This window comes from Aegilops tauschii, chromosome 4 (assembly GCF_002575655.3).
Source record: "Aegilops tauschii subsp. strangulata cultivar AL8/78 chromosome 4, Aet v6.0, whole genome shotgun sequence".
In the NCBI taxonomy this organism is placed as follows: Eukaryota; Viridiplantae; Streptophyta; class Magnoliopsida; order Poales; family Poaceae; genus Aegilops; species Aegilops tauschii.
Genome location: NC_053038.3, coordinates 491,922,698 through 491,979,960, shown reverse-complemented (window position 1 = coordinate 491,979,960; position 57,263 = coordinate 491,922,698). Strand labels below are relative to the sequence as shown.

The following is a 57,263-nucleotide window of genomic DNA, read 5'->3' as shown; positions in this document are numbered from 1 at the left end:
TCGCCTGAATCGCCTCCATGGCCGATCTCTCACCGTCTCGCTCTTGCTCTGATAGCCAGATAGTTGGATCGGAGTAGAAGAAGATGGATGGTGATGCTTTTAAGCAAAGCACAAGCACAACGGTTCCACGACAGGCACGTCTAGATTTGCAGAAACAGCACTGTCATGGTTCTACAAGACACTATGTTCTAGACTGTGTAGCGTGTTTCCACCCAAAACGTTCATCACAGAGTCACGGACATGCACAAAGGAAGTGTCGTGCAGTGACAACAGACGCACAGTCTTACAGGTACAAGAGGCACGCCCGCCTCTGTATTGTAAAATACTTCAGCTAACGAGTTATTTGGAGAGGCACGGCCGTCACATCACACGTGACTGCGTGTTCCAGATGATTTTAGTCGCTCGCTCTATTCACAAAAGGAAATCCAAACATACAGACGGTGCACAAAAACATGAAAACTTGATAGTTTTTTGAGCTTGTGAGTTGCTTCACGGCTGAAGAGCACAAAAACAAGTTCCTGACAACCTTACAGACAATGGATAAAGTACAAGCTCGAAGTCCAAACTGGAAAGCATGCAACAAAACCTATCTCTGACAGCCAGATAACCGTTTTCAACATCCACAGGTCAATGGATCCGGCAAATCCATGATTGGACACTGGTTTGTCCAGATGTGTATTTTTAAATCCAAGTTCATATGCCCACAATACCCTGACAATATAAGACAAGCACGTCTAGAAGCCTTGTTGCCCCATTGAAGCACCTCTTCTTGATGTTCATAAAATCCTCCAGTGATGTTGTCTGGGGGGGAGAGAAACTTAAGCCTCATAGTCTCTAACTCCTTTGCGTTCCGAACAAAGAATGTTGCAAATTCAATGTTTTTGTTGCAGTGTACATATTTTTCCAGTGTTACTGTCTTCAGGCGAATGTCATGCTATTTGAGAAACACCCGGTGCTTGTGGCGCCACTTATTTGTTACACCTTCCTCGCGGCATACTCCTCCCTGAAAATGCATGAAGAGTGAGAATACTCGAGGACTACAAAGGGAGATAGAGGCCTCGAATATAGTACGCTATGCATTGTATGTGCTTTCAATGTGTCTGGAAATCGTTACCTCGATAAACAGGTTCTCTAGGCTAGGAAAGCATCGCATCAAGGCAACAACCTTGTTCAGATTTAATGACATGTGGATAAGCAGGGTCTTCACAGATTGAACCGCCATTGATAGGCTGACTACAGACAAAGCCTGCGACAAGCACATATCATAAAATTAGCTGGATAAAAGGTCGCATGACATGGAACTTCGGCACTGCATGGAATGCAAGTAAAGAGTATAGTGCAAAAGGTGAGTACCTCGATAACTGTAGAGCCAAAAACAATCTTGGATTCAGGAAATCCTTCATAAAAATTACCCAAACACTCAAGCTTAGGTGCAGAAAAGACAGTTATCTGCAAGTGTCGGCTCTGAATATCGTGAATCAATCGTTTAAGTGAGGGCGCATCCTCAACAACGAGTTCACCTTTCTCACAAAGGATACAGATGACTTCAACTTTGCCTGAGTTTATTATGATGCAGTGGTCCAAGTTATTGCAAACAAGCAGGAGCCACTCGAGGGCAGGGAAACCATGGCTGATTATGCTTTGCAGTGAGACGTCTGATATATCAACTTCCAAAAACGAAAGCCTCTTGAGGAGTGGAAGTTTAAATGATCGTGCATACTTATCAGGTATCTGGCAAAGAGCAAATGTGATGGTGTGCAGTGAGGAGGAAAACAGCAGCGTGGAAGCCGGCGGTGAGGGCGCGGACGAAGATATTTCGTGTGGTAGTGTGATGGTTTTTCCCACAAAACTTGGGAACATGTAATAGAACTCGAGAACCTGGAGATTCTTCAGTCTTGGGGATCGAAGCCAGGCGTCAACTGTAGAGGGTCTGCAGTGGAGGTAACACGCCGGAATGCAGAGACGATGAACTGTGCCCCCATGACCGGAGAGGATGGCCTCCGGAAGGCACGAACCATCAATGTCAGGTTGAAAACTACACCGAGTTCCAAAATATCTAATGCGAATGACATCCTTACTGGGGAGCATGGACAGTACGTCGATATGAACTGTTTCTAGGGGCTTAAGAAGACGACCGACAGGGATCTCACTGCAGTCGAGATTCAGAGGAGCGGTGCGCCATAAAGGACGCCACCGACGTGCGAGGATTTGAGGGCGAACGCCTTCCTTAGTGGATAGACGGGATATGATCTCACCGAGGACACCGTCCGGGAGGTCGCTGATGCGGTCAGGACCAGACTGCTCTTCTTGATCCTCGGATGCAGTAGGCGCACCCTCGCTGCTTCCAGCCGCTACGGCCAAACCACCAGAGGAAGGCGTCGCCGGTAGCGCGAGCCTCGCCCTCTTGGTGCTCGGGGCACCGGAGTAGACCTCCATCTCTGTCTCCATTGCTGGGATCGGGCCGCCTGCGAGCGCCGCTATATGTGGCGTGGATCTGGACAGACGATGGATCTGGAGAAATGGACTAGCCTGTCAATCCACGAAACGACTTAAATACCCACAACGAGGAGCGGATGGGTCCAAATTAATTACTTCTTCTATTTTTCTTTCTAACAGGAGGGCCCGGGTTAAGTACTACTTGTAGCAAGTCAATGGTAGATGGGTGCTTGAAACATTAAATAAAACCACAACTTTCAAGGTACGAAATGCACTGTTGCACACGCAGACCAGGCACGGGTGTGCCCCTCAGTGCTTTAATTATTTACGGCACACATTCACTAGAAGAATCTGTTCGACGCCGGAAGCACGGTGGACTCGGTAGGAAAGAGAGGCACGCACGTGACGCCCACGAAGGCATGGGCTAGCACTCTGTGCAGCCACGGTTATGTACGTTTGTGACTCTCTGTGTTTCAGTCATTAGGGTCACAGGCACAGGCGTCAAATCCACAAAGGCATCGTGTGGTATTATATAGAGTCATGCTCGCTTGTGTTTGGGTTCCGAATGATTCAAACGACTCGTTTCAGACGGAGAGGCACGGACGAGAAGCCCATGGTGGCATACTTTAGTATTAGACAGGGTCACAATCATGCTTTTATTGTGCATGGTCGATGGTATTACATAGAGTCATGCTCGCCTGTGAGACTCGACCATGCACGACCGTCTAGCCCATGGTACTGAACCTTTGTCTTACGCACAGCCACGGGCGTTTACTCTGTGAGGCACGGAATTGCCTTTATGAGAGACGCTAATTTTAAAAGCTCATTTTCTTGTATTTAAAAGCATAGACGTTAAGTCCATACAGACACGGTTCAGTACCGAGTTGCGTCACGCTTCTTTCTTGATAAAGACGTCGATGTTCGTGGCTATCTGTGTTTCAGTGTCAAGGGTCACAAGCACGGGCATACATCCCTTGAAGGCATGGCGTGCTATTATATAGAGTCACGCACAAAGGTTTTCTGATTGTGTTCCGAATGAGTTGGTGGACTCGGTCAAAAGGAGAGGCACGGACGTCCAGCCCACGGCGGCATGGTTCGTTCCAACCCGGAGTCATGTTTGTGCGTTTATTACGAAAACCTAGTAGAATCAGGCGACTGTCCTTGTTACAATTGTTTTCGTTGTAAGATTTTTAACTCAAATGCACGAAATGCGACTTTGTATGTTTAGTAGCGTCACGATCCTTTATGCACGAAGACGACTTTTTGTGTGTCAGTGTTTCAGGTCACAGGCACGGTTGTCAAACTCACAAACGCATGACGTGTAATTATCCAGAGTCACCTTGGTGTCTCTTTGTGTTCCAAATGCATCCGTTGACTATATTACTAGGACAGGCACCGTGGGGATGGCGATGGAGGCATGCTTGTGTTTTGTGTGGAGCCACGTTCATGCGTTGATTGCGGAAACACAATGTTTCGACGGGCGTCTCCACATATTCGGGTGTGAACGCCATGTGGCGACGCCATGTGGCGACGCCACGGAAACCCAAGGGTCCGACGGACGTCTCCTCCGGTAACGTCGGTCTGGCTCGTCGCCAGAGGCCAGGCTCCGGCTATTTAAGGCGGACGGACGGCGTCTCGAAACCCAAGCCACACCCTCTCTCTTGGACTGTCCAGATCCATGCCACATAAAGCGGCGCTCGCAGGCGGCGCGATCCCAGCAAAGAAAACGGAGATGGAGGTCAACTCCGGAGCCCCGAGCACCAAGAGGGCGAGGCTCGCGCCACCGGCGACGCCTTCCTCTGGTGGTTTGGCGGTAGCGGCTGGAAGCGGCGAGGGTACGCCTACTGCATCCGAGGATCAAGAAGAGCAGTTTGGTCCCGACCGCATCAGCGACCTCCCGGACGGTGTCCTCGATGAGATCATATCCCGTCTGTCCACTAAGGAAGGCGTTCGCACTCAAATTCTCGCACGTCGGTGGCGCCCTGTTTGGCGCGCCGCTCCTCTGAATCTGGACTGCCGTGAGATCCCTGTCCCACGTCTTTTTAACCCTCTAGATCAAGTACATTTCGAGTTGGTCACCGCGAACTCGGCCACACCGGAGGAACTCGTCCGCGTAACATACACTGGGACTTTTTTTAGAGGAGAACATGTCGGTGAAGATAATTCCTATGATGATTCGTACCTTCCAGAGGCCATCCTCTCTGGGCGTCAGATTGCAGTTCGCCGCCTCTGCATTCCGGCATCCTACCTCAACTGCAGGCACTCCACGGTCAACGACTGGCTTCGATCCCCAAGACTGAACAATCTCCAGGTGCTCGAGTTTTACTACCTGTTCCCACCATGCTTGAGACAACATGACATAGGGCCATTCTCATGCCCTTCGCCAATTAAACCCTCAGATTCCCTCCTCTCTCCAAACCATCGCCTTTGCTCTTTGCAAGTTACCAGACAATTATGTACGGGTTCTTAAACTACCACTGCTCAGGAGACTCTCGCTAGTAGATGTTGATGTATCAGACGTCTCATTACAAAGCATCATCAGCTCTACTTCTCCTACACTTGAGTCTCTACTGCTTGTTTGGACAGTCAGGCACCATTACATCAGAATAAACTCACCTAACCTTATAAGCATCGGCATTTCTGGTTACTATGGGAAAATTGTTATAGAAGATGCCTCGTCACTTCAACGGTTGCTTTGTGATGGTGATTGCAAAAATTTGCGGATAGTTATCACCTCTGCACCTAAACTGCAGGTCATGGGCAAATTATCTAATATTTTCTGTGAATCCGGCGTCACAAATGACCGTATAATTATTCAGGTACTGACTTTCAACAATACTTTCACCTCCATTCATTGGTACGAACAAGTTCCATGCAATTCAAACTTTACTCTACTAATATTATGTTTTATTCTACATGAAGTGTTTGCCGACGGTCAGCACATCCACAGCGGTTCATTCTATCAAGACGTTGTCTATCAGCATGGATTATGACATGCACGCAGTCTTTTCCTTGGTGGAACACTTCCGAAGCTTGGAAAACTTGTATATCGAGGTGATGCTTCTCACACAAATTGTAAAACACATACCATGCATGGTGTAGAACTCCATTGAACAAAAAAAATGTCACATACATTTGTATGTAATGGACAAAGGTGTATATAGTCATGGACTAGTATTAGGACAAAACTAAAAAAAACTTTTATTACAACAGAGGTTATAGAATTATTCCTTCACTTGCTCTCCCAGCAGAATCACTCTTTATGGAGCTTAACCATTTCAAATATTCATGTTTATTCAGGAAATAGCCTCTAATGAAGAAAGTCTTGCGAACGACTGTTCTTGCAAGCACCATCATGACGTTCGTTTGAAGTCACTGACGCTGGAAAGCTATGTTCAATGCGAGAAAAGCATTCGATTTGCGACATTCTTTATTCTCAACGCAGCACAGCTGCAGACTATGAGGATCAAGTTTCTTCTTCAGGAAGACTTCACGGAAGAATTCTACAAACAGCAACAAGACGTGCTTTAGTGGGACAAAAAGGCTTCTAAACATGCTTGCCTTAGGTTGTCGCCAAGTTGCAACCACGGGAACTTGGATCTAAGGCACGCATGTGTTGAGCACCTGGATTTAAAGGATCCATTCACTTGTAAGTGCTGAAAACAGTGCTGGAGTGAGATGTTGCCGCCACTTTCTGGTTTGGAATTTACGTAGGTGTGGTGAAACAATGCCCGTACCTTTTTTGCTCAATCTGTAACCTTGCCAACAGCGAACTCGGTATTTCGATCGATGGCTAAACGGTCTTTTGCTCATGCCATACATTTCATTAACTAAAAGGGCTTCAAGTCTCTGCAGCCACGGCTATGTACATTTGTGACTTTCTGTGTTTCAGTGATAAGGGTCACAGGAACGGGCGTCAAATCTGCAAAGGCATTGTGTGGTATTATATATAGTCATGTTCGCTTGTGCTAGCGTTTGTGTTCTGAATGATTCAGTGAACCACGGTTTGTCAGCAAACACACAGACGATCATGACTTCATAGAAAAGTGATTCGAGACACACTGTTCTACCTGTCACACAGGCACGACCATGGCAAACGCACGGTTTGCCACGAACCACACAACGGCCGTGAAGTGATACGACGCGCACTGTTCTACATGCCACACAGGCACGCCCGTGATTCCACGTGCTTCAGTAGCACGTAAAGACGTAATTCTTTCACAGGAAACGCCAGGAGCCTACTGCCAGGCACTATATCCATTTGTAAAACAGAAACGCAAACACAACCGTGACCCGTTGTGTTTGAAATCTTTGCATCACAGAAGCACCGCGTGAAGGCACATGAAGTACGGTTGGACATGCATCGCAAGCACGGTTATGCACATGAGGTACGGTTAGGCACAGTGCAGGGACATAATTGCAGATGTCACCACTGTTGCACGTTTTTTAAAAGCACGGTCTTGCACTCTCTGTGTTTCAGTGTTTCAGTCATTAGGGTCACAGCCACGGGCGTCAAATCCACAAAGGCATCGTGTGTTATTAAATAGAGTCATGTTCACTTGTGTTTGTGTTCCGAATGATTCAGTCGACTCGTTCAGACGGAGAAGCACGGACGAGCAGCCCATGAAGGCATACTTTAGTAATAGGCATGGTCACAATCATGCATTTATTGCGCATGGTCGATGGTATTACACAGAGTCATGCTCGCCTGTGAGACTCGATCAGACGAAGATGCACGTGCGTCTAGCCCACAGAACTGAACCTTTGTCTTACGCACAGCCACGGGCGTTTACTCTATGAAGCACAGAATTGCCTATATGAGAGACGCTGATTTTAAAAGCTTATTTCCTTGTATTTAAAAGCACAGACGTGAAGTCCATACAGACACGGTTCCGTACTGAGTTGCGTCACGCTTCTTTCTTGATAAAGTCTCTGCAGCCACGGTTATGTGCGTTTGTGACTTTCTGTATTTTAGTGATAAGGGTCGTAGACACGGGCATCAAATCCACAAAGGCATCATGTGGTATTATATAGAGTCATGTTTGCCTGTGTCTGTTTTCCGAATGATTCCGTCGACTCGTTTACACGGAGAGGCACGGACGAGAATCCCATGGAGGCATACTTGAGTATTAGGCAGAGTCACGTTCGTGCGTTTACTACAGAAACATAACAGAATTGGATTCAGATGTGAACCCTCACTGTTTACTTTGTGAGGCAATCAATGACCGATCCAAGAGACACTGTCCTTAAAAGCACGGGCAAGAACTCTTGCAACCATGGTTCTGTACCAAAGAGCCACTGTCAAACGCATGGAAGTCATGCAACGAGGGCCACACTTTTAGTAGTAGAAAAAGCACTTTATCAGCTGGCGTTGCTCCTTTGCTACGCGCACAGTAGGGTGGCTGTGGAAGGCACGTTATTCAAGCAGAGAACGAACATCACGATGCCAGGACAAGGTCAAAAGCATGGTTGTGAGTCTGCAGTGTCACGGGTAGAATCCTCGAGATGCATTTTGGTGTGGCCTGTTGAGTAGAAACTCGGTTGTGCGGTAACCAGAAGCACTACATAACGCCCCGCAAAACAGGTTTGGTTCACCGTTGTGGTGGCTCTCTATGCTTTCAGCTCTTTTCATCTCTCCTGTGTCGCAGCAGAGACGCATGGTTGTATTGTTACACCATCCAACTTCATAAAGAAAGGGCTGCAAACATTTACAAACAAACCTATCACCCTTATAATATTTTCCCAGCTGAGTAATAAAAATACCTAAACAAGCAAAATCTGTTATGTTTACATTTGCTTTGTTTCTACAACTGCACCAAATAAACTTACAAGCCGTTTTTTATAACCACAGTACGAGGACCAGAAACAGTGCAGCGGCTCAAATGCAGCTCCATCAGTGCAAGGCTCAACTGCAGCTCCTCAGTGTGTATGGCAGGTACATCCGAGAAGCACCGCTCTACCTGCAACACAGGCACGGTTGTGCATGCATTGTGTGCATGACAGGTACATATATAAGACAGGCACCGTCGTACATACAACACAGCACGGTTACACATGCAGCACGCATCTCTCCGCTGAAACATTAAATCTACTTTATGTCTCTTAACCTTGGTGCCACAGCATTTTATGGTCCTTCGGCCCGTACAAAGCCGCAAAACCACACATTTCCTTCATGACTGCACGCAACACAAAAACAGACAAGCCTACACACGATGCAAAGACTACAACGGTTGTCTGATAAAGTTTACATAAAACCCAAGCTCAAAAGAACGCAACAACAAATAACTCCATACACCTGGACAACTAACACAAGGCCTGATTTCAGCATCCACACCTGAACGGAACCGTCAAATCCAGGTATTCAACACTCCTCTTTCTTAAATGCGGACGCGCGTGGCTGCAACTTGATGATAATCTAAGACGTGCACGTTTAGAAGCCCTTCTATGCCACTCCAGAACCCTTTGTTGCTTTTCGTAAAATACTCCCGTGAACTCTGCGGGAGGGGAGGTAAACTTAATGGTCATGGTCTCCAGATCCTTTGCACTAAGAACAAAGAACATCGCAAATTCAGCGTAACTCCCAGAGCGAACATAATCTTCCAGCGATACTGTCTTCAGACAAACGTCGTGATCTTTGAGAAACTGTCGGTACTTACGACGCCATTTGTTTTTTCACCATGAGAAATCAACGATCCCTAAAATATAAATGATAGGTTGAAAATACTTAGCGTCTATAAAAAGAGATACAGACCATCAAAAAACCAAATGCAACAATTAGTTCTACCACCTCCGTAACAAGAAGTTAGAAATAGACTTGTCTATATATGGATGTATACAACAATAAATCATGTGTAGATACGGGTGCATCAATTTCAATCAAAATTAAGACAAGCATTTCAAAAAGGAACGAGTACTACAGAATGCAAATTTCTAAAGATCAACACCTCGACAAACAAGTTCTCCAGTTTTCGAAAGCATTGCAGCAATTCAACGACGGTGTCCACCTTATAATACATGTAGATAAGCAAGGTCTTGACAGATTGACGCATTGTTGTTAAACTGACTGCCTTCAAACCCTTGATGAAAATTAACAGAAGAGGGATCACAAAACTAATAGCATAAAGGTTGGATGAAATAAAACTTGTTTCCTCACAAATAAAGTTAAGCTGGAAGTATCATAAAAACTCAATACCTCAAGACACGTGAGACGACATGGATACGGTTCAGACGCAGAGACAGCGGTTACCTCCAAGTCCTGACTCTGCATTAAGAATAGAACATAGACCATCAAATTAATAGAACAAACATCGGAACAAGTACAGCTCGGTTCCAGTATTAAGGAAAGTCAGTACCTCAAGACACTTCCAGGGAGACACAAACACGAATTCACCCAACGTCTCCAGTTTAGGTGCAGAGACAACGGTTATCGGACAGTCGTCAACCAGACAATCAACAATCAACCGTCGAAGCAAAGGGGCATCCTCAACAATGAGTTCTTCGTGTGGACAACAAATGCCAATGCTTACAAGGTTAGACGAGTTTATTGTGACGCGACGACCTCCTCTATTGCAAACAAGCAGGAGAGACTCAAGTGCAGGGCAACTAGAGTGGATTATGCTTTGCAGCGATGCGTCTGATATATCAACAGCCACAAGCGAGAGTCTTTTCACCAGTGGTAGCTTAAGCGTCCCTACGTAATTGTCTGGTATTTGTCAAAGAGCAAAGCCGAGGATGTGGAGAGAGGAGGAAAACTGAAACACGGACTCCGGTGCCGAGGGCGTAGTTGAAGTGCATAGATCCAATAAAGTTACCTCTTGCGTCAGAAATTCTAGGAAGAGGTAGTAGAACTCAAGAACCTGGATATTGTTCAACTTCCAGGATCGGAGCCAGGCATCAACGGTGGAGGGCCTGCACTGTAGGTAGCACGCCGGAATAGAGAGGCGACTAACCGAGCCAGCATGGCCGGACAGAATGGATTCCGGAAGACTGACAACAGGATTTCGACAGAGCCGCGTTCCGGAATAGCATTTGCGAACGGGCTCCTTGGTGAAGGCGCATAGATGAGATATGGTCTCGATATGAACTTTTTCACCATCGTTAAAAAGATGAGAGTCAGAGATCTCGCGGCAGTCGAGATTTAGAGGAGCGATGGGCCACAAAGGACGCCAGCGACGTGCGAGGATTTGAGTACGGATGCCATCCTTGATGGGAAGACGAGAGATGATCTCACCTAGGACGCCGTCGGCGAGATCGCTGATGCGGTCCGCACGACATCCCTCTTCTTCCTCATCGGATCGGGAGGGAGCACAGTCGCCGCTTCCATCCCCTCCGACGACCAACACACCACCAGAAAGCGGCGTCGCCGGTGGTGCCACTCTTGACCTCTTGATGCTACGAGCAGCGCTTTCCATCTCCACCTCCGTTGCTGGGGTGGCGCCGCCCACGACCAGTGCTCACTGAGGTGGATCTGGAGAAATGGATTACAGCCTGTCAATCCACGAGACGGCTTAAATACCCACGACGGGGAGCGGAGGGGTCCAGATTAATTACTTCTTCTATTTTTCTTTCTAATAGGGGGGCCCGGGTTAAGTACTACTCGTAGCAAGTCAATGGTAGGTGACTGCTTGAAACATTAAATAGAACCACGGCTTTCAAGGTACGAGATGCACTGTTGCACACGCAGACCAGGCACGGGTGTGCCCATCCGTGTTTTAATTATTTACGGCACACATTCAATAGAAGAATCTGTTTGACGCCGGAAGCACAGTTCTACAGTCATCTTGCCTCTACGAGCAACAAAATTTTCCACGGACACGTTCACATTTAAGTCAATAGAAGATTCAAGGCCGTGCCTCTGCTTTGCAAATGATTCTGCTGAAACGCTCCTGTCACGGCTTGTCACGTACCAGACACACGGTACGGCTTGGCATTGTCACGTACCAGACACACGGTCCTGCCTTTGGCATTGTGACGCAGTGTTCTACATGCCACACAGGCATGTAGAACAGTTCGTGTCTACCTTCGTGTCTCTTTGTATTCCAGATGATTCCGTTGACTCTAACACCAGGAGAGGCACGGTATGGAGGCCAAGAGAGGCATGCTTGCGTTTTACGCGGGATCAAAATTATCACACGCACGGGCATGAAGCGCGTAAAGGCATGGTCGGTGGTATTACATAGAGTCACGCTAACCTTTGTCTTACGCACAGCCACGGGCGTTTACTCTGTGAGGCACGGAATGGCCTATAGGAGAGACCTTGTTTTTAAAAGCGTATTTCCTTGTACGGGCATAAGCACGTGCATACAGCATAGAGGCACGGGCGTTTACTCTGTGTTTTAGTGTCAAGGGTCACAAGCACGGGCATACAGCCCTCAATGGTCTTCTAATTACATAGAGTCACACACAGAGGTTTTCTAATTGTATTCATAATGAGTCGGTGGAGAGGCATGGTTTATTCTTACCCGGAGTCACGATTGTGCGATTATTACGGAAACCTAATAGAATCGGACGACTGTCTGTGTTACAATTGTTTTCGTTGTAAGATTTTAACTCAAATGCACGAACCGTCAAGTGTGTCAGTGTTTCAAGTCAGAGGTCACCTTCGTGTCTGTTTGTGCTCCAAATGCATCCGTTGATCTATAACCAGGAGTGGCACGGTAAAGATGCTCAGGGAGGCATGCTTGTGTTTTACGTGGAGTCACGTTCGTGCATTAATTGCGGAAACCCAACGTGCATGTTACAATTAAGTCACTAGAAGATTCAAGGCCGTGCCTCTGCTTTGCAGATGATTCTGCTAAAACGCGGACAAAACCAAGTGAATGAAGTGATGGCAGAACCACGGCTTTTCAAGAACGAGACACACGGTCCTGCCTTCGGCATTGTAAAGCACTGTTCTACATGCCACACACAGGCACGGCCGTGATTCCACGTGCCTTAGTAACATGTAAAGACGTGATTCTCTCATAGCAAACGCCGTGAACCTACTGCCAGGCACTATATCCATTTGTAAAACAAAAACGCAAACACAACCGTGACCCGTTGTGTTTGAAATCTTTGCATCACAGAAGCACCGCGTGAAGGCACATGAGGCACGGTTGGACACGCATCGCAAGCACGGTTATATGAATTACTTACAGTCATGCATTCATAACAGAAGAACATGCGTTAGAACAGGCGAGGCACAGTTACCACGAAAGCCACGGTTATGCAGCCCCAGAAGCACGACCCAGATTCTGTGCTTAAAAACGTTTTCGTTCCATAACGGTGGGCGTGACCATGCAACCGTGAGAGTCACGGTTGAACACTCACCGGTGGCATGACCGTGGCTGCCTGTGCCCTTAGGTTATTTTTATCTCTCTGTCATGCAGCAGAGAAGCATGCTTGTATGCTTACAACATCCACGTTCAGAAATCGACGTGGCTGCGGAAAATAACAAGGAAACCTGTGCCTCTGATATTTTTGTCCGCCGAGTAAAAAATACATAAAGAAGCAAAAGGCGTTCTTATTTAAATTTGTTTTGTTTCTATAACTGCAACAAATTAACTTACAAGCCGTTCTTATAACCACAGCACAAGAAAATAAACAATCGACAACCGCCCGCCCTCCCCACCAATTGCTTGCTATTTCATCGCTCCACGTGTGGCCTTGTTTTTGAATGTTCAGCGATCCATTCTTCCTTCTCGACCCTTGTGCAACCCCACTCTTCTGCGTAGCTATTCAACCTATTTACCTGTAAAATTAATATTCATACATAAAAACAAAGCGAAAGATTGCGGTCATCACTGTTTTTTGCTTACGTCCTGTTTAAGCTGCATTATTACCTTTTAATTTTTCTATTCGTACTGTTCTCCGGTACGAAAAAGTCTCCACTCAGACCTTTCCTTTCTGAAAATGGACTGCGCAGATTCCGTGCCTTGTCCCGGGCTTCCCTGCATGCATTCTGTGTGCCTGGCTTGTGTGATGTTTGATTCTGGCGTAGATGCAAGACTTTGGTAAATGCTCCCTGCTGTCAGTGGGGTCGTTGGAGTTGCTGGCGTTTGACGTCTTCCTCCTGGGCTTGGAGTGCATTGTCCTGAGCCGTTTGATGTCCTCGATGGTGTTGTCGGTGTTGTCGGCCATTTCATTGACCTTGCCCTCTTCTCCTGCTGCGATTTCCTCTTTTCCTCTTCAATCCTCATCCTCTCCTGGACTTCTGGGTTATTCGGGCAGTTTGTTTTCCTGTGACCCTTTACTCCACAACGGCCGCACTTGGATGCGGCTTTGTTGCCTTTTCCTTTCTTCTCAGAACCAGCTTTGATTCGATCTCCTTTTTTCGTACCCTTTGAGCCACTCATGGGAGGGTTCTTGAGAGTTTCGGCAAGAATGCCTGTGTCTGGTTCCTCGGCAAGTGCCGCCATGACTTTTATTTTCATATCTACCGTACACTCACGCAGCACACGGTATGCCTTCTCTTTTCTGCAAGCATTTGAACAGATATCCGACAACTCAGCATAAGCGAGGCCGAATCTCATAGTTTCATCGTCTTGTATGGTCATGCTATCACCTTGACTTGTAGACAGAACTTTCAGACTCTCTGATAGATTCCTGGTCCATCTGGGGATGACAAAGGATTTTGGAAGTTGATCGATCATGCCTGTTTGGTCCATCACCTTAAGCACATGGCAGCACTGAATGCCATCCCTACTCATTTTCTTGCAGTTGCAACTGTATATTTCTTTTTGCTCATCCACATCTACCCTGAACTCAGACCTGTCAAATTTCTCGCCTGGATATGGTTTCCACACTTTTTGTCCAGGCTCAATAATCTTTTTTTTAAATACTGCCTCCCCTTTGCCAGGTCAGAGCACTTGAAGTAAGTCCAGTTCCGTAGCTCCAGCTGGAATTTCCTGAAAATTTCATTCGTGTATACTTGACTTGCTTGTCTTTCAATCAGAAAACCCGTCTCTAGTGATGGCGCCTTCTCTTCTGTTCGGTGTCTTTTCTTGTCAAGCGTGGCGAGGCAATTTTGCTGAATCGTGCGATACGCATTAACAAACCTTTTTATAGTGTCCTTGTGGTCGACGTAATTCTTCCACATCGAATTCGTGCTCTCACTGTGAGTGGTTGTTGACGAGAAAGGATAGAAACAGTCCTTGAAGTAGGCCGGCACCCAAAAATTTCGGAGTTCCCATAGCGTGTTCAGGTGTTTGTTGCCTTCCACCTTGTGCAGAGAAATTGCTGCTTTCCAGGCACGCTCAAACTCGTCTTGATCTAGTGAGTTTTTGACGATTCGAAATATATCATCAGACATCCCTGGGTGCTGTGCAAACACTGCTACGTTATTTTCCTTCAGGTTCTTCCTAATATGCCACCAGCAGAACCTGTGCCTCGTCCTCGGAAGAGCTTCCTTTATTGCAGTCTTTATCGCCTGGTCCTGGTCTGTTATTATGTATTTCGGCTCTTTACCTCCCATTGCCTCGACAAACGTGCTTAGGAGCCACTTGAATGACCCTATTTTCTCATCCTTCAAAAGGCCTACTCCAAACAGGACGGTCGACCCGTGGTTGTCGACGCCTATAATTGGTGCAAATGGCAAGCCATATATATTCATAGAGAATGTGGTGTCAAAAGACACGAAATCTCCATATAGATCATAATTCATCTTACACAAGGAATCTGTCCAGAACAGGCTGCGCACTACATTGTTCTCTGTCTCTTCCACATGGTGGAATCCCGACCTCCGCCTCTGCATATCAGCAAACAGTTTCATGGTGTATGCGATATCAGTGCCGCGCTCTCCAGCCCTGTCCCGGCATGCAATGTTGCTTATGTCAATCGTGTCGAACATAATTTCTCGCCTCGGTTTCCCCATGGCAGTAAAAATCTGCATAACGTTCCTTGGTTCTAACCTCGCCTTCTACAGCACTTGTATAAAGAGTTTCTCCTGAGGTGTCATCTTCTTATAGCATCTCATGAACTTCAGCATCCAATCAGATGGGTGAAGCTGGTGGTTGTGCTCTAGACGAACGTTCTTCAGGTACCATTTCCTCCTATCTGTATCCCTCTTGGCTGCTATTTGGACTGGGCAGCTTGTTCGGATCAAGCAGTTTCTCCTTCTCTCCTTAACATGTCTCTCAGTTGTTTTATTCTGCCCTTCCTTGGTGCACTGAAACACCTGCTTGTCAAGCTGCTGATCATATGTCGATCTTCTGCTCGTTGATCGCTTGGCAGCAAAGCCAACCTTTCTAGTATATCTGCAGAAAAACAAAAAGCACTCATCCAATGATCTGAATACCATACCACCCTCTGGTTCGAGCGCTTCGGTGACCTCCTGAATCGTTGGGCATATGCCTTCTTTAAACATGTTGTCCATTTCTTTCTCTACAATGGTCGGCGGCGCCATGATGATTCTGTCAACCGTGTCTTCGTTCGTCTGATCGCATTCACTTCTGACGACATCAGTCTCATCGCCAGCCACAGGTCCACTTACAGCGGAGCTGTTGCTGCTCTGTTGTTTGTCACACGCAGCAGCGTCGTTTCTGCATGGCACGGCCAAATCCATAAATGAGTCTGCCTCTCCAATGTTGCATTGTGCAATGCTGCTCCCTGTTTCTCCGGCACTCGTGCAACCAAGGGACTGTGCTGCTTCTACCATGCAATCCGTGCTGGCGCTGTACGCTACTTGCTGCTGTGAACATTGTGTTTCCTTCGAAATGGATGGAGAACTATGATATTTCTTTCCCTCATCTGTTATCCCCTCCGCCAAATCCTGAACACATGGCAAGAAACAGAATTAGATGTCCAGAGCAGCATATGCATTTTTTTAATTTCTAAACAAAAGATTTATATGACTCATCAGGGCTCATCTGGTATACCAAAACCAGACCCGTGCCTCTTCACCGAGTATAAGCGGTACACCAGAGGCACTGTTCACATCACGAATGTGACCATGCTACACACACATCTGCACAAAGAGGCACAGATGTGCTTCTGTTTACACCATACAACCGGAGAGGCACAACAACATCCTATATAAAAGAACAACTGCACATACAGCCGTACAAGACGAACAGTCGTCCTCTTGTTTTCCACTTTACCCTGTTCTCCCATAAAACTGTTTGTGTGTTGATTTGAAAAAGCATAGTTCCGACGTCACCTTTGTTTTCCCATGCCTCTCTTGTCCAGCAAATCTTGGCGACAACCTCCGTGCATTGGTGATTTCGCTGACGATTTTGAATGCCATCGGAGATCCTTTGGAAGGACCCCTCATGTTGAACGCCACAGGTGATCCTTTCAAAGGACCTTGCCTTATGTTTTCATCGATTCGTGGACTACCGCCATACTTGCTTCCTTCCTCGTACACCTGCGTGTGGAAGATACTGCAATTTAAATATACCAGACGAAAACAAAGAAAAAATTGCTCACAAAAAATATACATTTGCTTTAAATGTTGTTGCACGTTCGTATATGCTGTCACCTGTATTGCTTTCTGATGCTGCTGTATGGTAGAGCTTATTGCTCCTATGTTTGATTTTGTCGTTGGGCTCTTCTTGCTTGTGCAAACCGTATTGAATCCTTGAACATCAATGCTTTTGTTGCCAATGATCCTTCTGCTTGCATCAAAGGAAATTTTGTTACCCTGCACCTCTTCATTATGACCGCCTACAAACGCTGGGCCGTCACAACGCCCGCTCTGCGCCTTTGTGGGCATCTGTGTCTTCAAACCAAAAAATAATTAGAGGCATGTGCGACTAAAACTTCCACGTACGTTAAAACCAGCGTTTGAAGTTTTCGTCGTTACCTGCACAATCTGCTTAGTGGAGTCTCTGCTGCTTAGAATGCTCCTCTTGGCAGGTGTCTGTTGCACACCATGCTCCTGGTTGGGGCGTTTGCCAAGAACTTGTATCTCACTCTTGACTCCAATTATTCCAGCCCGCATGGCATGTTTGACAGCATCTGCATCCTTGATCTTCTTCTCGTTTTGTAGTAAAAAAAATCTTCCACCTCTCGATACTCAACTGCAGAGTAGATGCAAAGGATAAACAAATATTACAGCATTCATCCAGGATATATAAATCATTTTTCTTGTTGTTAATGATCTACTATTTGGTGTTCTCAGTGGTGACACCTTGACAGCAAACGTCCCAGAAATAAAAGACCAAACACTAATGTTCAACTGCCTTACTATTACCTGCCTCCCATAATCCTTGCCGATGTCGTTCAAAGACCGACCGTCCCTGTTGTCCTGACCAGATGACGCACTCCTGAACATCTGCCCCGAAAAAGAGACGTAATAAATATAAAGGTTATAAACCTGCAGTATCAGTGTTGAAACTTTTCGAAGTCGATATCAACAGAGATATATTTTTAGTTCTATATAATTAACATATATAAATATATATACATATATTAATTTTTAATTAAACTACAACCTCAACCAAAGTGAGATCTCTGATGCTAATTTTCTTGTGCAACACTTAACACAAAGATAACCATGAAACCTAACAAAAGTAACAACCTCGTATTACAAGGACGAGAGGATACAAAACAAAAAACAAACTCAAATCAAAGCTACAGTGTAAAACTAAACAGTTTTATTCTATGAATCCCGACCACAACAAATTCATCAACGAATTGAATCTCGTGTATCAAGAATCGCCACGCAAAAGGTGCGTTGATAAATTTTTTACTAACCTTTGATTGCCGAATCTTATGCGCTGATTGTTCGGAAGTCACACCTTTCTAAATTGTGGGGGGATCTGCTTCCCTGCAGTTTGTCAGCGATCCCCTTCAATGATTTTGAATCTCGGAGAGAGAGAAAAGAGAAAGAGAGAGGGAGAGGGAGAGAGAAAGAAAGAGAGAGGCTACTTCGTTTTTTTGCGTGCAGGAGAAGAATAACCTGATAGGTGGGGTGAGTTTTGTGACGCATGAGAGATGGGCATGTTTCTTGGGCGTGACGAGATGTGGTAGGTCGACTTCACTTGACCGTCGACGACACTGACAAGTGGGCTCTCAGTTAATAATTCCTCTAACTCTCTCACTAACTTGTGGGGTCGGCCTTATATGAGTCCTACGAGGAGTACCTCCATCTGAGGTGAGAAAATGTGGTAGGTGGACTTCAAACTCATACTGACATGTGGGCTCTCAAATAGTTCCTCCAAGTATTTGACTAACTTGTGGGGTCGTCCGCAGATGAGTTCCAGATCTCTCTCCATCTAGCATCGGTGGCGACAGGCGAGCTCTCCAAAGGAAAGCCAATCCTGATCCCTCCGCAGAGTTTGCTCGTCACTGAAAAATTATCGGTCTCCTTCATCTCACTCGCCGTGGATCTCCTGTTCAGGTAATCCATCGCATCCTCACCATGATTATGCCACCGATTCAACGTTTGAACAAAAAAATTACCGGTGCTAGCAATTCCGTGGGCTGCGTACACACCGCATGTGCGCAACACAGCAGGTGGGCGAGATTTGAATATCGGTTCCGGATCCAATTATCTTCAGCTGGTCCGTGCTCAAACTGTTGCGCCGTCTTAACAGCAGAGGGGTTATGGATTTAAAATTAGGACTCAGCTAACCTCACTTTAACCATGCCAACTGCATGCTTGCGCCGTGGTTTTGCTAACTTGAGTTATATCTCCAACCATGCAAAACTTAAGCACTCGTCTTAGCTAACCAACTAGAGACAGGTCAAATTATTTGTATAGATCCGCAATCTATAGCAGAGATCCAAAGGATTTACGTCCGTTTTTGCAAAGCAGTTACTAACTCAGAGTTAGAACCCGTCTTAGCTAACCAACCTGTTGATGATGGTCTCACATGGACTGCTAACAACTGTCTTACATAGCTGACCTGGTAACGATGACGTCTCATGACCTTTTATGTAGAGTTCGATGAGATGGACTCCACCCCACAGCTGTCGGAGACTCAGTCTCAGTCTGTCGATGGCACAGAGATTGTCACCCAAGATTTCATGGTTCATGACCAACTAGAGACAGAGAGACTAAGGATCGAGTTAAAACGTGCAGCGCACAAAAAGCTTGTTGAGGAGTACAGGACAAAGAAGCAGCTTGCTGCCTCGAAGTAGGTGTTTTTTTTATCATGCATCTCGCGTGTGTCATTGAAATTTCTTTGGAAATCAATGCCTCTCATTCTAGCTGCATTTTTAATCACGGCTTAAATATTTATCTCTGTTTTGCTGACTCGGCGTTTATATGTAAGCTTCTACCAGAAAAGCATGTGGTTCAACAATACATTTGCTAAAGGTCATTTCTTATCTTTGTCCACAGAGCTGCTGTAATGGGTGAATACGCAGAAGAGTTCAGCACAAAACTTAGCTTCCAGAAATTCATTTCTATCTTTGAAAAGCTAACAGAACCACAAAAACAGCTTGTCAGAGATATTGGTTTTGGATACCTTCTAGATCTGTGCTGTCGCGAGCTTCCAAGGTGTTTCGTTCGCTGGCTTGTCCGCTATTTTGATTGCCCTTCCAGGTGTTTCATACTGCCTAGTGGATACAGATTCCTTATCAACTCGTACACCGTGCACCGGATCTTAGGAATTCCACCAGGCGGGCAGATTATCCCTAGAAAATGCTCAGAAGCTTTCAGATGTCAGGTTAAGTCTGAAACTCGGTGTGCTGGGCACTCTCCAAACATCAGAGAGTTAACTGATCTCATAACCCCAGAGCTGACAGGAGAAGTGTTTCAACGGGTTTTCGTGATGTTTGCAACAGCGGTATTTCTATGCCCAACGACATATGATTGCGTTAGCCCTGACTATTTAGCCGCTCTAGAAGGACCAGCAAGTAACATATCATCATATGATTGGTCCAATGCTGTCACAGAGAAACTGGTGACATCACTCCAGACCTTCAAGGACAAAGGATTCGCAGGTGCCCTGTGTGGCTGCCTCCTGATTCCAGTGGTTCGTTCACTAACTTGTACACTTCTTTATACCCACAAGCAGCTACAAGAACATGATTAATTTTTACCTCTTCCCCACTTGAAGATAACGTATTTTGAGTACCTGGATACGAAGATTATGGACCTGGAACCTGACACTCCTGCAAGACTTGTCATGTGGGACACAGAGGCCATTAAGAATTATGCTAACATAGACAGCCTGTCAACAGAGGACGGAATTTTTGGGAAACACACGATGAGTCAACTTTTCATCATTTTCCTTTGGCGAACTTTTCGACTCAACATAATGACTTAGCTGCCATGTATTAATTTGACTTGACTGTAATTCTTTCCTTCCACATGGCAGCTGAAAGACATTAGGCGCACGCCTTTCCAACCACCGCCTGGCTTTCAGGCGCCATTTTTTCAAATGAGTCCCAGACTAGAAGCCTACATAGAAGAATTTGTGCCTCAAGAAAAACTTTGTTCCGTAAGTGATTTCCAGCTTCTGCACCTGATTTTATGTTTGAAATGATGTTCCCTAAGTTTTTACGAAACAGATACATGTCCTATTGTGTTCATCCAGACAGTTTCCTATAGTACGTTAGTTGTGCTTTTGTGTTAAAACCAGACGTGCTTCCTATAGGACGTTAGCTCTGCTTTTGTGTTAAAACCAGAAGTGCTTCCTATAGTACGTTAGCTATGCTTTTGTGTTAAATATAGAAGTGCTTCCTATAGTACCTTAGCTGTGCCTTTATGTTAAAACCAGAAGTGCTTCCTATAGGACGTTAGCCGTACTTTTGTGTTAAATATAGAAGTGCTTCCTATAGTATGTTAGCTGTGCTTTTGTGTTAAATATAAAAGTGCTTCCTATAGGACGTTATCTGTGCCTTTGTGTTAAAACCAGAAGTGCTTCCTATAGGACGTTATCTGTGCTTTTGTGTTAAAACCAGAACTGCTTCCTATAATACGTTAGCCGTGCTTTTGTGTTAAATATAAAAGTGCTTCCTATAGTACGTTAACTGTGCATTTGTGTTAGATATACAAGTGCCTCCTATAGTACGTTAGCTGTGCTTTGGTGTTAAAACTAGAAGTGCTTCCTACTTTAGTCGTGCCTTTGCGTTAAAACTAACAGTGCTTCCTATAGTACGTTAGCTGTGCTTTTGTGTTAAAACTAGAAGTGCTTTCATATAATACGTTACCCGTGCCTTTGCGTTAAAACTAACAGTGCTTCCTATAGTACGTTAGCTGTGCTTTTGTGTTAAAACTAGAAGTGCTTTCTATAATACATTAGCTGTGCCTTTGCGTTAAATATAGAAGTGCTCCCTATAGTACGTTACCTGTGCTTTTGTGTTAAAACTACAGGTACTTCCTATAGAACGTTAACTGTGCCTTTGTGTTAAATATAGAAGTGCTCCCTATAGTACGTCATCTGTGCTTTTTGTGTTAAAACTACAAGTGCTTCCTATAGTACGTTAACTGTGCCTTTGTGTTAAATATAGAAGTGCTTCCTATAGTATGTTAGATGTGCCTTTGTGTTAAATATAGCACTGCTTCCCTACGACGGTAGATCAACCATGCTTCGTAAGGTAGGTCGACTGTGCTCTTTCAAGGAATGTGTTCACCATGATTCATGGACTTTGTTAGCCGCGCTTCCCGCAGCACACCATGTGTCCTTCTGCGCACATTATTCCATGCCCTTTCTGCAATTATTGACACAACGTACAGTAGTTCACAAGATATTTTTCATTTTCGGTATTAATAACTTCTTTTCATTCTCGGTGTTAATAAATCTTTCAATTCCAGGCCAAGATGAAAATTGCCAAAGTTATCAATGAAATGTACGCAGAACTTTTCTCGCGGTTTCAACCAGCTCTCGAGCAGAAATTGGAGAAGCTCCTTTCACGTGGTAGGGATCTTAGTGCAAAAGAAACCAAGACCAGAGACCAGGGCGTTTATTGTAACTTGCAACAAGACAACTCAAATGAAAAAGAAACTTTTTCATCACTCCCTTCAACATATTCTACGCTTCCAAGTTCTAGCATGACAAGCAGTCAAAGTTCTTCCAGCAGTGGCTCAACCAGTGTCCTTCACGCCACATCATACTCCCTGGAAAATTTAAAGGGTTGCTGCGATACCCCTGACCCGGAATCCCAGAATCCGTACGACAAAGAGCAGTCCCAAATTCGTCTATCTTCACGCCTAAAATCATCAACCCAGATTAAGTTGCTACTGGAAGTGAACAGGATCGACCACAACAAAGAGGACATTGATGAACAAGCCAAGATTCATCTGGACAAAGTGCATAACCATCTGCACAATTGCCTTGATGGCTTGCCGGTCCATGAGCCTTTCGTGTCAACATCCGAGATGCTGGAGAGTGGGGCAATTATAATGACAGGTGAAAATTCATCTGAGTGTTCTGTACCGATTGAACCCAAAATTCTGCTGGAGGATCTGGAGACCACAACTCTCTGACAAGCCCACTGGAAAAACTCTTGGAGGAAACAGCAAAACCTACTACAACAGAAACATCAGCCTCGCACTCTGCGGTTGACAAACAATTACTGACTGATCCAATCTCAACAGATACACTTGGAGCACCTGTTTATCACGTTGGGAAAACGTCACCAACTACTGCACGGTCCAGCGGTTCTGGTAGCGCTCACAACAACTCTTCAACCAACACAAAGAGCCTCACTGTATCCCAGCCTACACAAAAATCAAACAATGTCACTGGACAACGTTCTTCTTCGCTGCAGGAAGATAAGGTCCATCTTGTTTCAACTTTGAGTGACGAGAACAACATTGCTGAAATAGAACGCACAAGAGCTACTTCCTCCCTTGCTCCTACAGTAGAAGTCCCCAGTGATTCTGCCAGCGGTTCTGGCTCAGTACTGGACACGGGAAAAGCAATTCCATCCACTAGTGATGCTCCACTGGTTGCTGCACCATCTGTCAATGCAGAAGACAATAACATTGCAGAAGAACATGAACAGTGTATGAAGCAACCACCTATTGATCCCACAGACAGCGTCCCTATTACCACAAGCGCACAACCGCCAGAACCGGAACCACAAATGGCAGCTCACAAGAGGTCCTTAAAGCAGTCAGAAGATCCAGGTACAAGAGTACAGCGCCTCCTATGAAAAGAGTTAGGATACTGGAGCCTCCACATAATTCAACAGAAACTGCAAACAACCAGTCTCTACAAGCTGACAACCACAGAGGCCTCCTTAATTGTGGATTCATTGATGATGATCAAATATGGTCTGACCCATCTATCTATGAACAACTTGACAGAGTCATTGAACAAAAAAAGAAACAACCCTTTCATAACCAAGTAGCATCACAACAATGCCAACCTGATACTGTCTCACACTTGGCCAAGAATTCAAGCTCATCAGCTAGATCTTCCCTTTCTAACTATCCAGAGCCACATATACCCAGCAGATCAGGATCAATGTCAGGCGGTAGCCACCTCACACAGGCCTTTGATACGTCATACTCTACAGGTTTAACTCAAACTGTCTTGTCCCAAAGTTTACCAGCAACTCCCTTGTCCCAACACTACAATCAACCAGCTCCTAGTATCAAAAACCACTTCTACCAACATCCTGGTGCTCAGAATAACGGCGGTTCAAACAAAAGCCAGCGCTCACCATATGCGATGAACAACCAAAGTCACAAGCAGTACCAGCAACAAACCACTGTCCGTGATGCCCACTACCCCCAACACAATGATGCTCAGAATAACAGCACTACACGGTGCCAACAACGCCAACCTCAAGAGCAAAACAATCAGCAACCACACAGAGGCGGGTATAATGGGCAAAGTTACAGTGCCTTGCAACAACAGTTCAACAGCATGCAGTATTCCGGCCATCCTCTCCAGCATTTTCCAACAGATATTCCTTCAAGCTCAACCGGTGATCCAACTGTCAGAACATTAGAACTGCGCATGCAGCACCAACCACAACGCCTAATGTTCCAAAGAAACAACAATTATAATGAGGGTCGTCTGCAAATTAGTAATGGTCAATTGAACTCCGGTGGTCATGTCTTCCAGCCTCATCAACATCATTCTGAGCTAGAACAGACTCGATTCACTGACCAAGGGAATGACCATCAAGATCACTGCCAACTTTTGGAAATAAGAGATTCCACAAATGAGGAGAAAGAAGTGTATGAAACAATCGTCGACAATATGCCAGGTATCAAGCAAAATGATAGGTAATGAATTCGTTGTTCCTGTTACAGTAAAGTTTTGGTCCCTTCGTTTACTAATGCAATATATTCCGCCTGAAGCTATCATATTCAAGTGTTTCGGCTCGATTCTTCTACTACTGAAATTGGATACTAATCATTTCCTCTTATGTTAAAAAAGAAAATCTTACGATTTAAAATTCATTTGTTTTTTTTACAGCAAGAGGATATCCTCCGTCGATCGACGTTGGGTCGATCATCGAACTTTAGGTTTGTCAATGAAGGTATACAGATATATCAACTTATTCGTGGTCGATGCTTACTCAGCGTTGCTGATGAAAGAACAATTCTACGCAACGCCAGCATTTGTGCACAAGCATATAATGTACATGGACGCTTCTGTAAGTTCTTGCTTCTCATAAATAATAATAACAAACCACATTTACTACTACTACCACACTGAGTGACACAACTTCAATTTTCTGCAGGATAAATTTAAAGTTCTAGGAGCAAGCACAGAACTACTCAAGGAACACATTGTGGAAAAAACTATTGGGTACAGGCTGCCCAACAAATGTAACATCGTGAGTTCACCCTACTCACTCTATCTTCCTAGTGTTCGTCTTTGATTCTACAAGTTTTTCTTGTTACAATGATATTATTCCCTGTTAATTGTTTTAAGTCTTAATACCTGTGAGAAAGGATCCACATTTTATCTACCTCATCATCGTGAATCTTGCAATGCGTCGCTTCGAAATTTTGTGTCCTTATATCAATTGCGACGGTATAAAGGAACACTCGGACATTGTCATCGAAAACTTCAAGAGAGCTTACCATTCTGCTTACAACAACTATCCTCACACCATGGCCTCCTTTCATGTCAAACCTGTGCAGAGTGTATGTAACTCAGACAGAGAGTAAGTTTCTTTTAACTGTAGCTCTACCTCATTTAAACCATGCATCTTTTTGTTCCACTACACATCCCATACCTACTGTTCACCTTCTAATCACAGACATTAATGCTCTCAATTTTCAGGGATGATAGTGCTATTTACACCATGCATTTGATGCCGCTCATTAATTTGAATAATAATTCATTTTTTATCAACAATGTAAGTTCACTCTCATTGACAACACATCAACATACGTTCATCCAAGCCAGTTGAACATTAAGTTTTACAATAAATTTTATTAATTTGCACGGTTATGTGTTTGCAGATCCATGTGAAACCGATGAGAGAACAACTAACTTACAAAATGATAACATCCAACCACAACACAGGCCATGTATTTGAGGCACTGAGCATCGTCCTCGACAAGCACAATATCCGGCGCGAAAGAAGAAGAGTTGGAAGAAGATGACTATTGCTTAAATGTGCCTTAATTTAGGTGGAGCCATCTGAACATTGTTTCAGCCAGCCATATCGACTCATATGTAATCACAACAATGTTTCGCCTATTTTTGTGTCCATCCAAGATATCTGCTATGGATCCCGTTAAACACGGCTGTGCGTTCAAATGGTCAAGTCTTAAATTCCTGAACAGCAAACATTTACAAATAAGAATCATATTTTTTCCAAAAGTTCTAAACATGATATTCAACACATCACTTCCTTGCACTAGAACACCACTCACTTCAATAAGACATATAAAAGAAACAATTGAAACACAAAGGAAAAACACTATCAATTCGTAAGCATCTGACGAAGGAGCTAAATGACTCACCTCCAGTAATCCGGGTCACAGAGGCACTGTCGTGCCTCTTATCCACGTAGAACGTGCCTCTCTTACCACGGACAACTAAGCTGACACACACAAGTGCGCCACCAGTTAACACAGGACCGTCCCCTCTCGACAGCTTAACACCGGTCCCTCTCCAAGCCAAATGAGTCATGGAAGCACGACCGTGGCTCAAGTTAACGAAAGAAGAACCATCCTCTGTGATAGACGACTAAACTGAAAAAAGACCAAAACAGAAGAACGACCGTGACTTCGACTGTAAAAGGTCTGTGACCTCACAAGTTTCAACGACGAGTCTCTCTCAGCAAATAAGTGAAAGCAAACGTTTCGAAAGAAAGGCACGACCATGCCTTTGAGTAACATCGTAGATGTGCCTCTCCGAGCGAACGTGTAAGAGAAAGCATTTGCGAACAACAGACAGAACTCTGACTCAACATAACATAGCACATGCCTCCACTAACTAGACAGACGTGACTTCACTAGCAGACTAACTAGAAATATTACAGAACATACAACCATGACAGTGACTCATACTAACATAACGCAGTGCCTCTCCGAATTTAATACCCAAAGGAAGGATAACGCCTCTACCAAACATACGACAATGCATCCAATGCCTTCACGGCCATGCCTTTCAAAATCAAAGTACCACCACCATAATAGAAACACAGAAACGCAACCGTCGATAACACAATACTCCCACAGCAAGTATCACACTGGATTACCGTGCCTAAATCAGACAACATATACTGAAACAGACAACATATATTGAAACAGACAGCAAAGTGAGAAAATTTGAAGAATCTTAAACACACTAAAGCTCTGCATAAAAACATTTCAAACACACAACCACAACCATATATTCAATATAAAAACAACCGTGCCAAACACAGTACAAACACAAAGCAAAAGTAAAGCCCCTACCTGTCAGTGAAGAAGCTAGCAAACTAATAAGACCAGAGCGTGCCTTGCCTAAAACAAAAACAATGCCTCCCTGAACAGACGATTGTGCGCTGCCTAGAATCACGAAAGTGCACATCTGAGTGCTCCCCTTAATCCATCTCATCTAATACTAACTCATAGCAACAAATCATAGAGGAAAATATTCTTGAAGGCACCCAATTAAGAAAAACATAATGGAACAAAAATAAACTTAAATTTCCAAACTAGTCAACTCCATCCGGTTCAAAATAAAACAACCACAATTACAAATTCATCAGTCTATGTAATATTACCCCATACAATAACTATCAAATAAGCAATTCATCACACAATCCATCTTGCCAGCACTTCCACCTGGACTACTCCTCAGAAACGTCCTCGCCATCTGAGATCAGGAAGATAGCGACGATGCAGGATGTCCCTCATCGACAGAAATCGGCGGTATGGCTCATAGCTCACATACCCTTCCTAAAGGAAAATCAAATGAAAACATGAATATACAAAAAAAACAAGTACTGTTCTAGCAACAAAGGCAGAAACTAACAAAAATGAAATATTCACTTACAGTAGCTCCATATTTCAGGTGATCAAAAGTAAGTGGCTTCCAATCCCAGTAGTGACAAAGAAGTTCTGGAAAAGATGACTCCAGCTCCAAATAAGATTCGTCAATGATGGCTCTGAAAGAAATATGCCCTAGAGGCAATAATAAACTTATTATTTATTTCCTTATATCATGATAAATGTTTATTATTCATGCTAGAATTGTATTAACCGGAAACGTAATACTTGTGTGAATACATAGACAAACAGAGTGTCACTAGTATGCCTCTACTTGACTAGCTCGTTAATCAAAGATGGTTTTGTTTCCTAGCCATTGACATGGGTTGTCATTTGATTAACGGGGTCACATCATTAGGAGAATGATGTGATTGACTTGACCCATTCCGTTAGCTTAGCACTTGATCATTTAGTATGTTGCTATTGATTTCTTCATGACTTATACATGTTCCTATGACTATGAGATTATGCAACTCCCGTTTACCGGAGGAACACTTTGTGTGCTACCAAACGTCACAACGTAACTGGGTGATTATAAAGGTGTTCTACAGGTGTCTCCGAAGGTACTTGTTGGGTTGGCGTATTTCGAGATTAGGATTTGTCACTCCGATTGTCGGAGAGGTATCTCTGGGCCCACTCGATAATGCACATCACTTAAGCATTGCAAGCATTGCAACTAATGAGTTAGTTGTGGTATGATGTATTACGGAACGAGTAAAGAGACTTGCTGGTAACGAGATTGACCTAGGTATTGAGATACCGACGATCGAATCTCGGGCAAGTAACATACCGATGACAAAGGGAACAACGTATGTTGTTATGCGGTCTGATCGATAAAGATCTTCGTAGAATATGTGGGAGCCAATATGAGCATCCAGGTTCCGCTATTGGTTATTGACCGGAGACGTGTCTCGGTCATGTCTACATAGTTCTCGAACCCGTAGGGTCCGCACGCTTAACGTTTCGATGACAGTTATATTATGAGTTTATATGTTTTGATGTACCGAAGGTTGTTCGGAGTCCCGGATGTGATCACGGACATGACGAGGAGTCTCGAAATGGTCGAGACATGAAGATTGATATATTGGAAGCCTATATCTGGATATCGGAAGTGTTTCGGGTGAAATCGGGATTTTACCGGAGTACCGGAGGGGTTAACGGAACCCCCCGGGGGTTAATGGGCCATAGTGGGCCTTAGTGGAGAAGAGGAGAGGCGGTCAGGGCAAGGGCCGCGCCCCCCTCCCCCCTAGTCCAAATAGGACAAGCAGAGGGGGGCGGCGCCCCCCCCCCTTCCTTCTTCTCCTCCACCTCTTTCCCCCTCTTCTCCTAATCCAACAAGGAATAGGGAGGGAGTCCTACTCCCGGTGGGAGTAGGACTCCTCCTGGCAAGCCCCCTCCTGGCAAGCCGCACCTCCCGCTTGCTCCTTTATATACGGGGGCAGGGGGCACCCTAGAGACACAACAATTGATCGTTTGATCTTTTAGCCGTGTGCGGTGCCCCCTCCACCATAGTCCACCTCGATAATACTGTAGCGGTGCTTAGGTGAAGCCCAGCGTCGGTAGACCATCATCATCGTCGCCACGCCGTCGTGCTGACGAAACTCTCCCTCAACACTCGGGTGGATCGGAGTTCGAGGGACGTCATCGGGCTGAACGTGTGCTGAACTCGGAGGTGTCGTGCGTTTGGTACTTGATCGGTCAGATCGTGAAGACGTACGACTACATCAACCGCGTTGTGCTAACGTTTCCGCTTTCGGTCTACGAGGGTACGTGGACAACACTCTCCCCTCTCGTTGCTATGCATCACCATGATCTTGCGTGTGCGTAGGATTTTTTTTTAAATTACTACATTCCCCAACAGTGGTATCACAGCCTGGTTTTATGCGTTGATGTTATATGCACGAGTAGAACACAAGTGAGTTGTGGGTGATATAAGTCATAGTGCCTACCAGCATGTCATACTTTGGTTCGGCGGTATTGTTGGATGAAGCAGCCCGGACCGACATTACGCGTACGCTTACGCGAGACTGGTTCTACCGACGTGCTTTGCACACAGGTGGCTGGCGGGTGTCAGTTTCTCCAACTTTAGTTGAACCGAGTGTGGCTACGCCCGATCCTTGCAAAGGTTAAAACAGCACCAACTTGACAAACTATCGTTGTGGTTTTGATGTGTAGGTAAGAACGGTTCTTGCTAAGCCCGTAGCAGCCACGTAAAATTTGCAACAACAAAGTAGAGGACGTCTAAATTGTTTTTGCAGGGCATGTTGTGATGTGATATGGTCAAGACATGATGCTAAATTTTATTGTATGAGATGATCATGTTTTGTAACCGAGTTATCGGCAACTGGCAGGAGCCATATGGTTGTCGCTTTATTGTATGCAATGCAACCGCCCTATAATGCTTTACTTTATCACTAAGCGGTAGCGATAGTCGTAGAAGCATAAGATTGGCGAGACGACAACGATGCTACGATGAAGATCAAGGTGTCGCGCCGGTGACGATGGTGATCATGACGGTGCTTCGGAGATGGAGATCACAAGCACAAGATGATGATGGCCATATCATATCACTTATATTGATTGCATGTGATGTTTATCTTTTAAGCATCTTATCTTGCTTTGATTGACGATAGCATTATAAGATGATCCCTCACTAAATTATCAAAGTATAAGTGTTCTCCCTGAGTATGCACCGTTGCGAAAGTTCTTCGTGCTGAGACACCACGTGATGATCGGGTGTGATAGGCTCTACGTTCAAATACAACGGGTGCAAAACAGTTGCACACGCGGAGTACTCAGGTTAGCCTAGCATATAACAGATATAGCCTCGGAACACGGAGACCGAAAGGTCGAGCGTGAACCATATAGTAGATATGATCAACATAGTGATGTTCACCGTTGAAACTACTCCATCTCACATGATGATCGGACATGGTTTAGTTGATATGGATCACGTGATCACTTAGAGGATTAGAGGGATGTCTATCTAAGTGGGAGTTCTTAAGTAATATGATTAATTGAACTTAAATTTATCATGAACTTAGTACCTGATAGTATCTTGCTTGTCTATGTTGATTGTAGATAGATGGCATGTGTTGTTGTTCCGTTGAATTTTAATGCATTCCTTGAGAAAGCAAAGTTGAAAGATGATGGTAGCAATTACACGGACTGGGTCCGTAACTTGAGGATTATCCTCATTGCTGCACAGAAGAATTACGTCCTGGAAGCACCGCTGGGTGCCAGGCCTGCTGCCGATGCAACTGACGACGTTAAGAACGTCTGGCAGAGCAAAGCTGATGACTACTCGATAGTTCAATGTGCCATGCTTTACGGCTTAGAACCGGGACTTCAACGACGTTTTGAACGTCATGGAGCATATGAGATGTTCCAGGAGTTGAAGTTAATATTTGAAGCAAATGCCCGAATTGAGAGATATGAAGTCTCCAATAAGTTCTACAGCTGCAACATGGAGGAGAATAGTTCTGTCAGTGAGCATATACTCAAAATGTCTGGGTATAATAATCACTTGATTCAACTGGGAGTTAATCTTCCGGATGATAGTGTCATTGACAGAATTCTCCAATCACTGCCACCAAGCTACAAGAGCTTCGTGATGAACTATAACATGCAAGGGATGGATAAGACGATTCCCAAGCTCTTCGCAATGCTAAAGGCTGCGGAGGTAGAAATCAAAAAGGAGCATCAAGTATTCATGATCAATAAGACCACCAGTTTCAAGAAAAAGGGCAAAGGGAAGAAGAAGGGGAACTTCAAGAAGAACAGCAAGCAAGTTGCTATTCAGGAGAAGAAACCCAAGTCTGGACCTAAGCCTGAGACTGAGTGCTTCTACTGCAACCAGACTGGTCACTGGAAGCGGAACTGCCCCAAGTATTTGGCGGATAAGAAGGATGGCAAGGTGAACAAAGCTATATGTGATATACATGTTATTGATGTGTACCTTACTAATGCTCGTAGTAGCACCTGGGTATTTGATACTGGTTCTGTTGCTAATATTTGCAACTCGAAACAAGGGCTACGGATTAACCGAAGATTGGCTAAGGACGAGGTGACGATGCGCGTGGGAAATGGTTCCAAAGTCGATGTAATCACGGTCGGCACGCTACCTCTACATCTACCTTCGGGATTAGTTTTAGACCTAAATAATTGTTATTTGGTGCCAGCGTTAAGCATGAACATTATATCTGGATCTTGTTTGATGCGAGATGGTTATTCATTTAAATCAGAGAATAATGGTTGTTCTATTTATATGAATAATATCTTTTATGGTCATGCACCCTTGAAGAGTGGTCTATTTTTGTTGAATCTCGATAGTAGTGATACACATATTCATAGTATTGAAGACAAAAGATGCAGAGTTGATAATCATAGTGCAACTTATTTGTGGCACTGCCGTTTAGGTCATATCGATGTAAAGCGCATGAAGAAACTCCATACTGATGGACTTTTGGAACCACTTGATTATGAATCACTTGGTACTTGCGAACCGTGCCTCATGGGCAAGATGACTAAAATGTTGTTCTCCGGAACTATGGAGAGAGCAACAGATTTGTTGGAAATCATACATATATGGTCTGATGAATGTTGAGGCTCGTGGCGAATATCATTATTTTCTCACCTTCACAGATGATTTAAGCAGATATGGGTATATCTACTTAATGAAACATAAGTCTGAAACATTTGAAAAGTTCAAAGAATTTCAGAGTGAAGTTGAAAATCATCGTAACAAGAAAATAAAGTTTCTACGATCTGATCGTGGAGGAGAATATTTGAGTTATGAGTTTGGTCTTCATTTGAAACAATGCGCAATAGTTTCGCAACTCACGCCACCCGGAACACCACAGCGTAATGGTGTGTCCGAACGTCGTAATCATACTCTACTAGATATGGTGCGATCTATGATGTCTCTTACTGATTTACCGCTATTGTTTTGGGGTTATGCTTTAGAGACGGCCGCATTCACGTTAAATAGGGCACCATCAAAATCCGTTGAGACAACGCCTTATGAATTGTGGTTTGGCAAGAAACCAAAGTTGTCGTTTCTTAAAGTTTGGGGCTGCGATGCTTATGTGAAAAAACTTCAACCTGATAAGCTCGAACCCAAATCGGAGAAATGTGTCTTCATAGGATACCCAAAGGAGACTGTTGGGTACACCTTCTATCACACATCCGAAGGCAAGACTTTTGTTCCTAAATTCGGAATCTTTCTGGAGAAGGAGTTTCTCTCGAAAGAAGTGAGTGGGAGGAAAGTAGAACTTGATGAGGTAATTGTACCTGCTCCCTTATTGGAAAGTAGTTCATCGCAGAAACCGGTTTCTGCAATGCCTACACCAATTTGTGAGGAAGTTGATGATGATGATCATGGAACTTCAGATCAAGTTGTTACTGAACCTCGTAGGTCAACCAGAGTAAGATCCGCACCAGAGTGGTACGGTAATCCTGTTCTGGAGGTTATGTTACTAGACCATGATGAACCTATGAACTATGAAGAAGCGATGGTGAGCCCAGATTCCGCAAAATGGCTTGAGGCCATGAAATCTGAGATGGGATCCATGTATGAGAACAAAGTGTGGACTTTGGTTGACTTGCCCGATGATCGGCAAGCCATTGAGAATAAATGGATCTTCAAGAAGAAGACTGACGCTGACGGTAATGTTACTGTCTATAAAGCTCGACTTGTTGCAAAAGGTTTTCGACAAGTTCAAGGGATTGACTACGATGAGACCTTCTCACCCATAGCGATGCTGAAGTCTGTCCGAATCATGTTAGCAATTGCCGCATTTTATGATTATGAAATTTGGCAAATGGATGTCAAAACTGCATTCCTGAATGGATTTCTGGAAGAAGAGTTGTATATGATGCAACCGGAAGGTTTTGTCGATCCAAAGGGAGCTAACAAAGTGTGCAAGCTCCAGCGATCCATTTATGGACTGGTGCAAGCCTCTCGGAGTTGGAATAAACGCTTTGATAGTGTGATCAAAGCATTTGGTTTTGTACAGACTTTTGGAGAAGCCTGTATTTACAAGAAAGTGAGTGGGAGCTCTGTAGCATTTCTGATATTATATGTGGATGACATATTGCTGATTGGAAATGATATAGAATTTCTGGATAGCATAAAGGGATACTTGAATAAGAGTTTTTCAATGAAAGACCTCGGTGAAGCTGCGTATATATTGGGCATCAAGATCTATAGAGATAGATCAAGACGCTTAATTGGACTTTCACAAAGCACATACCTTGACAAAGTTTTGAAGAAGTTCAAAATGGATCAAGCAAAGAAAGGGTTCTTGCCTGTGTTACAAGGTGTGAAGTTGAGTAAGACTCAATGCCCGACCACTGCAGAAGATAAAGAGAAGATGAAAGATGTTCCCTATGCTTCAGCCATAGGATCTATCATGTATGCAATGCTATGTACCAGACCTGATGTGTGCCTTGCTATGAGTTTAGCAGGGAGGTACCAAAGTAATCCAGGAGTGGATCACTGGACAGCGGTCAAGAACATCCTAAAATACCTGAAAAGGACTAAGGATATATTTCTCGTTTATGGAGGTGACAAAGAGCTCATCGTAAATGGTTACGTTGATGCAAGCTTTGACACTCATCCGGACGATTCTAAATCGCAAACCGGATACGTGTTTACATTGAACGGTGGAGCTGTCAGTTGGTAGTTCTAAACAAAGCGTCGTGGCGGGATCTACGTGTGAAGCGGAGTACATAGCTGCTTTGGAAGCAGCAAATGAAGGAGTCTGGATGAAGCAGTTCATATCCGATCTAGGTGTCATACCTAGTGCACCGGGTCCAATGAAAATCTTTTGTGACAATACTGGTGCAATTGCCTTGGCGAAGGAATCCAGATTTCACAAGAGAACCAAGCACATCAAGAGACGCTTCAATTCCATCCGGGATTTAGTCCAGGTGGGAGACATAGATATTTGCAAGATACATACGGATCTGAATGTTGCAAACCCGTTGACTAAGCCTCTTCCACGAGCAAAACATGATCAGCACCAAGGCTCCATGGGTGTTAGAATCATTGCAGTGTAATCTAGATTATAGACTCTAGTGCAAGTGGGAGATTGAAGGAAATATGCCCTAGAGGCAATAATAAAGTTATTATTTATTTCCTTATATCATGATAAATGTTTATTATTCATGCTAGAATTGTATTAAACGAAAACATAATACTTGTGTGAATACATAGATGTCACGACCGGTTTTTCAATAAAATAATTATTGAGAGACCAATCCCTTTTACGGACCAGCGAGGAAGAATTCATTCTCACTGGTAGACAATATCTTGGTCACAGAAGAAAAATACCAGGAGTACTAAATATAATACAAGGTTGAGCAGAGACTGCCCAACAATTTATTACATGCACGCCGCTAAAACAAGACGGCGGATAGGGTGTCAAACTACTAACTCACGATAATAACGGTGGTGGAAATATCATCGCGAAGCGAGTGATATGATTCCAGAAGACTACAACTCTTCGAGCGTCGGAGTGAGGCTCGAGAAGACTTATTGCGGGTGGCGGAAGCGTATACAAAACAAGTGACCAATATCCGGGATCGCGCAGGACTGACTAGGACTCCTCTAGGCATCGGACGCGCTATCAAACTCTTCATCCAAGAGAACGCCTTCGTCAACATCTGGCCAAATCAACAAGCCAGGTGAGTACTATGAAAGTACTCGCAAGACAGTTCGGACATAAGATATAACGAATGCAACATGAAGCATATGAACAAGTTAACCAGTGCGATCAGACATAGAGATAATAAATACTGGGTGCCAAGCGAGGGTCTGAATGACGCCTCGAGCGGAAACTGCAGAATAGTAATACTGGTGCCAAACGAGTGTCTGAAAGACTCCTCGAGCGGAAAATGCGGAATAATAATGCCACAGTCGGGCGTCGGGGCGGCACCACATAAAGGGCTTATAACAGAAAATAAAGACAGTGCATGCCGCAGTCGGACGTCTGAGCGACATCACATAAAGGGCTTATATTTAAAGTGAGAAACGAGTACACGCCACAGTCGGACGTCTGCGCGACGTCTCATAAAGGGCTTATATTGTAGCTCAATAATACAATAGTTCGGGAACATAATTTATCACAAGCATGAGACAAATATAAAGTTAGTCCATCCACAGGAATAACAATAAATCTGAATTTACCACTTGAGCTTGTTCACCGGGGACAAGTTTTTCACACGGATAGATATGGATATAATGTTTACACTACTAGATCATGGATGCGATGATTTGGAAAGAATTGACTCTACAGAGTTTGTACTTAACCACAGCCAACGGATTTCAGTAGTCACGGGGACTAGTTCTGTCTACGGTTTTGGAAGAAACACGTCTAACCAGTACACACCCAATTCAACCATCCGAAGCCAGGGATCACCCTCGGCAACATTCAAGAAAAACCTGGAGACGGGGAGGCTACAACCTCGCGTAGCATGGGATCAAATTTCTATACGCGCGCTCTAAGGGGGTGCCCCCCTCTCGGTCCCAACCGGAAACACCCATGCCCCCTGACCGGATGACTGGCTTTAATCCTGGGCCAAGGTACCATCATCCCGGCCTCTCTGTTTGGTGTGTACTCGGAAAGAGGTTACCAACTTACTAAACCGCATCCTGGCAATGAGACATGTGGTAGCACGGAAGGGGAAAGAACGGTAACGTGGCTCCAACCATGTTAACGTCGGAGAAAGTCGGATGACGCAAGGCTGGTATGCTACAACAGTACCACCTTGCTGCCCTTCATGTCACCACATGATTTGGCCATCTCTCATCAGAGATCATCGCAACTTTGGGACAGGCGGGAAAAGAATGATAACGTGGCTCCAACCACGTTAACGTCGGAGAAAGTCGGATGACGCAAGACTGGTATGCTACAACAGTACCACCTTGCTGCCCTTCATGTCACCACATGATTAGGCCATCTCTCATCAGAGATCATCGCGACTTTGGAACAACCGGGTCGTTGCCTTACAAGCAACGAGGTATTTACCGACACTCATATGCCACGCAGAAACTCTCACGTGAACATGTAAAACATCTGTCATATCAAATGTTCAAAACATGCTTGCCTGGTTCGGAGAAGTCGGAGTCTAGCTCGGCGAAGTTCGCGGCTCCGTCACCTCTTCCGAAACCTACGGCAATCACGAAACGGGTACTAACGTGAAAACCAACACTTGCACAGAAACTTTTCCAAATATTTTTCAAATAAATCCCATAAAAACTAGACAAAATTTGAAGATTGTCGGAAAAAGAATCACTCAAAAATACCTTTTTATTAAAAAGTTATAAAGGTTTCTGTCCAGGGACTTATCTGTAATGAAACAGAAAAGTTCCAGGGTTTTAACTGAGAAAACAGAAAACGCTTCGGTTGGGAATGCGCAAGCGCAAAGGAGAAAACGTATTTTGCCCGAAGGCGCCAACAGAAAACGGTTCGCGAATAAAAGAACAGAGGCTGACATGCGGGGTCCACATGTCAGGTTTGAAAAGCTCGCCGGCGCCCGAAGACTGTGGTGGACGCCGGCGTCGAACCACGGCGAGTTAGGAGAAACGGAGGGTACCAAGAGCTTCAGCGTCTTCTTCCGCGTCGGTGGGTGGTGGACTCGTCCAACGGGGAGCACCACGTCGACGGCGACACTGTCTCCGGCGGACGGCGGCTCGGGTGAGGATGGGGAACTCCGGTGGAGGGCTGCAAACTACAAATTGAGGCGCGGGTCAGAACGAGGGATGCAAGGTGAAGCTACTGGCAAGAGAATGGAGGCGGAGGAGCGCACACGGGGGAGAATCGGGCTGGATCCCGTGGCGGGTCGCGGCGGCCGGAGTCGAGGAAGGAGACCTCCTCGGGGCTCTTCCAGTGGCTAGGCTTGCTCTAGGGGGAGTGCAGGGATGGTGGGTGCTCGAGTTGAAGCTCGGGGCCTCTATTTATAGGCAGATCGACGGGGTGGCCGTGAACGGAGAATCTCCGGCGAGCGATTACGGCGGAGCAGTGGATTGGCAGGTGGTTTGAGCGGCCAGGCAGCATCAGTGGAGGTTACTGGAGTCGTTTCACAGCTAAACGGAGATGGTCTTGGCGTAATGGCGTCGGTCCACGGTGAGGTGACCGCACGGGCTCAACGGCGGCAGAGAGCGCGCTCCGCGCCCTGCGGTTCACGACGAGAGCGGCAGCGCATTCGGGGGAGTGGAAGGCCACGTGGCGGGCTCCGGTGGTTTGGGCGGCGCTGGGTGGCGTCGTCGGCGCCGTGTCTCCCGCTGGCGTCCGCAAAGCCGCCGGCGGCGTCGGTCACGGGGCGGCGCACCTTCTGCTGCTCGTCGCCGACGCCCGCAAGGCGCCAGGCGTTCATGCGGTGCAGGAACAAGAGGGCGGGGACGAGGAGCAAGGCGACGCGGTGGCACTGGCGAGATCGACGTTCTTCTCTGAAGAAAACGACAGCAGGCCACTGCAGTGTTCTCTGAACTTTCTGAACTTGACATAGACAGTGCACTGCAGGTGTTCGACAGAAGGTTTTGGCTATGAGATAAATTTTTCTGGAGCTGTAACTTGGTGAGATGACCACTCAATGCACCCAGAGGCTGCCTGATTTTACTTGGAATTTTTGGAGAAGGTTTCGAATGAATTTCACCAAATTTGACAAATCTGGTCCAAACTTGCAGCAGGTGTAGTTTGAAAATTTTGAACTGAAGACTAGTGGATCTTCATGGTTCTAGGTTGAGGGTTCAAAGGACTAGGAGGGGAAAAAGGTTTGGGGGCAAAAATCAAAACAGAAAATGGAGTTCCTTTGTAACTCTCCAAGTGCTAGGAAAGAAGGCAGAAATTTATTTGAATAGAATATAAATGGAAATAATCACATGGGGAGGTTCAACTTGCTGGATTTGATGCAAATCATGATCCAAAGGTGAGGAAAGGTTAGGAGAGGGGATTTTCACTAAGGCCATGGCAAGAAGGAAATTGTTGAAAGTGGCAAGGGATTTTCCAAAAGCCATAGTGCAAATTTCAAGGAGATTTTCAAAAGTCATTTCCCAAGTGAAAATATTTTGTCTTGAGTCCAAGTGAAAAGCAAGAACCTCCAAGACCAAAGACAGATCTTGGTTGAATCCAAATAAAACTTTTGCCATAAGGAAAAATATTTGAGAGTGAGAGTTCTCTTGAAGGAAAATTTTAAATCACTCCCCTCAAGTCAAATAAAAATCTTTTGAAAAATCCAAATAAAAACTTGGGTGTCACAACGCCTACCCCCTTAGGAAAAATCTCGTCCTCGAGATTTCTGCTGACCCTCAAATAGATATGAGTTAGTTGCGGGATGATGTATTATGGAACGAGTAAAGAGACTTGCCGGTAACGAGATTGAACTAGGTATTGAGATACCGACGATCGAATCTCGGGCAAGTAGCATACCGATGACAAAGGGAACAACGTATGTTGTTATGCGGTCTGACCGATAAAGATCTTCGTAGAATATTTGGGAGCCAATATGAGCATCCAGGTTCCGCTATTGGTTATTGACCGGAGACGTGTCTCGGTCATGTCTACATAGTTCTCGAACCCGTAGGGTCCGCACGCTTAACGTTTCGATGACAGTTATATTATGAGTTTATATGTTTTGATGTACCGAAGGTTGTTCGGAGTCCCGGATGTGATCACGGACATGACGAGGAGTCTCGAAATGGTCGAGGCATGAAGATTGATATATTGGAAGCCTATATTTGGATATCGGAAGTGTTCCGGGTGAAATCGGGATTTTACCGGAGTACCGGAGGGGTTCCCAGAACCCCCCGGGGGTTAATGGGCCATAGTGGGCCTTAGTGGAGAAGAGGAGAGGCGGCCAGGGCAAGGGCCGCGCGCCCCTCCCCCTAGTCCGAATAGGACAAGGAGAGGGGGGCGGCGCCCCTCCTTTCCTTCTTCTCCTCCACCTCTTTCCCCCTCTTCTCCTAATCCAACAAGGAATAGGGAGGGAGTCCTACTCCCGGTGGGAGTAGGACTCCTCCTGGCGCGCCCCCTCCTGGCCGGCCGCACCTCCCCCCTTGCTCCTTTATATACGGGGGTAGGGGGGCACCCTAGAGACACAACAATTGATCGTTTGATCTTTTAGCCGTGTGCGGTGCCCCCCTCCACCATAGTCCACCTCGATAATACTGTAGCGGTGCTTAGGCGAAGCCCTGCGTCGGTAGAACATCATCATCATCACCACGCCGTCGTGCTGACGAAACTCTCCCTCAACACTCGGCTGGATCGGAGTTCGAGGGATGTCATCGGGCTGAATGTGTGTTGAACTCGGAGGTGCCGTGCGTTCGGCACTTGATCGGTCGGATCATGAAGACGTACGACTACATCAACCGCGTTGTGCTAACATTTCCGCTTTCGGTCTACGAGGGTACGTGGAAAACACTCTCCCCTCTCGTTGCTATGCATCACCATGATCTTGCGTGTGCGTAGGAATTTTTTGAAATTACTACGTTCCCCAACAGGCTCCTGCTAAGTCCTCCATGGAGTCCCTTTCTTCGCCGCCTTTGATCATAAATTTCTCTTGGATGTCGATGTGGTACCCTTCTGGAATTCTGATGAAATATTGAAAAAGAGCATCTCTAATATTCCTGATGCCCACACTAGAGAAAGTTATACCTCTATTCTCAAGGAAATCCTTCAGGGCAGGGCACTCCGTCCTGGCCCTGCAGAAGTGATAGAGCAAAACATGATTCCGCATAGCCAGTTGCATGACAGCGACTTTTCTACGCCCATAACAATCCTTTCGCGTGAACTCCATGCCGAGACCAACAAACTTGTGCTTCTCCTCGCGCAACCAGTCCTCGTACAAGCCAATGATCTCCTCCACCTTGCCAGGCTCGTTGGTGTACCACACGTCGAGCTTCATGTTACCATTGGCAACTATAGGATGGTACTCGGTGGTGTTCAAAAAGTTGTCCATGGAAACGAGCAGCAAGGTGCCAATGGAGATTCCTAAGACCCTGCGACAAGGTTGGGGAGTGGCGAGGAGGGTGGGAACTGACTGATGTTCTGTGGCTACAATACGACGTGAAGACCTCACAAACGCGGCAAGTATTTAACCTTGGCGAGGGACCTTTGAGTTACAATGCGCATTAACGTGTGAACTAGGAATAGCGAATAGACGGTTGTGCTTCCGAAGCTCATAAAACCATGCACTTCGTAAAGTCACGACTGTGCACAAATATTTGATGCCGTGGAGAAATCGAGGAGCCTCTAACTTTATTTTACGGTAACTGACACACTGAATAGTCACATCGAACAGCCGGCACATGGGTCATCAATTCCTCCTTTGAACAAAGACCACCAACGGAAGAATCCAATGAAGCAAACAAACAGCCAGCCATACACCTTAGATCTGAAGGCCAAAACTCATCCGTGCCTCATCTAGCTAGATTCACAACATCTGTCCCTCGATAGTCAAGGCTGGTTTCAGGTGAGGCCCGGGTATGCAGGCACAAGACGCACATACGTGTCTATCAGGCACGGGTATGCAGGCACACGACGCACATACGTGTCTATTCCACAGGCATGGGTATCACCACAGGCACGTAGAGATACAGGCAGCAACTCGCCGGAAACACGTGAATGCAGGCAACAAAGGCACGGAAACGTAGCCTCTACAGGCACGTGCTTCGGCTTGGCAAGGCACGAATACGGCCTTGCAATTAACGTTCTCGAGCCACGGCTAGACACCCTCTGCGTACAGACATGGAATTGCAGCTTCTCCGATGCACAAGCACGGTTTTCGAATTGGCATTCTCGAGGCACATATACAAATCCTCTGCATACAAATCCTCTGGATGCAAAAAAGAGAGGTGGCAGAGGCATCGGTAAGAACACTCTGTTTGAGAGGCACGGTTGCAAACTCTCAAGAGGGACAGCCATGTGACACCGCAGACACATAGACACGTGACGTGTATCACATGAGGATACATCAAATACAAGCAGCGAATCAATGGTAGAAGTGAAAGAGCCACAGTTTTAAAGTGTCTAGAGGAACGGGCATGTAGAAGCACAGGCACGACGAGTCACAGCCACCGCATCCCCTCACGGACAGGCATCTCGCACCACAGGCACGTAGAGTCACAGCCAGCGTGTCTCCTGAGACAAGCGAATGCAGGTACAGGATGCACGGAACTGCAGCGTATACAGGCACGGAATTGCGACTTTTGTCACACAGGTACGGCTTTCGAATTGGCGTTCTCGAGGCACGGGTACAAACCACCTGGACGCACAAAAGAGTGGTGGCAGAGGCACGGTTGTGTAGTCTGAAGAGAAACTGCCGTGTGACACCACCACATAGAGACATCGTGTGTGTCACGTGAGGTACATGAATAGCGGAAAAGAAGCCACGGAAGTGAAGCCTCCATAGACACGGATGCGGGCTTCTAGAGGCACGGTCCCGAAGAACACAAAGACATGAAACTGAAAATGTTGCCTCGTACGTTACTAGACGTGCCTCTCTTGTGCAAATGTGTAAAACACAGCAATACAAACACAAACAAACAGCGGTGAATATAAGCCAAACAAAAAACACGCTTCTCCCAAACAATACATATGCGTCCCCTCACGGACGGGCGTCTGGCACCAAAGGCACGTAGAGTCACAGCCAGCATGACGCCTAAGACACGCAAATGCACGTACAGGAGACACCGAATTAAAGCGTATACAGGCACGGAATTGCGGCTTCTCATAGTTATCGAAGCACGGGTACAAACAACCTGGACACACAAAAGAGTGGTGGCAAAGGCACGGTTGTGTAGTGTCAAGAGGAACTGCCGTGTGAAACCAGCACGTTACAGACATGGCGTGTGTCATGGATGTACATGCATAGACGGAAAGAAGCCACGGAAGTGAAGCCTGAACATACACGGATGCCCGGATTCTCGAGGCACGGTCCTAAAGCACACAAAGACATGAAACTAAAATGTTGCCTCGTACGTTAGCAGACGTGCCTCTCTTGTGCGAACGTGTAAAAGACAACAATACAAACACAAACAAACGGCACCGAATAAAAGCCAAACACAAAACGCGCTTCTCCCAAACAATACATATGTGCCACTTCAACAGGTTCTCTAAATATACATGAACTAGCGCAAACGTCAACAATGAACTTGTAACATGAAAAAACATAAGAAATTATATTCACATAACATGAGACGGTACTCCATAGGATTGAACTAAAAGTACTCATTAATTATACAAAAAAAGAAATGAAAGTCTTTCCATTCTGCTCAGACCACTGGGACCATTCTACTCAATTGGAGTTCTGCTCCAAAGCATCAACGGCATCCGGGGTCGGGAAGACAACGAGGATGCATCATGTCCTTCATAAACAGAACTCGGCGGTAGAGCTTGTAGCTGACATACCCATCCTAAAATAAAAAGCGGATGAGAATGAAGATATACGTAAAGGGGAAAAGGTACTATTGTTGCAATAAAACAAAAATATAAAGACGAAATTTTCACTTACAATTGCCGCATATTTCAGGTGTTCAAGGGAAAGCGGCTTCCATTCCCAGTAGTCATGCAGACCTTGTGGAAAAGACGACTTCATACTCAAGTAATATTTGTTTATGACGGCTCCTGCCAAATCTGCCATTGAATCCCTTAGATTGCCTCCTTTGATCATGAGCTCCTCTTGAAGGTCGATGTGACACTCTCTTGGGATTTTGAGGTAACTGTTTGCGAGAACATCCCTACCGTTCCTGACGTCGACACTAGCGAAAATTATACCTTTGTTCCGAAGGAAATCCTTCAGAGCAGCGCACTCCGTCCTGGCCTTGCACAAGTGATAAACAAGAACATGCTTGCGCATCGCCAGTTGCATAACGGCAACTTTTCTACTACGATCAAAATAATCCTCTCGTGTGTACTCCAAATCAAGACCAACAAACTTGTACCTGTCCTCACGCAGCCATTCCTCATAGAGAGTAAGAATCTCCTCCACCTTGTGGGGCTCATTGGTGTACAACACATCGAGCTTGGTATTACCATCAGCATCTATAAAGAGACGCTCAGTAGTGTTCCTGAAGTCGTCCATGGAACCGAGGCTGAGACGACAATGGAGTTTGACTGTGCTTCTCGTACGAGGCGAGGATGATGGGAGCTACCCGCACTTCTCTGGAGGGAATAAGACGCGATAACCTCCAGGAATAGACCACTACTTAACCTTTGGGGAGAGACGACTCAGTTACCATGCGCCCATTTAATTGCTAAGGAAACGGTGAATGGACGATTGTGCTTCTGCAGCTCGTGAAACCACGCACTTCAAAAGTCACGACTGCCATGCTGTAATCGAGGAGCCTCTAGGTTAACTCTAGCATGGTATCTGGCACAATAAATACTAACAATAAATAGCCATCCCATCGGTCACCAGCACATCTTTTGACCGAGAGAACAATGCGAAGAGGCAAACGAGATGACCCTGTCATACTAATACTACACTGGGAGTGAACAAAAATAGAAGCACGGTTCGCCAGAACAAAAGCCACACGCGTGCATCCACTTTGGTTAAAGACAAACCTCACTAACATCAACGCACCATGTCTGCGTACCACCAGAAACATTGACAAAACAAAAGCACGTCCATGCTTCTGACATACATATAACCGTGGCTATCATACATATTCCCGCCTGAAGCCAGCGTACATAAAAACAGTGACTCCCCTGGGTCAACGACTGCCTGAAAAAAAATTGCAATACCAAAGTCACGAATCGTGACTCGATTTCAGATGCAAACGTGCCTCTCATTAGCAACCATCATGCCTCCCATCAATTTGCATCCCCCGACATATCGACCATGCCTCTCCTGTTACAACGACCGTGCATCTAATAACATCATCACCGGTCCTCTCCTAAAGAAACACCCAACCATATCTGATTAAAAAACATAGAAGCACGAGCATGCTTTTCAGCATGTATAACCGTGCCTCACAGAAAGTATGTGAGGCAGGATAGGCACGTAAAAGACTCCGCTCGGAGGCAGCACAGCTGGACAACTATAATGGGAGGCAGTTGGACGAGTCAAACATCTCGTGTCCCCATAACACCTCGGAATGCACGCACACCATCTACAACCAGCATTCTTTCCATTTCGCAAAATAAAAAATAAAACAAGAAGCACTCATTACTACTCTTGCTCTCTCCCGTCTCCTTTATATTTAAATAAGCTCCGACTCCCTCAGCCACAACACAACTCATTTGCCTTCTCCGTCGCCTGCTTCTAGGGTTCGTGCTTCTTCTCCGTCTCCTGCTTCTAGGGTTCGTGCTTCTAACCCGCACACAATCGATTAATTTCTAAGCCATACTTCTCTCGTAGATTGCTGGCCGTGGGTGCTTGCCCTAAGCTTCCCATCACAACCCATCTGCCTTATCCGTCCGCCTACTTCTAGGGTTCGTGCTTCTTCCCCGCACACAGTCTCATTTCAAACAAGTTATTGTAGAGTTTTTATTGGGTCTCTTGATTAACTTCCAAGCCGTGCTTCTCTCGTAGATTTTGCTAGCCGTGTGCGCTTGCCCTAAGCTTCCCCTACCCAAATCTCCGTTTGTCAACCCTCGTTCTTCTTCTGTCCCAAGTAAAAAGCATATGCGTAAGCAGCATGCTCCGATCCGTATTTATGTTTTACGTTTAGGTTTTTCATTTGATAGTTATTGAAGCATCAGATCCGGTACAACGACTTCATTCTCTAAAGGAATATAAAAACCATTTGAAAATCTAAACAAGTGTTATAAACTCTGTCATACTGCTTTTCTCGAAGGAGTAGATGAGAAGATTTATGGTAAATTTGTAGTTGTTGCCTGCCTTCAATGTGGCTAACATATCTGAAGCTAGTCGTTGTCTACCTTCCACGTTGAAGCTTGTTTTTAAATTGTTATGATATTCTTGTTTTCTTAACATAGTTTTTCTGAATTATTTAGGTATGATTTGCCCTACCTGCCGCCAACCAGGCGGCCCTTGCGAACCACACCCTGAAGTTCTCCAGGAGTTTGAGGTTATTCTTGATGAAAATTGCTGGAGCCGCATGGTTAGTAAGCATCACTAACAAATTAGTTGCTTACAACACAGTAAAAATCGTCACTGTCACTCATACCCCCTTGCACCTACACTAGGTTCCCCTGCTGCCACTTCTTCGCAACTGCCTTGTGTTTTCATTTTCCATTAGTTTGCTTGCCTATGCCCTGATTAATATAGTCCATTAGTTTTGCCTGCCTATGCCTTGATTACTATAATGCATCTTCAGTTCTAATTAAAATTAGTCAACATATGCCAAAAATCTGTGTCCATTAATTTATAATACAATTATGTTATAATCTGTAATTCTTATCAAAAATTCACATCCAATTTAAGAAAACTTTTAACATTAATAGTACGCGAGTTCAAATTTATACTTACAGGTTGTTATTTGCACTATTTTTTCCAGTATGTACCTTGTAATGTCAGAGCTTTTCTCGCTGAATACATTGAATAGAAGAAGAAAGAAGCAAGAAAATTGCGTAAACAGCAGGTAGAGCCAGCCCTTCTTACACATGAAGGAAGGTCTTACAATGCTTTGTTTAAGCATAGGGCAAACTACACAAAGTTCTGCGGTGGTGAGTGGAACATCTTTGCGGCTGATTATGAACTTTGTGCTGGAGACCGAATAGAATTTGAACTACCAGACGAGGGTCTCAATCTTGAAATACAAACATATCGAGATAACAAAAGGCTGCTTCCATTACCCCACATTGGTAGGTATTTAATATTACAAACATTACAAACTTATCTTCTTTCGTTATATTTTTATATTACAAACTTATCTTCTTTCGCTGTAATTTTATATGCATGAATCGAACTGAATAATATTAACCCCGTGTTGGATATAACTTTATCTAACTTTAAAAGCTTTTTCTTTTTCTAGCTCTCGACGATCTTTCTTCTGACGATTTCGACCATGTTCACTGTTGTGTCTACTCTAAGGATATTGAGCTTACCTACGACCAGACACGATTCTTTCTACAACGCCTTTCCGGAGATACTTTCATCCGTTGCCGTCCATTTGTCCATGTCTTGACTCACACTAACACCAAAGACTACGTCATGGTTGGTTACAACTGTCCTTGTTAAAATACCAAACGTATTTTGCTCATATGTAATATAAACAATACTGACGTAATATTGCTTATATGTAAAATTATAAAGAACCTATTTATTCAAACCTAAAACAACAAAACTTCCGTTGTTCTCTTAATATGTTGTTTTACCTGTTTACACACAAACCTGAACATGCCAAGAACTATATTACTTCCAATATGGAATTTATTAATGTTTGTGCACTCACCATATTCAGACATTCTTTTATTTATTGTCCAAGTGACAAATCAACGGTTTTAATTTCGATTTTCTTCTAGAAAATTCCGAGGAGCGTTGTCTCAACACTGAAGAGATGGGTGGACATGCCAACCAATGGCAGGGTAACCCTTGAAGCTCCTGATAAACCTACACATGTCATCACTCCTTCATCGTACTACATCTCCAAAAACGACAGTAGGATGGTAATAGAAAAGTCTTCTTTCAGGGACTTCATATCAGCTGCATCCTTCGTTGAAAAGAATGTTGTTCTAATCACTTTCAAAGAGCTCCATGACCGTTCTATGTCCATTATCATTCAGCGCATTATGTAGATTCCGTCGGAACCAGCACCTAAAATGGAAGCAAACAGTGTATCTCCTAGAATGTTCAACGCTCGTTTCATGATGATGCCTCCAGGAGCAAAACACTGATTACTATAAGTTTGCCAGTTAGGATGGTAGAGTAATTTAATTATTATGGACCATGTGCTTGCTTGAACTATCGGAATGATCTTTTGCAACTTATGTAGCTCTTATGGACACTCAACTTGCTGTTTCAACCATCGGAATGATCCTTTGAAACAAATGCTGTTTGAACTATCGAAATGATTCATTCAAAAAAATGTAGTTCTTATCCTTTGAAAAGTTCACAATTCAAAAAACCAAGAAACAAAAAGATTCATTTTAAAAAATGAAACGAAACAAGAATCAATTTGTGATTCAAAACCTCTACCAATGCCATGTTATCAAACTTATTCAAACCATCTAGTGAAACATATCTCAATTAAAAACCAAACAGGACTCCGTTTTCAAGTCCAAACTATATTTACTTCAACTTTTCCTAAACACACACTTGTGCACCGAATAACATAAAAATCGTGCCTCCCTAACCAAGGGAGATTATTAATTGAAAAAAAAACATTTTCACAACAAAGGCACGACCATGCATCTGCTGAGTGTTCTACCGTTTACACGACTACTTTCACAGCCAAAGATGGATCACGCAGGCAGCACAGAACGAATAAAAAAATTCAATGAACAAGACAAGTGAAAATCTTAAAAAAACAGATAAAACAAACCCCTGTTTTCGAAATTCTACGCTTGGAACCGCCGCGTGACTAGCAACTGCTCTTTGGCGGTTTCCTTTTTTGCACGAGAAAATAACCCTTTCACTTTTCCGACTCCATTTCATCCTCTTCCTCGAAAGTTTCTCGCCGGCCGCAGTTCACCACCGTACACCTGCAGCCATGGACGACGGGAAACTAACAACACTCACCGAACACATCACTACCCACGGTACAACCGTGCTCGAGGTGGTGTACACCAACGACCCAAGGACCGTGGAGCGGATCATCAAAAAGTACGAAGAATGGCTAAAGGAGGAGAAGAACAAGTTCGTCAGCCTCGACCTCGAGTACACACGTAAGAGCAGTTACATACGACAAGGGATCGCCGTCGTCCAACTTGCCATGCGCGAGCATGTCCTTGTATACCACTACTGCAGATCCGAGCGCTCCCAGGCGTTAGTTGACTTCCTGCAACGGAAAGCGGTAACTTTCACTAGCGTCGACACCAGGAACGACAAGACCATGCTTGCTCGTGCATGGATCAAAATTCCAGACGAGCACCACGTCGACATCCAGAGGCTATTCTGCATCAAGGGTGGTGGAGAAAGGGACTCCATGGCTGACCTTGCAGCGGCCATCATCGACCCCTCATACAAGAACATGAAGAAATCATTCCCAAAGGAGAAGCACCAGTTCTGGGAGTGGAAGCCACTTTCACCGATACACCTTGAGTACGTGGCAAAGGACGGGTATGTTAGCTACGAGTTGTACCGTAGAATCCTAATCATCAAGAACGGGCTACGTCACCTGCACCAACAACCAATGAAAGAAAGACTCCGCCCACATAAGAGCAATGACGAGGGATCTTCCAGCGGCTGGAAGCGCCGGAAGGGAAACAGTGGTTGGTAAATTGCGAGAAAATGGATGTCTACATTAAACTAGTAGGAACTACTATTATCATAATTTAGATTGTATGAACCTATGTTGTAAATATGTTTGTTGTTGCTCAAAGATGTTGTGTGTATTGTATTACTATTTTACGTTTGAACTTTGAACACAGTGGTGTGCTCATGTACAAATGCATACTACGTTTTGCATGTCTAAATGCAATTAGTAAGTTATGTCCCAGTACTGAGCAAGCATATATTGTATCCATGATTATAGAATGAGAGATATCTCGCACGATATTGTATTATAATTTTCATACTCAACCTTTACAAGATGCATCGTGCATTTACAAGAATATGTGATGATATCGTTGTAAACTTTCAGTACAATGCTTATTAAACATTGGCGTGAAGAATTCATAAATATTGCAGAAGATCATTCGGTACACAGTCACAAGTGACGAGAATTTTGTTACTTTAACCACATTGAAAAAAAAATCCTTGCCTCCATTTCACATCAAACACCACTCCGTCCATTCAGAACATCCTTGCTATTGCACACAGGTTCCTCTTCGTACACCAGTTCTGCACGATGCCACAAGACTACACTACTATGTGCAACTAACCTATGTACAAGCGTGACTCATTAAGTGTCTACTCAATCCATGCCTGTGGTGCCACGCACCCGTGACCCTAGAGAATACACACCCGTGCATCATTAATCGAGCCCCTCTAACCAGATATTCGGACCGATGCCTCTACTGCCGTACATCCGTGCCTCTAGAATCTTGACAGCAGCAAGAGGGTTCAAAACCGTGCCTCCACACAACTGTGCTTGTACTGACTGCACTTCCGTGCCTCTGTTTGCTTGATCAACGTGCCTCACATGAAACCCACAGTAACTCTACGTGCTCCGCACGCGTGATCGCCAATGCAACTTTGGTGTTGCACAGACGCGTCTCTCAGTATACCCGTACCTCCACAACCGTGCTTGTACTGACTATAATTCCATGCCTCCATTTTGCTCAATCCACGTGCCTCACATAAAACCAACAGTAACTCTACGTACCACACACACGTGCCTCTCGCATGAAACCCATAGTATCTCGCCCGTACAACTTTGGCGCTGCACACACGTACCTCTCAGTATACCCGTGCCTCCTCACGACCGTGCCTGCACTGACTTCAATTCCGTGCCTTCATTTGCTTAATCCACGTGCCTCACATAAAAGAGATGCACAGCCGTGCCTCAGAGTAAACAACACACGTGCCTCTACTGTATTGATAACTATGACCCCAATTAAATAACATCCGTCCAAAAAAACATATTTAAAAGAGATGCACAGCCATACCTCTTCTACAAACATACAACAGCAATGAACACTTAGGTTCATATCGTTTCATATATCTAGACAACATTAAACCATAGCATAGATTTTTAAACAAAATCCATTTATGTCCAAAGGCTATAACTAACATCACTGCGGCAGAAGATTGAAGATAACAACAAGCCTCCCATCACGCTCTTTGAAAGTTATCAGCACCAAGCTGTTTACTTCAATAGACGATGCCTGGAGAAAATCACTGAAACCTTCCTATTTGAACACCATTCTACTACCCAAGCCAATGAAGTAGGAGCAAGGAGTGCTCACATATATATCATCATCACCAGATTCCAAAGTAACTTCAAGGGTTAAAACGCCAGTCCTAGGAAAAGTCACAAACTCCTTCAAACTCCTCACAACAATACCAGGAATAACCTGACAAAAAACATCAAGCTATCAGAAATAGAACAAAAATTCAAAACTATAAATAGAAGAGATAATAAAAATAAATAAATAAACAGAAACAAAGAAAAAACTGTGGAAAAAAACTGACCATATGATGACCACTAACATTCATGGAATCAATCCTGTGAACAAAAGGACAACACGGTATGTAGACATCATCAAAGAGTTGACACCTCATGAAATACATCTGCTGATAATTAAGAAAAACACCACGGGTGTAATAACAACTCCCAACAAGTTCCATCTCGGAGTCGCTCAAACCATCAAGAGCTACAAAATATAATTACACAGGCTCAAGGGAACATAAAAATCATCATGTGCAATAAAACAAGCTAAAAACTTCCTTAAAAATAAACCTTACCAACATACGGTAAAGGAGACAACGCATCTCCACGACCAACACGATAAAAATCAATACCAATCCATGTTCCATAATGTTCAAGCCTAATGGTCATTATATCACGAGGACGAACACCATAATCACTGACCAATCGTTCCCAGGAAGGACCATGGAATTTGCTCCTCAACCGACCATGACTAAACAGAACACCATACATATAACCCTCATTGCACTGAAAAGCAAGATCAGTATCTTCGTCACCCCTCCTTATGGCTAAAGCCCTACACTCCTCGATGTAACGAGCAAGATGAGCTCTAACACTGCACGGAACATACTGCACAACAAATCAAAACAAGGATCATAATCAAACCTAAACAGCATGAGCAGCACCAAAAGAAATAAGCGTGTGTGCCAAAAATTGAACAATTATAAAATGATATTCTTACAACACGCCTCCAACAACGCCGATCCAGGACCACGCTGAACCCATCTACAGAAGAATCAACAGAAGAACACATGCCACCAGGCATACGGCAAAAAGGACAAGCCATAACTGCAAGGAACATAATGATTATCAAGAACTAATCCCACAAAACCCAGTTGAAACTTGACATCTGATAGTGTTGGTAGTCCCCACCCGTAACTACCCCATAAATCTCCATATCCCGGAAATATAATGGGAACAAAAAGAGAAACGAGAAAGGGAAACAGGGAACCCACGAAGGCAACCGGTAGGGAACGGCAATCACGCGAACGGGGAAGCGCGGTCGACGCTAAAGAAGGACCACCGTAAGAGCAGGCAACAAGCGCGGCGGCCGGGACAGGGGCCGCCGTAACCACGCGACAAGAGCGGCGGCCGCGACGGGCAGAGACGACGGCAAAGAAAGAACAGTGCTCCACGACGGTTCGCCCACACCAGAGAGAAACAGATCTCAAAACAGATTAAAGGTTTTACAAAACATTAAAAGTATAAGGACTAAAGTGAAAAAAGGAAAAACCAGAAAGGGAAACCGGAAACCGGAAAACACGGGAGACGCCGTGCGCGCGACAAGTGTCGCGCGCGGAGCGCCTCGAAAAAGTCTCTCGACCGCTCCGCGCGTGACACTTGGCGCGCGGGGAGCGCTCCCCGACTAATCGTTGCGAGGAGCGCTCCTCAATTAGTGATTTCGGTGGATTGCTCTCCCAGAGAAACGACAGGGATCGGGCCAGAAAGTCCCCGAGCTATGATTGACCAAACAATGCGCTAGCTTTCCACGGGCCGATTTGCCCCATGGGCTCCGAGCCCTGGGTTTTGACGGGGATCCCTCCGGGATACCGGACGACCAAATGAGGCCATCAGATGCTAAAAAAACAAATGAGGCCATCATTTGTGTTGCGCCCCTTTGCAACATCGGTCGTGTGCGCTGCGTTCTTTTGCAACACCTGATCGTGACGCTAACACACCCCCTGTTGTGCTCGGTTGCCAACAACATGACTCATGTTGCACCAACATATGTGTGACCAACGGTCAATCAGGTGTTCCCAAACATTTTTCATATTATATCCGATACAAGACTATGACAAAATATTTTTGCATGCTTAAACTTGTTGGCTTTACCCTTTCCAAAGAAAGAGAGCCCTTTTTTGTGGGTAAAGAAAGAAAGCCCTTGCAGGAATTTTCACTGGCCAGAAAAGAGGGTTTGAAAATAGTTTTCAACCTGCAATTGACGTGCCACGGTAGCACAAAGATGTGTTGTGTACGTCCTGGACCTCCCCGTCTTGTATCCGTCAACCCGGCACGCCTTTTTCTCCGTGGCCAGTGTGCAATAAAGTGGCGACCAATCCTGCACGAAGGCAAAGACTCCGAAACAAATCTTGAAATTGTAGACAAAAGCTAAATCAAACCCTGAACTCATAATCTCCGAACTCAGCACACCAAACTCTATGACCGTGATCTATTTTGAACCTTGAGAGCGCTTAGCTAGTATTCTCTGACGTGACAAGATAAAACCCTTGGATTATTGACTGAGTTGTGCGTTCCTCTGTTCATTTTCATTGCTTCTTTCGGTTTTATCCTTTTTTTCTTCTTCCTTTTTTCTTTTTCTTCTATTTTTTTATTTCTTCACTGGTTTTCTTTGGGTTTTTTTCCCTTCATTATAGTTCAGTATTTTTTTCGGTTATCTGGTTTTCTTTTGTTTCTTTTTCTTTTTTGCACCGGGTTTTTGTTCTTTTTTGGTTTTTATTTTGGTTCTTTCTCAGTTTTCTTCCACGGTTTTTCAACACAAAGTCTAGTTTTCCGTATACACTAGGTTCATTTCTAGTGCACATTTAATACTTTTCAAATACACAATTAACATTTTTTTTGAAAATATGTTTTGATGCCATTTTTTTTCATACACATTGTACTATTTTTGTATACATCATGACCATTGTACATTTACATATATATCAGGAACATTTCTTAAAAATGTATTTTTTATGTCTACTTCTTTACATACACCTTCTACATTGTTCTTGTATACATCAGGACATTGTTTCATACATATATAACATTTTTAAATAAATTATTAATATTTTTTCCATATTTACTTTTGATGTCTACTTTTTTCATACACGTTGTACATTTTTTGTACACATTAGAAACATTTTTATATATGTTTAACATTTTTAAATGTATGATAAACAATTTTAATTTTATTTTTTATGTCTATTTTTCAAACACCTTGTACATTTTTGGAATACATCAGGAACATTTTTTATATAGGTTTAACATTTCTTAAGTACATGGTTAATAATTTTTTTCATATTTAAGTTTTGATATCTATTTTTTTCACACACTCTGTACATTTTTCATATACATTAGAAAAAAACTTTCTGTTCATGTTTACAATATTTTCAAATATAAACAAAATAAGGATGGACAGGGTGGGTCGCGCCCAACCGGCTATCTCCCTCAGTTGCAACCAACAAACCTGGGTTCGACTTGCCACCTTGATAATCCCTGTTTGTGAACAATTGATGCATTGTGTTGTTGCGGCGGTTTAAAATAGACTGGGACGATTTTGGGGATTGGTAGTTCAGAGCTCGACTTAGCTTTTCCCCCACAAGTTCAAAGTTTGTCCCTGACTGAGGGGCAATCCATCGTGCGTGGTCGCCAATGTCCTAAACAATTGATGTTTTGTGTTGTCGCGGCGCTTCGGCACGCCAATTCCTATTTGAAGCATTAGTTGCTAGATCGCACAAAATGCTAGGGATTTGGGTCGACCCATTTAGTATGTCCTGGTTACTCTAATTATAGAAACATTATAGAATGTGTTGGTTTTTTCTTTATCTGTCGGTTTTTAGGGCTTTTTTTTCAAAAAATGTTCAGAATTTAAAAAATGGTAGTGTTTTTAGAATTAGTTAATGTTTTAAAAAATATTCAAAATTTCAAAAAACACTCCTGTTATTTTCTAAATATTAGTTCATTAAAAAATCATGTTTTAATAAAATGTTGGTGTTTCCAAAAAATCATATTTTTTAATAATATCACAAATTTTAAAAATTGTTCATTTTTTTAAATATTCGCATTTCCACAAATGATTGAAATTTAAAAAATTGTGCATGTTTTCAAGTTTTCAAAAAATGATAAAAATAAGAAAAACATTAAAAACCAATTGCTACAATGACAATGCTTGTCACAGTAAAGAAAGGCTATGCACGACTCTGTGCGTCTGGCCGACGGCACAAAAAGTGTCCAATAGGAGCTCCCATTTGCCACACCTTGGTGGTGCGAGCGGCAACGGGAACGTATCTGGTGCACCGGGGCAATTGGTGCTACCGGTGCACCGGACCCCGTTGCACATACAAAAATATTCGAAAAAATAAAATAAAAGTTTAGTGCATTGACACAACATCAATGTATGCTGTCACAAAAATTCAAATCAAAATTTGAAACATTTCTCAAGATATAAAAATGACAAATTTGACATTAGTGTGCTAATGCGCCAAAACTAAAGCCCAACTTGTGTATGTACTATTAAGTGTCAAATTTGTCATTTCTTTATCTCAAGCAATGTTTTGATTTTTGATTTGAATTTTTATGAGATCATACATCGATGTTGTGTCAATGCACTAATTTTTTCTGAAATTTTTCAAACATTTTTGAATGTGCAACAGGTGAACGGTGCACCGGTAGAACTAATTGCCCTGGTGCACCAGATACATCCCCACGGCAACGGGAGCTACTCTTCAACGCATTTAGCACGAATAGAAGGTGGTGCATCTGAGTGGGCCGCGACCCAGTATCTTACATTGCGCTTGCTCCTCCGCTCATTTGCCTCATGCAGTCAATGCCTCCTTAGTTGTTTGCTTCTTTTGGCTCGTTTTCTACGCCTGATAGTCTTTTGTCACCGGAAAAACAGGTTGTTTTTTCTTAAGTTTGAAAAAAGTCGGCCGAATTTAAAATGCTAGTAAATTATGAAAAACTTTGTTAATGCAAAAAAAATGTGAATTCAATATTATGCATTCAAAAAGGGTTCACAAATTTGAAAAAAATATCACAGATTAAATACACTTTTTAAGAATATGATGGAAGATTTCAAAAGTTCATGTTCAACACTTATTTAAATACACACTGAACATTTCTTTGAGAATACGATGAGCATTTACATTTTTTTGTAAAATTACACAATGAACATGAACAGATTTTTTACAAAAAGCATTTTTGAAAAATACTTTAACCTTTTGTTACACACATGAACGTCCTTTTTTTGTAATACATGAAATTTTCTTTTGAGTGGTGAGAACACATTTAGCAAGAGTTGAACAATATCATAACACGTTCATGATCAATTTGTTCAGAATCTTACATCTTCCACAAAATTGTGCATGTATCTCATTGAAAATGTCCGTGCATGTGTATTTTTCTAAAAATGTCTATGTTTATAAAACAATAACTAAAATTAAAAGGCAGAAAAGAAGGGTGAAATGCAGAAGGAAAGGAAATAAGAAAGAAGAAAAGGAAAAAAATAAAACAGAGAAATTAAATATAATAAAAAGAACAAGAAAGGAAATAAAACCAGAACAATAAAAAACCAAGGGGAAAATAAAGGACCCTCATAAGTGCCATACGTGTGGCACGAACATGGCAACTCTGAACGTTTTTATGGCAAGTTTAGTGACGCAAGGCTGGCAACTTTAGTTGTCAAGCATATCAACTTCTTTTCAGATGACAAGTTTTCGTTTTTTTTGGTTTGTTTTTCTTTCGGATGGCACCTTAGTTGTAAAAACCGTCAAGGGCGAAGTGTTTCGTGCCACACGTGTGGCATTTATCATTTAAGAAAAATAAAAGCAGGGCATAAAACTGAGCTACTCCCTCTGTTCCTAAATACTTGTCTTTTTAGGCATTTCAACAAGTGACTACATACGGAGCAAACTGAGTGAATCTACACTCTAAAATATGTCTACATACATCCGTATTTGGTAGTCATTTGAAATGTCTAGAAAGACAAATATTTAGGAACGGAGGGAGTATTTGCTAAAAAAACCGGATTTGATAAAAACGTAAGCGAAACGTGCCAAACTGTTTTTTTTAGGGGAGGGTGCCAAACTGTTTATTACGCTGGGAACCGCTCTGACCGTCTCGTGCTATTGGCCGGCCCGCTTATCCGGTTCTCACGGTCTCACCAAGCCCAGCCCAGCCCAGACCAGGTGCTCTCTATTCTCTCTTCCTTTTTTTTTGCCTTTTCTTCCCCGCAAAGAAAGAAAAAACGGAGCAGAACCCCAGAGAGAACAGAGAGAACAGAGAGAGAGAGAGAGAGAGAGAGAGAGAGAGAGAGAGGAAGAAGAGAGCCTGAGCAGCGACGATGGCGAGCTCGATGACGAAGAAGGAGATCGGGCAGACCCACGACGTGCTCCGCTTCGGCGTCAACGACAGCGTCAGGGGCGACCTCGCGCCGCCGCACCCCGTCCAGGCCACCATCCATAAGGTTCGTCCCCCCCGGGCCCTCGAAACCCTAGCTCTGAATCTGACTGTTTCGTGGGTACGCGCCGTGCAGGAGACCAAGTTCTGGGACGACAAGAAGAGGTT

At 44.3% G+C, this 57,263-nt stretch overlaps 5 protein-coding genes across 6 annotated transcripts in view; 2 read left to right on the top strand and 3 right to left on the bottom strand.

Annotated features, from left to right (window-relative positions):
* Positions 1 to 14,167: 14,167 nt before the first annotated feature.
* On the bottom strand, positions 14,168 to 15,286 carry LOC109741477 (protein FAR1-RELATED SEQUENCE 5-like). The gene has a single exon (XM_020300565.1). It carries the CDS (start codon positions 15,284 to 15,286, stop codon positions 14,168 to 14,170), a length of 1,119 nt encoding a protein of 372 aa, XP_020156154.1.
* A 45-nt stretch (positions 15,287 to 15,331) lies between these two features.
* Positions 15,332 to 18,763, bottom strand: LOC141021994 (uncharacterized). The gene is made up of 7 exons (XM_073497864.1): positions 18,589 to 18,763; positions 18,448 to 18,503; positions 17,606 to 17,686; positions 17,216 to 17,386; positions 16,892 to 17,131; positions 16,571 to 16,777; positions 15,332 to 16,183 (listed from the first exon to the last, which is right to left on the bottom strand). Exons 1-7 carry the CDS (start codon positions 18,761 to 18,763, stop codon positions 15,332 to 15,334), a joined length of 1,782 nt encoding a protein of 593 aa, XP_073353965.1.
* Positions 18,764 to 43,082: 24,319 nt separating this feature from the next.
* On the bottom strand, positions 43,083 to 43,843 carry LOC141021993 (uncharacterized). The gene is made up of 2 exons (XM_073497863.1): positions 43,274 to 43,843; positions 43,083 to 43,175 (listed from the first exon to the last, which is right to left on the bottom strand). Exons 1-2 carry the CDS (start codon positions 43,841 to 43,843, stop codon positions 43,083 to 43,085), a joined length of 663 nt encoding a protein of 220 aa, XP_073353964.1.
* A 4,534-nt stretch (positions 43,844 to 48,377) lies between these two features.
* Positions 48,378 to 49,106, top strand: LOC141021992 (uncharacterized). Its single transcript, XM_073497862.1, has one exon. It carries the CDS (start codon positions 48,378 to 48,380, stop codon positions 49,104 to 49,106), a length of 729 nt encoding a protein of 242 aa, XP_073353963.1.
* A 7,825-nt stretch (positions 49,107 to 56,931) lies between these two features.
* Positions 56,932 to 57,263, top strand: part of LOC109741483 (cyclin-B1-2) — a 3,571-nt gene continuing 3,239 nt past the window's right edge. For both annotated transcript variants that reach the window (XR_012182595.1, XM_020300571.4), the window contains exons 1-2: positions 56,932 to 57,162; positions 57,232 to 57,263. The exon at positions 57,232 to 57,263 is cut by the window's right edge and continues 69 nt beyond it. Coding sequence is in view for 1 of the 2 variants with exons in the window: in XM_020300571.4 (XP_020156160.1) it covers positions 57,040 to 57,162; positions 57,232 to 57,263 (155 nt within the window). In the remaining variant the exon portion in view is untranslated. The remainder of the gene's footprint in view (positions 57,163 to 57,231) is intronic.

Excerpts from the sequence above, each read along its gene's own strand:
- LOC109741477 (XM_020300565.1), bottom strand. The coding sequence starts at position 15,286 with ATGGGGAAACCGAGGCGAGAAATTATGTTCGACACGATTGACATAAGC.
- LOC141021994 (XM_073497864.1), bottom strand. The coding sequence starts at position 18,763 with ATGGATTACCTGAACAGGAGATCCACGGCGAGTGAGATGAAGGAGACC. Across the intron at positions 18,504-18,588 it reads ATCTGCGGACGACCCCACAA|ATGGAGGTACTCCTCGTAGG; the intron begins GTTAGTCAAATA and ends TTCTCACCTCAG. Across the intron at positions 17,687-18,447 it reads CCCCACAAGTTAGTGAGAGA|ATGTTCAGGAGTGCGTCATC; the intron begins GTTAGAGGAATT and ends TTTTCGGGGCAG.
- LOC141021993 (XM_073497863.1), bottom strand. The coding sequence starts at position 43,843 with ATGGACGACTTCAGGAACACTACTGAGCGTCTCTTTATAGATGCTGAT. Across the intron at positions 43,176-43,273 it reads ACCTGAAATATGCGGCAATT|GATGGGTATGTCAGCTACAA; the intron begins GTAAGTGAAAAT and ends TTTTTATTTTAG.
- LOC141021992 (XM_073497862.1), top strand. The coding sequence starts at position 48,378 with ATGGACGACGGGAAACTAACAACACTCACCGAACACATCACTACCCAC.